The sequence below is a fragment of the Papio anubis genome, chromosome 20 (genome assembly GCF_008728515.1).
Source record: "Papio anubis isolate 15944 chromosome 20, Panubis1.0, whole genome shotgun sequence".
Lineage (NCBI taxonomy): Eukaryota > Metazoa > Chordata > Mammalia > Primates > Cercopithecidae > Papio > Papio anubis.
Window position 1 is genome coordinate 39,225,527 of NC_044995.1, and position 67,277 is coordinate 39,292,803.

The 67,277-nt window shown below is 54.5% G+C and overlaps 6 protein-coding genes across 12 annotated transcripts in view; 3 read left to right on the forward strand and 3 right to left on the reverse strand.

The window, feature by feature from the left end:
* Nucleotides 1-6,215, reverse strand: part of MAST1 (microtubule associated serine/threonine kinase 1) — a 42,139-nt gene extending 35,924 nt beyond the window's left edge. Inside the window, exons 1-2 of one of the 2 annotated variants that reach the window (XM_009193615.2) lie at nucleotides 6,144-6,215; nucleotides 1,970-2,001 (exon numbers count right to left, since the gene is read on the reverse strand). In XM_009193615.2, the coding sequence (XP_009191879.1) occupies nucleotides 1,970-2,001; nucleotides 6,144-6,182 (71 nt within the window). In that variant the 5' untranslated portion in view covers nucleotides 6,183-6,215. Of the gene's footprint in view, nucleotides 1-1,625; nucleotides 1,819-1,969; nucleotides 2,002-6,143 lie in introns of those variants that run through there. The other variant, XM_003914989.2, reaches the window with a different exon arrangement.
* RTBDN (retbindin) lies at nucleotides 4,638-14,451 on the forward strand. Of its 5 annotated transcripts, XM_009193620.3 has the most exons (8): nucleotides 4,638-5,067; nucleotides 5,304-5,365; nucleotides 9,268-9,333; nucleotides 9,950-10,136; nucleotides 10,990-11,074; nucleotides 11,177-11,287; nucleotides 13,057-13,153; nucleotides 13,991-14,451. In XM_009193620.3, the coding sequence occupies exons 4-8, from the start codon at nucleotides 9,968-9,970 to the stop codon at nucleotides 14,216-14,218; spliced, it is 690 nt and encodes a 229-aa protein (XP_009191884.1). In that variant the 5' UTR covers nucleotides 4,638-5,067; nucleotides 5,304-5,365; nucleotides 9,268-9,333; nucleotides 9,950-9,967; the 3' UTR covers nucleotides 14,219-14,451. The 5 variants fall into 5 exon arrangements, with proteins under 5 accessions (XP_009191884.1, XP_003915045.1, XP_021786447.1 ...); XM_003914996.5 differs by lacking the exon at nucleotides 9,268-9,333; XM_021930755.1 differs by lacking the exon at nucleotides 4,638-5,067 and having other exon boundaries at nucleotides 5,283-5,365.
* Nucleotides 14,452-28,474: 14,023 nt separating this feature from the next.
* RNASEH2A (ribonuclease H2 subunit A) lies at nucleotides 28,475-40,771 on the reverse strand. The gene is made up of 10 exons (XM_003914993.5): nucleotides 40,571-40,771; nucleotides 38,202-38,407; nucleotides 36,339-36,754; nucleotides 36,060-36,131; nucleotides 35,810-35,936; nucleotides 35,618-35,705; nucleotides 32,852-32,989; nucleotides 32,656-32,743; nucleotides 28,914-29,037; nucleotides 28,475-28,792 (listed from the first exon to the last, which is right to left on the reverse strand). The coding sequence occupies exons 3-10, from the start codon at nucleotides 36,463-36,465 to the stop codon at nucleotides 28,654-28,656; spliced, it is 903 nt and encodes a 300-aa protein (XP_003915042.1). The 5' UTR covers nucleotides 36,466-36,754; nucleotides 38,202-38,407; nucleotides 40,571-40,771; the 3' UTR covers nucleotides 28,475-28,653.
* Nucleotides 40,772-40,914: 143 nt separating this feature from the next.
* Nucleotides 40,915-45,892, forward strand: PRDX2 (peroxiredoxin 2). 2 transcript variants are annotated; one of them, XM_009193614.2, is made up of 6 exons: nucleotides 40,915-41,050; nucleotides 41,520-41,631; nucleotides 41,727-41,880; nucleotides 42,498-42,620; nucleotides 42,760-42,932; nucleotides 45,545-45,892. In XM_009193614.2, the coding sequence occupies exons 2-6, from the start codon at nucleotides 41,529-41,531 to the stop codon at nucleotides 45,628-45,630; spliced, it is 639 nt and encodes a 212-aa protein (XP_009191878.1). In that variant the 5' UTR covers nucleotides 40,915-41,050; nucleotides 41,520-41,528; the 3' UTR covers nucleotides 45,631-45,892. The 2 variants fall into 2 exon arrangements, with proteins under 2 accessions (XP_009191878.1, XP_003915044.1); XM_003914995.3 differs by having other exon boundaries at nucleotides 42,802-42,932.
* A 3,484-nt stretch (nucleotides 45,893-49,376) lies between these two features.
* Nucleotides 49,377-51,226, reverse strand: JUNB (JunB proto-oncogene, AP-1 transcription factor subunit). The gene has a single exon (XM_003914994.5). The coding sequence runs from the start codon at nucleotides 50,916-50,918 to the stop codon at nucleotides 49,875-49,877; it is 1,044 nt and encodes a 347-aa protein (XP_003915043.1). The 5' UTR covers nucleotides 50,919-51,226; the 3' UTR covers nucleotides 49,377-49,874.
* A 14,371-nt stretch (nucleotides 51,227-65,597) lies between these two features.
* HOOK2 (hook microtubule tethering protein 2) overlaps nucleotides 65,598-67,277 on the forward strand; it is a 12,529-nt gene continuing 10,849 nt past the window's right edge. Inside the window, exons 1-3 of the mRNA XM_031659056.1 lie at nucleotides 65,598-65,817; nucleotides 66,299-66,384; nucleotides 66,455-66,527. Of these exons, the coding sequence (XP_031514916.1) occupies nucleotides 65,773-65,817; nucleotides 66,299-66,384; nucleotides 66,455-66,527 (204 nt within the window). The 5' untranslated portion in view covers nucleotides 65,598-65,772. The remainder of the gene's footprint in view (nucleotides 65,818-66,298; nucleotides 66,385-66,454; nucleotides 66,528-67,277) is intronic.

The window sequence follows — 67,277 nt, forward strand, 5'->3', positions numbered from 1 at the left end:
CTTCGGCAGGACTGTGTATGGCAGGGGATTTGCATGTGACATGTGTGTGAGAAACTCCCAGTGTTGATTATGTGTACGGCAGTGTCTGTCATGGTGTGATAGTCACTGTGTCTAGGTGACACGATTGGTGATAGTGTGTTTCGGTCTATGCGGGACATTCACTGTAGGTATCCACATGTGGCATCCACTGTATGAATTCCACAATGTGTGACCCTGAACGCATTCTAGTGTGATATGTGTGACACAACGTGGGTTTATCTTGTGTGACACAATTTGAGCATTTGTGTGTCTATGTGACACAGTGTGAAATGCCACTTGTCCATAACAATGTGTGCTGTAACACAGGGAGGCTGCATTTTTTTTTTTTTTCTTTTAAGTCAATGTCTCGCTCTGTCGTCCAGGATGGAGTTCAGTGTGCAGTGGCTCACTGCAGCCTCAAACTCCTGGGCTCAAGCTATCCTCCCGCTTCACCCTCCTGAGTAGCTGGGACTACAGGCGCCTGCCGCCATGCCTGGCCAGGATGCAAGATCCCCCCTACATGTATCTATGTCTCTGTGTGGCATTCTGAGTCTGTGTCCGATACTGTCCTTCCGTCTGGGTGTGACATTCACCATATGTGTCCATGTGTATGTAGCATCTATTGTGTGAATTGAACATCTTATGACACTGGCCATGCCCAAACATATCACCACGTATGACATTCTCTAGGTGAGTATTGCATGTGATAACGTGTGATTTTGCGTGGTTCTCTCTCTGTAAGATCCCTACATCTGTTTATGCTGATGTCAGTGTGACACAGTATGTGAGATTCCTAGATATGACATCGTGTGTTGTGACATTGTTGGATGCATGGATGGGATATTGCCACACATGTGTGCATCTTGGATGACATAATTGTGTGTGTGGATCACCATGCAAGTGACATCTTACTAGGTGTACACGACGTGGTGCCCCTGTGTGTCTGTGCATGGTTCTAACCTGTGGCAGCTGCAAGGCTAGGTATGTGTGGCACCTCCCAGTGTATCTGGGCCACTAGGGCTGTTGTGTATGTATGTGTGTGTGACATCATGTCCTGTGTGACGCTGTGTCACTATTTTCAGTGTAAGGCTGTGTTTTGGGGGGGGGGTTGTGTTATGATAAACCCCCCCTTTTTTCTACCCCTCAGCATCCCAACTCCCGAAGAGGGAGCCCCAAGCCCCTCCGTCCGTCCCCTCACCCACAGCCGCAGTGACTGAGCATATTAGCGCGTCCAGGAGCACGCGGCATGGGGGTGGGGGGAGGCCAGGCTGCGGCTATTGTTCTGAGGGTGCCAAGCCCCCCAGCCTCCCCTTCTTCCTCTACCCCCACCAGGCTGTTGGAGCCCGCAGCTCCAGCAGACAAAGGCGCCACAAACCCCCAGTGGCGCAGCCCCCTCCCCCCGCGGCCGTCCTCTCCAGCGTGCAATCCCCCCAGACTCGGCCCACACCACCCCCATTCAACCCCATCCCCGGCGGGAAGGCGCAGCTCGGGCACCTCTGGCGCAGCTGTACCGGGCGCAGCATCCCGGGCCCCGCCCTGCAGCAGCACCCGGAGCGGAGGCTTTTGCGGGGAGGGCTGGGACAGTGTCTAGGGGATCGGGGGTCTACCTCTTGGTGCGGCGGAACATACTGCCGCCGGGGAAGGAGGGCATCGAGAAATTGGAAAGCGCGGTCCAGAGAGAGTCAGACATGACCCGGCGGCGGCGACATGGTGGCAGGTGCGGCAGCGGCGGCGGCGGCGGCGCGGGGAGCAAGCGCGCGGGGCGGAGGCTGGAGCCACCGCAGCGGGCAGGGGAGGGCAGGGAAGGGGAGGGCCCTGCGGCTGCAGCTGGCCGGGAGGGGGCGCTGCTGTGTGCGGGCGAGCCAGGCCCCGCCCGCGCACGCGCCTGGCGCCCCCACCCCGGCGGGAGAAGGGGCGGCCAGCCCCCGCCACGTCTCTCCCCAAGGCTCACCTGCTGCTTTTCCGGGGCAGGGGCAAATCCTTCTGGAAGGCAAAGAAGCAAAACGATGAAGGTCAGCGTGGACCTACCGTTGCTGCCCACAAGCATGCTCAGCTCCCTGGAGGAGCAGAAGCAGGGTAAGACAGGCCTCTCTTCAGCATTGTCACTTTCACCCTTGGCCATGCACTGCCGGCCAAGTTTCTTGGGGGAGAGGATCCCCGGGTGATTCCTCTCCTGACCCTCAGAGACCAACAGAGACCCAAGTACACAGGCGGGGTCCCGTATAAAGGCAAGTGAGTTGGCATCTCAGTGTGTGTTTGTGCAAATGAAATAGGAATCTTTATTTGAAAAATATGTCTTGAGCACTACTGGATGCTGACCCTATCCTAGGCACTAGGGACACAGCAGTGAATAAGTTACAAGCCCGGTGTGGTTGTGTGCACCTCTGGTCCCAGCTACTTGGGAGGTTGAGGCAGGAGAATCGCTTGAGTCCAGGGCAACACCAGCCTGGGCAACACAGCAAGACTCTCTGTCTCAAGGAGAAAAAAAAGTTTCTGGCCTTTTGGGACTAGTATTTGTAGGGTAAAGGGGACACTAAACAAGATTAGTGTAGAAGTGAACAAAATCATTGTAGACAGTAATTTGTCTTATGAATAAATTAAACAGGGTGATATGATGGACAATGACTGGGATGGAGACACATTGTCAGAGAGGGCTGCTCTGTGGAGGTGACTTTTAAGCTGGTGGCTGAAAGATAAGAGCCAGCCATGGGAGGATCTGTGGAGAGAGAATTCCAGGTGGAGGGAACTGCAAGGGCAAAGGCCTGGAGGCGGGAATAAGCTTGGCATGCTCAATGAATGAATGAAAGGTTGAATGAATGAAAGGTTGAAAGAATGAATGACTCATCTACACCTCAACAGATCGATCTGACTCCCAGCTAGAGTCACAGAGTTGGGGTAGGGGGTGGGGGGTAGGTAAGTAGAGTGACTCACAACTGAGATTTAAAATGGGAACCAGGGAGGCTAAGGTGGGAGAATCACTTGAGCTCAGGAGGTCGAGATTATAGTGAACTGTGATTACACCACTGCTGGAGTGAAACACGGTCTCCATTAAAACAAAAATAAAAACAAAAACAAAAACACAAAAAATTTAAAAAATTAAAAAATAAAAATGGAAATTCAGGTGATGGCCACATAGTCATTTTTTATAATGACAATAATAATAATAATTAGTGGGTATTAACTTTATGTGTCTGCATTTGAAGAAGGTTGCCTTCCATTTGTCAAGCTCTCAGGAAGTCTCTGTAGGGATCAGGAGATATGGGGTCTTGGCCCTTTTCTGAGGAAAGGAATGGGGGACAAGGGGCAGCACCTTCCAGCCAGTTTTCTATCCACAGGGTGAGGTGGAAGGAAGAAAACTCAGTGGGGCTGCAGGTGGAAAGGTTTGGGAGAGAGTTTCAAAACCTCCAACAAGAGGAAAATGAGGGATGTTCTAGACTATTTCTAGGATCTCTAAAAGCAGAAAACCCTAGGTTCAAATCTCAATTTTGCCTTTTATGACCTTGGCAAATGACCTTCCAATACTCCCGTGTCTCCTTGAGGATTTTGTGAGTTGATGCAGATGCCTAGCCCCTTAGCATGGTGCCTAGCACATAGCAAATGCTCAATGAATACTAAGTTCGGAGAACAGGCGTTATTAAGGAGGGACATGCTGCATGACAGAGGATGGGCCAGAGGGTCGTCCCACCCCCTTGTACAATGGACAAACATATAAGCGGTGCCAAAGGGCAGCCCTGCCCTCCCGAGCCACGGGTGACCGGTAATCCAAACCAGGTTTTCCCTCTGTCTTTGCACGACCGGCGTGAATGAGCCGCAGCCAGGACCAGTTGACCTGGCTGCGCGTCTGCAATGGTCCAAGAGAAATCAAGACCTGGATTTTCTGGCCCAGAGCCCGGGGGGTCCAGACCCGGATAACCCAGCCTTGGAGGGTAAGCCCCTGGAGGGCTTTTAAGCACAACACGAAGAAAACCTTGAACCCAGCCCCATCCGCTAGCGCCCCCAAACATTCTAGGGACGAAGAAAGGGTCAAACTGGAGCGGCGAAAGTTCGGATCTTTGACGTCAGTGTAGATAGACGCCACCTCCAACCTCAGCTGCAGAGCCGCTCTGCCAAGTGGATTCCGCTTCTCCTGCACGGGATTAATAGTTGACACTGCAGACAGGACATTCGAACTCAGGATGCTGTCTATATATAAGATCCCAGGGCGTGGTGGCTCACGCCTGTAATTCCAGCACTTTGGGAGGCCGAGGCGGGCGGATCACCTGAGGTCAGAAGTTCAAAACCAGCCTGGCCAACATGGCGAAACTCGATGTCTACTAAAAATACAAAACTAGACGGGCATGGTGGCGTGCGCCTGTAATCCCAGCTACTAGAGCCTAGCTGCACACAGGGGACCCTCAGGCCCTCAGCAGTGATGCGACAGTTCCTAAGAGGTTGCAGCAACGTGTGTGGGTGTATCCAGGCAACGAAGTGGTTAATCCCACCAGAAGGAAAGCGATGGGGACAGGACTCCGACATGGGTCACCAGACCCAGAGCATGCCTCGGGTTGAGTGGGTGGGTGGGTGAGTGGAAGCATCCCGCGTTGGGGGCGGTGTCTTGAGCGGGAGTCTAAAGTCCCGCGTGGCGACGAGCCAATGAGAGTTGACGCCGGCCCGGAGGGCGGGGACACACAGTGCAGGCCCCGCCTATTTCCTCCCTTTTCTCGGAGACCCGACGGCGCGAACCCAGCCTGGCTGCTGCAGCACTTGCTCTAACTTTGCCGCAGCTGCCTCCCTTTTCCCGGAACCCACTCTCCTAACCCACCCCTGGGAGGGGGAGAGAATGTGGGGGGCACTTCAGAGAGGCCTAAGCTCCAGAGGGCGGGCCATCTGGGCTCTGAAAGCAAATTAGTTTTCCAACTCATGTCTGGCTCCAGCGTTATCCAGACGCCTGGAAGGTCCTTCCTGCAGTCTGATCACCATTTTTCCTGCTGCACTGACCGATCAGCTCCCCTTGGTCTTCAACCTCGGGAATGATGGATTAGGGGAGTCTAGAAATGGACGAAGCCCTAGGTGAGGGTTTGAATCCTCTTTTCCCAAGATTCAGGCTGGGGATGGAGCCTGAGTCTGGGCCGATTCTTGGCTTTATCTAAACTCCAGATTACCAAGCCTGGGGCTGAGCTCCAAGGAGGTTCAGAAGGGCCAGACCCCAGGCAGGGCCTTGGGGCACAGATATCATCACCTTCCTCTCTGGAATGTTTGGGACCGAACCTCTGTGTTAACCCTGAACTTCCCTACTAACCCCTCAGAAACGCAGCTGAAGACGAGCAGAGGACGCTTCTCGGCTACAGAATCCCTCCCCACCTTGGAGGTAGGAGCTCCCGACACCTGAGTTTGTCCCCACCTTCCCCACACTCCACAGCGATCCTCAGTGTCCCACTCCGTGCAGTGGACGCACGCCTCCTGCGCCTGCGCAGCCTCGAGACCAGCATCTTCTAAGGCTGCAAGGAGCTAAAAATCGCTCCCGCCCACCCACAAGCTGGGCTGGACTTGAGGATCGCGGTGGGGGGGCGGATGTTGTAGTGGAGGAGGTGGAATGAAGAGTGAGAAAGCTGTCTAGGTGCCTGTCCAATTAGGGCAGTAGGAAGAATCCTGGTGGCCAGGCAGGTGCGTGGGGGACGCAGGGCGTCCTATGCCTCGGGAGGGGGCTCCTGGGGTGGTGAGGGGCGAGGCTGCTGCACAAACATGTTTACGCCTCCAGCGGCGCCGATGGCCCTGAGGGGCACGAGCCCTAGGGTAATAACTTTGCTCTGCGCCCCCTCACCCCCAGCCTGGCGAGGCGCCAGGACGATGACTTCGGCCCCAGCCCCCTCCCCCTAGGGCGGGCCAAGCGCCCATCAGGCGATCCTCGAGGGGGAGCGCTAGGCTGCACCCCTCCGGCAGCTCCCTGGATCGCCGGGCGGCGCCTGAGGGGCGGGGTCCCCAGCGCGGCGGGACGCGCGGCCACAGCGTTCCCTGCGGTTAGCGTCCCAAGCCCATGGGTGGGGGAGTCCCGGCCGACCCTGGTGCAAGTTCGCCCGCCTCCTGCCCGGCCCCGCCCCAGGGCGCTGACCCCTTCCTCTCCACCCGGGGCCCAGGCAGCCGCGTACCTGCAGCCTCCGGCGGCGGATGAGGCCCGAATCGTCCATGGCGGCAGCGGCGGCGACTTCGGCCCGGGGAGGGAGGAGGGAGGCAGCGGCGGCGGGAGGAGGGAGGAGGGAGGGAGTGAGAAGCCGCGGGGACCGCGGCGGCGGCGGCGGCGGCGGCTGGTTGGGGGGGGTTGGAGGGGGCGGAGCGAAGTGGGGCGGGCCCGGCGCCGTCACTGCGTCTGGGCACCCGAGCCCGAGCTCAGCCACCGCTGCCCGCGCTGGGGGGGAAGGGGTGGGCGGGGAGGCGGAGCCTCCTGGTGCCCCCATGGGAGCCAAGCTGCCGAGAGACCCCTATAAAAAGACACACCCCAGGGGAGAGACATTCTCAGGGGTAGAACCCCCACTTAAGAAACCCCCCAAAGGAAGCCTTCTCCCTGAGATACATTCCCCCCACATTCATCCCCCAGAGACCCCCTTGGTGAGACACATTTCCCGGGGGAGATAGTTTCCACATGGACGCCCTCTCCAATCAAGAACTCCCCCAACCCTGAAAATCATTCCTAAGAGATATGGTCCCTGAGAGGTGACTTTCCTCTCAAAAGCCATCCCCCTCCCCACGGAAGAGGCATTCCCCAAAGAGAAAGATCCCAGGAGTAACAATTCCCGTGGAGACCCTGGGGAGGATACCTCCAGTCAGAGAACCCTAAAAGCCGTATCCTCTGTGGAAAACTGTCCCCACCCACGAGACCTCTACAGCCCCAGGGGAGATGTCATGCTTACAGAGAAACATTTTCACTGAGGAGACCCATCTTCACAGGAGAGGCAACCTCAGAAAAACATGTGCCTGCATATTACGCCCCCCGCCCCCCGCAATCAGAGCCTCCTCAGGGAACCCTGCAGCCCCTCTAGCAACCCCTCCCTCATGGTCCGGATTAAGGAGCCAGGCCAGGCCGTCTGTATTTATAGGAGCGATTAGCTGGTAGTTGGAGAGGGGGACAGTTAAAGCGCTTTTTAGTTCCCTCGACGCTCCTCCATGTTCACACAGGTGAGGCCAAATCCACCATGCTTCCCGAAGTTGGAGAGGAGGGTGTCTGAGCCCTCCGAACTCCAAGTCTTGGCACTGGGGGACAGAAGGGCTTCCCAAGGGGTGGTGGCCAGTATCTGGCCCCAAGGTCCGGAAGGGCGCGGTTGCTGGGTAAGAGCGACCCCTGCTGGACGACGGCGAGGCTGGGTCCGGGTTTTCCCCAGGAGCTTGTCGCCTCAAGTTCGCGCCTTTGCCTGGGTTATATCTGTCTGTGTCTCTATATGTTGGTCGGCATGTTTGTGTCACCGTTTCGCTGAGTCCCTTGCTCGCACATCTCTCCGTCCATGGCCCGGACTCCGCCCCTGGCGACCTAGCTCACGATGACGACCGCGGGAGCTCTCCTTGGTGCTGGTCTCGCGCGCTCCTGTCCACGGTGCTGAAATCCAAGCGCAGGGTCGGGGGCTGAGATTAGGGAAGGACAAAGGGTGTGGAGGCTCTGGCGTGAGGCATGGCCCAGAGGCTGAACAGATCTGACCCACAAACATCTGGGACCACCTCAAGATGGACCAGGAGAAGGCTAGGTCCGGCAGATCTTGCTTACTGAGGCCTCCAGCACATCACTGGGTGCACACAGAGGGACCCAGAGATAGTATCAACTGATTTGTTCACTTACCACATATTGAGCACCTACTATGTGCAATGTAGTATTTGGGGATCTGGGAGGGAATACAGCGATAAAAGAGGCAGACAAAAAGCCTCTCTTGCCCTGAGATGAGAGGCACACAAACACTTACATACAGTCACATATTCAGGAAACACAGACACGCAAACACTTATTCGAACACACTCTGCAAACATATACTCCAGAAACACAGACCCACACATTCTGCAAATTAACACACATACAAACACATACTCAGCAAATGCAAACACATGCAAACATCCACAAATACAGATACACACAAACTCACACTCTGCAGCCATACAAACACATACTTAGGAAACGCAGACATACACACACTCATCCAATGCAAACACACACAAACAACACATATAAACACACAACCAGTGGAAGCACAGCCACACATTTCCAAAACCAAGGGATGTCCAGTTGCACACAAATTATAATCTAAAACAAATTATTCTCTCAACACAACACATAGACACACACACCCGTACCCACTGCAGGGATGTTTTGCTCATCCGATTCTCCCCCTAGAATGTCAGCTCTATGAAAGTTGAGATTTGTGTGTCTTTTATTTTTATTTATTTATTTATTTATTTATTTATTTAGAGACAGAGTCTCACTCTGTTGCCTAGGCTGGAGTGCGGTGGAACAATCTTGATTCACTGCAACCTCTGCTTCCCAAGTTCAAACTATATTCATGCCTCAGCCTTCTGAACAGCTGAGATTATAAGCATGTGCCACTATGCCCAACTAATTTTTTTTTAAATTATTTTTACTAGAGATGGGGTTTCACCATGTTGGCCAGGCTGGTCTCAAACTCCTGGGCTCAAACAATCCTTCTACTTCGGTCTCCCAGTGTGCTGGGATTACAGGTGTGAACCACCATGCCTGGCTGAAATTTTCATGTATTGTTCACTGCTGCATCCCCAGAATCTAGCACACAGTAGGTGCTCAATAAATGTTTGTCGAATGAATGGATGAGTTAAGGGAGTGTTCACAAGCAACACACATTCGCAGAAACTTCAGAAGTTGTTGAAGTTCTGAACTGGTTGACACTGGTTGTGTGTTTATATGTGTTGTTTGTGTGTGTTTGCATTGGATGAGTGTGTGTATGTCTGCGTTTCCTAAGCATGTGTTTGTATGGCTGCAGAGTGTGAGTTTGTGTGTGTCTGTATTTGTGGATGTTTGCATGTGTTTGCATTTGCTGAGTATGTGTTTGTATGTGTGTGAATTTGCAGGCCAAACACACCTTCCTCACACACACACACGCACTCCCCTCATATACAGATACCACAGCTTAAGCCACAAGCTCAACATAAAAGCAAACACAAGGATATATACACACCAGCCCAAGTTGGCCAGCCTTTGGTCAGCAGGAGTGTGGGCGGGACGGTGGGAGGTCCCGCCCCTGCATTAAGCCATGCCCCTTTCAGTTGCCAGTTTCCTGGAGTGGATCCTGAGGTGTCTTATCAGCCTCTACACCCCAATCCAGCTAACAGGTGAGGGGCTGAACTCGGGGAGGCAGGAAGGGGACAGTCTTGTCTCCATAGACGGCTAGCTGTCCCTGCCTTGTAGTTTTGGGCCCCAGTGACAGAACCTGAGCCCTGCCACACCACGCTTGGTCCCAAAGGCCCAGCTCTGGGTGGCCCCTAAGCCGATTGTGGGCCGAGAGAAGGTGACCCAGAGAAGGGCCGGCAGAGAGTGAAAGAGGGAGGAGGGAGGCCGCATAGAAAAGAAGGAGGAATTACTGAACAGTAGAGGGGGATTGGAAGAGCTAGGGAGGTCCCCTTCATTCTGAGAAAAAAAGGAGTCCCTTGAGGACTAAAAAGGTGGGAGATCCTGCTGGATGGGGGAGGGCGACTGTGGTCTAAGCTTGGTGGGGGTGGCACTTGGTGGGGGACAGAGAGGTCAGGGTTCTGATGGGAGGGGGGTTCGTAGGATGGAGGCAGGCCCTGGTGGTCTCCTGGGATTTGAATATCCTTGGCCACTGCCCCAGCCTCCTCCTCAGCTGCACTTTCCCTACTCTATCTGGCACTGCTTCTTGGGTATGCATTGGGTGGGTGCCACCCTAAGCTCACAGAAAGGGATGGCTGAACCCCACACTATGCCTGCCAGCTCTTATCTCAGGTGGACATGGCCTGCAGGGTCCACATGCGACCCATTGGCCTGACCTGGGTCCTACAACTGACCCTGGCATGGATCCTGCTAGAAGCCTGTGGAGGGAGCCACCCACTCCAAGCCAGGTCCCAGCGACACCATGGGCTGGCAGCTGATCTGGGCAAAGGCAAGCTACACTTGGCAGGTGAGCACCCCAGACCCTGCCTCACCACCAACACCCAGAAACCCACACCTACCCTGCCATGGCAATGTTAGAATTTCCTTATGAGAGGGGCCTAGCAGGGCCACGAAGGTGGGAGGCAGGGATAGTGCTGAAGAATGGTGGATAAGAATTAGACTGACTGGGTTCAAATTCAGCTCTGTCACTTTGTAACTATGTGACCCTGAGGAAGTCATCTAACCTCTCTGGGTCTCACATGGACCCCCAAAAAGAGAGAAATAACAAACATACCTCACAAAGCTGTTGTTAAGATTAAGCATATGAGCATATGAGCGGGGCTCGGTGGCTCACGTATGTAATCCCAACACTTTGGGAGGCCGAGGTGGGCAGATCACTTGAGGTCAGGAGTTTGAGACCAACCTGGCCAACATGGTGAAACCCCTGTCTCTACTAACAATACAAAAATTAGCTGGATGAGGTGGCATGCGCCTGAAATCCCAGCTACTTGGGAGGCTGAGGCACCAGAATTGCTTGAACCTGGGAGGTGGAGGTTGCAGTGAGCCAAGATCATGCCACTGCACTCCAGACTGGGCGACAGAGCAAGACCCTGTTTCAAAAGAAAGAAAGAAAAATAAAGGAAAAGGATTAAGCACATGTGTCACTACCAGGCACATGACAAATAAGTTGATTATTATAAACAATAAATGATCATTACTACTTGAAGCTGCATTTGCATTCCAAAGGAAGGGTCTTAAGTTATGGGTTTGTGAGGATTGATGTAATTGGGGTCTCCCTTGTCCAGGGAATCCCCAGCCCTCAGTTCCCAAACCTTATCTGAGGATCCAAGACCCTGGCTCACAGGGTTCCCCTTTGCCAGGAACTTGTTGTCCCTCAGAGATGGACGCAACAGAGATATCGGGCCCTGGGAACCATCCAGAACGCTGTGGAGTGCCGAGCCCCGAGTGAGTACAGCACCCTCCACTGTTTTCTCGCATACTTTGCCCATTGCCCTGGAACTCCCCTCGGGTCCTAACCCATCCAAACCTCTCTCTCCCGATGTCTAGGTGTGAATCCTTCCTGGAACACCTCCAACGTGCCCTTCGCAGTCGCTTTCGCCTGCGGCTATTGGGGGTACGCCAAGCACAGCCGCTCTGCGAGGAGCTCTGCCAGGCCTGGTAGGACACGCGGGGGCAAGGGGCGTGGCTTGTGACTTGGGCGGGGGAGACGGCGGAGCCTGCAGTTCGCTTGGCCTTCTGTGTAAAGGGGAGTGGCCTCCAACAGGGCCAAGGTTTAAGAGATGCAGCTTAATGTTTAGAGCCCAGGTAGAAGCCCCCAGTTTTTAAGATACCTGCCATATGGCGATGTGGCTTTTCATAGCCCTGAGATTTCTTTTTTTTTTCTTTTCTTTTCTTTTTTTTTTTTTTTTTTTGAGATGGAGTCTCACTCTGTCCCCTAGGCTGGAGTGCAGTGGTGCAATCTCGGCTCACTGCAACCTCCACTTCCCAGGTTCAAGCGATTCTCCTGCCTCAGCCTCCTGAGTAGCTGGGATTACAGGCGCACACCACCACGCCTGGCTAATTTTTGTATTTTTAGTAGAGACGGGGTTTCACTATGTTGGTCAGGCTGGTCTCGAACTCCTGACCTCATGATCCTCCTGCCTCAGCTTCCCAAAGTGCTGGGATTACAGGTGTGAGCCACCGCACCCGGCCTTTTTTTCTTTTTTTTAAGATAGAGTTTTGCTCTTGTTGCCTAGGCTGGAGTGCAGTGACACGATCTCGGCTCACTGCAACCTCAGCCTCCTGGGTTCAAGTGATTTTCCGGCCTCAGCATCCCTAGTAGCTGGGATTACATGCTTCCGTCACCACGTCTGGCTAAGTTTTGTATTTTTAGTAAAGACGGTGTTTCACCATGTTGGCCAAGCTGGTCTCTAACTCCTGACCTCAGGTGATCTGCCTGTCTTGGCCTCCCAAAGTGCTAGGATTACAGGGGTGAGTCACCATGCCCAGCCAGGCCCTGAGATTTCTTAAGGAGTGAGTCCTCCTGATTGAAAAGAGAAGGTAAAAGGGAGGGCGCCTGTAATCTCCGTCATTTGAGAGGTCAAGATAGGAGGATTGGTTGAGGCCAGGAGTCCAAGATCAGCCTGGACAACATGGCAAGACCCAGTCTCAACAAAAAATTTAAAAATTAATCAGACATGGGCCAGACGCAGTGGCTCACGCATGTAATCCCAGAACTTTGGGAGGCCAAGGTGGGCGGATCCCCTGAGGTCAGGAGTTTGAGACAAGACTGGCCAACATGGCGAAACACTGTCTCTACTAAAAACACAAAAAAGAGCCAGGCATGGTGGTGGGCGCCTGTAATCCCAGCTACTCGGGAGGCTGAGGCAGAATTGTTTGAACCTGGGAGGCAGAAGTTGCAGTGTGCAGAGATTGGGCCACTGCACTTCAGCCCAGGAGACAGAGCAGGACTCCATCTCAAAAAACAAAAAAAAAGAAAGTATTAATCGGACATGATGGTGCGTGCCTATAGTACCAGGTACTTGAGACACTGAGGTGGAAGGATTGCTCGAGCCCGGGAGGTCAAAGCTGCCATAAGCCATGATTGCGCCACTGCATTCCAGTTTGAGTCACAGAACAAGACCCTGTCTCAAAAATAAATAAAAGGAAAATGAAAGAGTGGGAAAATATGAGGGACTGGCCCGTAACAAATGGTCTGAGGTCTGCAGGGACGAGGCCAGTTGTGACATGGCCCAGAGTATGGAAAGATCTGATAGAATATGGGGTGGGATGAAATCTGGAGAGATGGAGTTAGCAGGGGAGTGGTTCTAAGAGGCGGGGCCTGGATCCCAGCGGGGGACACATACTGAACACAGTCTAGAAGAACCGGAATCCCGCTGGCATGTAGCTACAAAAGCTTTACCCACCTCTCCACTCGCCATCTCCAGGTTTGCCAACTGCGAAGATGATATCACCTGTGGCCCGACTTGGCTCCCACTCTCAGAAAAAAGGGGCTGTGAGCCTAGCTGCCTTACCTATGGACAGGTGAGCGTGAGGCAGAAGGTGAAGAGAAGAGACTGAGATCCTCTCTACCAAGTTCTTTATTTTTTTTCTGAGACAGAGTTTCATTCTTGTTGCCCAGGCTGGAGTGCAGTGGCACAATCTCTGCTCGCTGCAACCTCTGCCTCCCGGGTTCAAGTGATTCGCCTGCCTCAGCCTCCCGAGTAGCTGGGATTACAGGCATTCGCCACCATGCCCAGCTAATTTTTGTATTTTTAGTAGAGTCAGAGTTTCACCATATTGGCCATACTGGTCTCGAACTCCTGACCTCAGGTGATCCGCCCGCCTCGGCCTCCCAAAGTGCTGGGATTGCAGGCATGAGCTACTGCCCCTGACCCCCACCAAGTTCTTTCTTACCGTGTCTAGACCCCAGAGACCGGATTGGCACTCCCCAGGTCCCTACTCCAACCCTTCCCTAGCCCAACCTCCCATTGGGTTGCGCCCTTTGACTCCAAAAGCTCCCTAAGTCCAGATTTGCCCTTCCCAAGAAACCATCCCTGCTCTGGGTCCATCCAGTTTACCATGGAGGACCCAGAAGCCGTCACCCTCTACAAAACCCCAGCCTTGATACAGACCTCTCTGCGCGCCCCCCGACTGCCCCAACCCTGATTCATCCTGCTAGGGCCCAGTAAGAACATTTACACTCCCCAAGCACCTGCCACCACTCTGGCCCCGCACACAGACTCCCAAACTGCACACTCCGCCTCTGACCCCAATCCCAAAGGAACTTACAGACTTTCCCTTCCCGAGGCCACGCCCCTGGGAGAAAGCCATGCCCCTCTGGACTCCGCCCACTACGGCCCTAACTCCACTTTTTCGTAGACCTTCGCAGACGGGACGGATCTTTGTCGCTCGGCTCTGGGCCACGCTCTGCCGGTGGCCGCTCCTGGAGCCCGTCACTGCTTCAATATCTCCATCTCGGCGCTACCTCGTCCCCGACCAGGACGGCGGGCCCGGGAAGCTCCCTCCTGGCGTTCCCGCCGCCCTCGCACCTCCATCCTGGACGCTGCGGGCAGCGGGAGTGGCAGTGGAAGCGGCAGCGGCCCCTAGCGGACGCGTGGCCCCGAGTTGGGGGAGGGTCCCTTCCCCCAGCCCTGCCCCTCAGAACACCCAGAACCCCACCCCTCGCCCTCTCGGCCTTCTATAATAGTTTTGAGATGTCTGTCCCTCCTCCCTGGAACTCCAGAGACTCACCCCTCTCCAGGTTATCCCAGAAATGACCCAACTCTCTCTCTCACTTTTCCCTCTCCCCTTTGAATAAAGTCGCCAGCTAGAGCATGTGATGTGTGTGGCTGCTTCTTGGGGAAATAAGTGGGAAGGAGAATTGCCAGAAAGTAACAGATGTCTCACGTCTAATCCTCAGATCCTAGAAGTAGTGACTGATTCATACTACAGTGTAAATGATGGATGGCCTGTGCCCTAGAGCAGTCAACATAACTTGGAACACCCAGGTGTTGGAAATGGAGAGGGGGTCAGAACAGGGGCTGACAAGGGCAGGAGGGGTTCCTTCCCACTGTGTGCCACCAGGGCTCCCAAAAAGCTGCCTAAGTTGTATAGGCCTCAAGACACACTTCAAGGCCGGGTGCAGAGGCTCGTGCCTGTAATCCCAGCAATTTCACAGGCCAAGGTGGTTGCATTGCTTGAGCCCAGGAGTTCAAAGCCAGGCTTGGCAATACAGTGAGAACCTGTCTCTACCAAAACAAAACAAAAAGAAAATTTTAAATTGGCCCAGTGTAGTGGTGCGTGCCTGTATTCCTACCTGCTCAGCAGGCTGAGGCAGGAAGATCGCTTGAGCTCAGTTCAGGGCTGCAGTGAGCCATGATCACACCACTGTACTCCAGCCTGGGTGACACAGTGACAGCCTGTCTCAAATAAAAAATAATAAGACATGCAGACACAGAATACCAAACTGGCCATGGTAGTATGTGCTGAACTCCCAACTACTTGGGAGGCTGAGGTAAGAAGATCACTTGACCCCAGGAATTCGAGGCTACAGTAAGCTATAATCCTGCCACTGTACTGCAGCCTGGGCAAAAGCCAGACCCCAATTTTTTTTTTTTTTTTTTTTTTTTTGAGACAGAGTTTCGCTCTTGTTGCCCAGGCTGGAGTGCAATGGCAGGATCTCAGCTCACTGCAACCTCCACCTGCCAGGTTCCAGTGATTCTCCTGCCTCAGCCTCCCTAGTAGCTGGGATTACAGGTGTCTGCCACCAAGCCCGGCTAATTTTTTGTATTTTTAGTAGAGACGGGGTTTCACCATGTTGGTCAGGATGGTCTCAAATTCTTGACTTCAGGTGATCAGCCCACCTCGGCCTCCCAAAGTGCTAAGACTACACGCATGAGCCACCATGCCACGCCCTTTTTCTTTTTTTGGGACAGAGTCTAGCTTTGTCTCCCAAGCTGAAGTGTAGTGGTGCAATCTTGGCAAACTGCAACCTCAGCCTCCTGGGTTCAAGTGATTCTCGTACCTCAGCCTCCAGAGTAGCTGGGATTGCAGGCACACACCACCACATATGGCTAATTTTTGTATTTTTAGTACAGATGGGGTTTCGCCATGTTGGCCAGGCTGGTCTCAAATTCCTGACTTTGGTGATCCACCCACCTCGGCCTCCCAAAGTGCTGGGATTACAGACATGAGTCACCATGCCTGTCCAAGACCCCATATTATACATATACAGACTACAGAGTTTGGTGACAATGACCCTGTGTAGTGTCCACCTGTGTTCACAATCCAGCTCTACCACTTACTTACGCTGTAACTTCCGTTTCACACATTGCCCAGCTTGAGCCTCAATTTCTTCATCTTTAAAATGGGAATGTGGGCTGGGCATGGTGTCTCATGCCTGTAATCCCAGCACTTTGGGAGGCTGAGGCAGGCAGTGCATTCACTTGAGTCCAGGAGTTCAAGACCAGCCCGGCCAACATAGCGAAAATCCATCTCTACCAAAGATACAAAAATTAGCCAGGCGTGGTGGCACATGCATGTAATCCCAGTTTCTTGGGAGGCCGAGGTGGGATAATCACTTGAACCCAGGAGATAGAGGTTGTGGTGACCTGAGATAGTACCACTGCACTACAGCCTGGGTGAGAGAGTGAGACCTTGTCTCAAAAAGAAAAATTAAAATAAAATAAATAAAATAAAATGGAAATGAGTTCCTTTCACAGAATTGAGAAAGAATTCAGTGAGTTAGTGCAAGTTTTTCTGCTTATCTAACACTGCATACCAAGCAACTCCAATATAGTGATGATAAAAAAAGTCACTAGCCTGGGCACGGTGGCTCATGCCTGTAAGTCCAGCACTTTGGGAGGCCGAGGCGGGCGGATCACAAGGCCAGGAGATCAAGACCATCCTGGCTAACATGGTGAAAGCCCATCTCTACTAAAAATACAAAAAATTAGCCGAGCGTGGTGGCGGGCACCTGTAGTCCCAGCTACTAAGGAGGCTGAGGATGGAGAATCACTTGAACCCGGGAAGCAGAGGTTGCAGTGAGCCGAGATCATGCCACTGCACCCCACCCTGGGTAACAGAGCCAGACTCCGTCTCAAAAACAAAACAAAAAAAACCCCAGCACTTTTGGAGGCCGAGGCAGGTGAATCACGAGGTCAGGAGTTCAAGACCAGCCTGATCAACATGGTGAAACACCACCTAGACTAAAAATACAGAAAATTAGCCAGGTGTGGTGGTGGTGCATGCCTGTAATCCCAGCTACTCAGGAGGCTGAGGCAGGAGAATCGCTTGAACCCAGGAAGCAGAGGTTGCAGTGAGCCAAGATCACGCCCTAACACTCCAGCCTCCTGGGTGACAGAGCGAGACTCCATCTCAAAAAAAAAAAAAAAAAAAAGTCACTATCTTTCATGGTTCTGGGGTTTGACTCAGTCCAGCCTGGCAGTTCTTCCTGAAGACCTGTCATGTACTTGCAGACAGTGGCTGGGGCTGGAATCACGTTGAAGTCTTCCTCGCTCACATATCTGCTAGTTGGCGTTGGCTGTTGTCTTCAACTTCTGCTGGGGCTATTTGCCAGAATATCTGCACATGGCCCCTCTGTGGCTTGGGCTTCCTCTCAACATGGCAGCTACGATCTAAGGGAAATGTCCCAAGAGAGCAAGCCAAGTGGGAGTTCAGTTTTGATGACTTAACTTTGGAATTAACACAGTGTGACATCTCTTTCTACTCACTACAGGGAGTCACTGAAGCCAGCTCATATTCAAGGAGAGGCATCATAGACTCCACCTCCAATGGGAGGGATGTCAAATAAAATGCTTAGAAAGTGTGGCACGTAATTATCACTCAATGAATGTAGACACCATCTATTATGATTGTTTCTTGTGGATGATGTTACATACTGGGTTATTGATGTTATAGACTGTGTTATTGTGACAAGGAAGAGGAACAAGCATTGAAGGAAGAAAAGTAAAGCAAGTCTTTTTTTTTTTTTTTTGAGACAGAGTCTCACTCTGTCACCCAGGCTGGAGTGCAGTGGCACGATCTCAGCTCACTTGCAAGCTCAGCCTCCCGAGTAGCTGGGATTACAGGCGTCCGCCACCATGCCTGGCTAATTTTTTGTATTTGTAGTAGAGACAGGGCTTCACCATGTTAGCCAGGATGGTCTCAATCTCCTGACCTCATGATCCGCCCACCTCGGCCTCCCAAAGTGCTGGAATTACAGGCATGAGCCACCGGGCCCAGCCCAAGTAAAGCAAGTCTTTAAAGGATCGCCAGTCAGATAATCAAGCTGTGGAGGACATCCCAAGTGAAAGGCCTGGAGATTTCATGTTCTGGGAACTCTGAGCTGACCAGGAAGCCTGGGATAGACCATGGGAGATGGGGTCTGGTCCTGGAAGACACTGGATGCCAGGCAGAGGCACTTGAATCTGAGGATAGAGTGTGATGTACCAGGAGTGGTGGCTCACACCTGTAATTCTAGCATTTTGGGAGGCTGAGGCAGATGGATTCTTTGAGGTCAGGAGTTCCAGACCACCCTGGGCCACATGGTGAAACCCCACCTCTACTAAAATTTTAAAAAATTAGCCAGGCATGGTGGCACACGCCTGTAGACCCAGCTACTTGGGAGGCTGAGGTGGGAGGATTGTTTGAGCCCAGGAGGTGGAGGTTGCAGTAAGCTGTCATTGCACTGCTGCCCTCCAGCCGGGGCAACAAAGGGAGATGGTATCTCAAAAAAAAAAGAGAGCGACAGGGTGTGATGCAAGGTTTGGCAGCTCGTGGCTATAGTCTCAGCTACTTGGGAGGCTGAGGTGACGGTATTGCTTGAGGCCAGGAGTTTGGGAACAGCATGGGCACCACAGCCAGACCTCATCTCCAAAATACAAAAAGAAATTAGGCTGGACAAAATTAGGCAGGACAGCTCACACCTGTAATCCCAAGACTTTGGGAGGCTGAAGTAGGATAATAGCTTGAAGCCAGGAGTTCAAAATCAGCTTGGGCAACATAGTGAGACCTCATCTCTACCAAAAAAAAAAAAAAAAAAAAAAAAAACCCACACACACACACACACACACAAACAAAAAAAATTAGCGAGGCGCTATAGTTTGTGCCTGTAGTCCCAGATACTCAGGACCTCATTTGGAAAAGGAAATATGTGAGAGCCATAGGTTTTTTGGTTTTTTAGACGCAGTCTCACTGTTGTCACTTAGGCTGGAGTGCAGTGGCATGATCTTGGCTCACTACAACCTCTGCCTCCCAGGTTCAAGCGATTCTCCTGCCTCAGCTTCCTGATTAGCTGGGATTACAGGCACCTGCCACCACACCTGGCTAATTTTTATACTTTTAGTAGAGACGGGTTTTTGCCATGTTGGCCAGGCTGGTCTTGAACTCCTGACCTCAGGTGATCCACCTGCCTCAGCCTCTCAAAGTGCTGGAATAAGAGGCGAGAGCCACCATGCCCGGCCTTGAGTTTTTTTGTTTTTGTTTTTGAACAGGGTCTCACTCTGTTGTTCAGGCTTTGAAGTGCAGTGGTGCAATCTTGGTTCACTGCAGCCTCAACGTCTCAGGCTCAAGTGATCCTCCCACCTCAGCTCCCCAAGTATCTGGGACTACAGGCGCTCACCACCACACCCAGCTATTTTGTGTGTGTGTGCGTGTGCGTGTGTGAGACGGAGTTTTGCTCTTTTCACCCAGGCTGGAGTGCAATGGCACGATCTCGGCTCACCGCAACCTCTGCCTCCTGGGTTCAAGCGATTCCTCTGCCTCAGCCTCCCGAGTAGCTGGGATTACAGGTATGGGGTTTCTCCATTTTAATGGTCTTGAGGCTGCACGGCCTCTGATCCTTGCAGCCTCCCAAAGTCGCAGGATTACGAAGCGGGGAGCCACAGTGTTTAGCCAAGACCCTCTTTTGTTGTTTTGGGAGCGAAGTCTCCTCTTATCCCAGGCTGGAGTGTAGTGGTGTGATCTCGGCTCACTGCAACCTCTGCCTTCCCGGGTTCAAGCGATTCTCTTGCCTCAGCCTCTCAAGTAGCTGGGGCAGAGCCTGCCACCAGGCCTGTGGTTAATTTTGTATGTATTTTTAGTGTAGGTGGGGGTTTTACCATGTTGGCCAGGCTGGTCTAGAACTCTGACCTCAGGTGTTCCACCGCTTCAGCCTCTCCCAAAGTGCTGGGATTACAGGCGTGAGTCACTGCACCCAGACAGCCTGTTTCTTTGAGAACGGAGTCTCGCTCTGTGGGCTGGGTGCAGTGGCCTTGATCTCGGCTCACTGCAAGCTCCCCTCGGGTTCCGCCATTCTCCGCCTCAGCCTCGGTAACTAGGCTTGATTTTGTATTTTTAGTGAAAACGAGGTTTCACCATGTTGGCTGAGATGGTCTCGATCTCTGACCTCGTGAGGCGGCCTCCCAAAATAGCAGGCAGCGGCCACAACCCTGTTTCTTAACAAAACCCTCAAAAACATGATACTGGGGATCTTGAGCAGATCAGTGTGGAACCCTGGACTCTCTCCAACTCCCATGTGAGCTTCATGCTGCTAGGATGGGGACCCAGCACTGAGTTCACACAAATTCAGACTGTTGTTAGAAGTAACATTTGCAGGCTGGGCGCAGTGGCTCATGCCTGTAATCCCAGCATTTTGGGAGGCTGAGGTGGGTGGATAACCTGAGGTCAGGAGTTCAAGACCAGCCTGGCCAACTAGGTGAAACCTCGTCTCTACTAAAAATATAAAACTTAGCTGGGAGTGGTGGCACATGCCTATAATTCCAGCTACTCGGGAAGCTGAGGCAGAATTGCTTAAACCTGGGAGGCAGAGGTTGCAGTGAGCTGAGATCACACCACTGCACTCCAGCCTGGGCGACAGAGCAAGACTCTATCTCCAGAAAAAAAAAAAAAAAGAAAGAAAAGAAATAACATTTACAGGCCACACGTTGTGACTGGTGGCTTTTACCTATAATGCTAGCATTTGGGGAGGCCAAGGCAGGAGACCACTTGAGCTCAGGACTTCAAGACCCACCTCCCCTGACCCCCAGTGTCTATAAAAAGTCAAAGAAGGTGGAGTGCAATGGCTCACGCCTGTAATCCCAGAACTTTGGGAGGACAAGGCGGGCGGATCATGAGGTCAGGAGATCGAGACCATCCTGGCTAACACAGGGAAACCCTGTCTTTATTAAAAATGCAAAAAGTTAGCCAGGTGTAGTGGAACGTGCTTGTAGTCCCAGATACTTGGGAGGATGAGGCAGAATAATTTATTGAACCTGGGAGGCGGAGATTGCAGGGAGCCAAGATCATGCCACCACACTCCAGCCTGGGAGACAAAGCAAGATTCTAACTCAAAAAAAAAAAGAAAAAAAAAAAATTAGCTGGGCGGGGTGGCGGGTGCCTATAATCCCAGCTACTCAGGAGTCTGAGGCAGGAGAATCACTTGAGCCAGGGAGGCAAAGGTTGCAGTGAGCCGAGATCCAGCCATTGCACTCTACCCTGGGCGATAGAGCAAGGCTCAGTCTCAAAAAATAAATAAATAAATTAATTAAAAAAAAAAAAAAAAAAAAAAACATAGAAAGGAAAAAAAAGAAATACAAAATTAGCCGGATGTGCTCACTTGAACCCAAGGAGGGAGGGTATTAGTGAGCTGAGGTGCCACAAACAAAAGCCTGAGCAGAGCAAGTCTTATTCCCAAAAAGAAAACAAAGTTTTTGAGACGGAGTCTCGGGCTTGTCGCCTGGTTGGAGTGCAGTGGCCGGATCTCAGCTCACTGCAGCCCGGGCCCCGGTTTACTTGCGCATTCCTGCCTCAGCCTCCCTGTGGTGAAGCTGGGATCATGGCCGCCTCGCTAGTTTTTTTTGTATTTTAGTAGAGATCGGGTTTCACCGTGAACCGCCAGGATGGTCTCTGATCTCCTGACTCGCGGATCCTCTGGCCTGGCCTCGCCCTCCCAAAGTGCTGGGATTACAGGCTTGAGCCACCGCTACCGCCAGAAAAAATAAAAGCTTCTAAGTCAAATAACAAAATAATAATAACAACAGGATGAGGGTTGGATAGAGGGTGTCTCTTGGGTGGAGACCAAACTCCCGAATGCCTCCTCTCACTGCCCTGCTCTTGGGCCTTTTTTTTTTTTTTTGAGACGGAGTCTTGCTCTGTTACCAGGCTGGAGCACAGTGGCTGCTATCTCAGCTCACAGAAACCTTCACCTCCCAGGTTCAAGTGATCCTGCTGCCTCAGCCACCGGAGTAGCTGTGACTACAGGCGCCCGCCACCACACCCAGCTAATTTTTGTATTTTTGGTAGAGATGGGGTTTCATCATGTTACTGTGATAGTCTCCATCTCTTGACCTCATGATCCACCCACCTCAGCTTCCCAAAGTGCTGGGATTACAGGCGTAAGCCACGGCGCCTGGCCTCTTGGGCCTTCTTGAAGCCAGGTCTCCCATTTCTAGGCCTCTACACGTGCCCACTGCCTGAAACCCCCTCCATCCTCCAGTCCCTTATTCCACTGCATTCACCCCACAGACCTCTGCCAGTTGGTTCCTCAGGCTCTGAGACCCCCAGATCAGAGCTGGGTCCCCCATCATACATTACAACCAGGCACTCTAGCCTCCACTGTCCAAGGGCAGTTCTGGGATTCTGGCTGGCTAGGGCAGTGCTGGCTTCTGTGTCCAACACAGCATTTACGTGGAGTGGAGAAATGCTCTGTTTTGGGTCGAATGGTCTCCCCCAATTCGTATGTTCAAGTCCTAACCCCTAGGATGTCAAAATGTGACTGTTTGGAGAGAGTGTGTTGAAAGGGGTAAAGTAAAATGAGTTAATATTTGTGAGCTCTAATTCAATGACTATAAGAAATTAGGACACGGCCGGGCGCAGTGGCTCAAGCCTGTAATCCCAGCACTTTGGGAGGCCGAGACGGGCAGATCACGAGGTCAGGAGATCGAGACTATCCTGGCTAATTCGCGAAACCCCGCCTCTACTGAAAAATACAAAAAACCAGCCAGGCGCAGGTGGCTGGGCGCCTGTAGTCCCATCTACACGGGAGGCTGAGGCAGGAGAATGGGCGGAACCCGAGGCGAGCTTGCAGTGAGCTGAGATCGCCGGCTGCACTCCAGCCTGGCTACAATAGCGAGACTCGCCTCAAAAAAAAAAGAAAAAAGAAATTAGGACACTTGGTCGGGCACTGTGGCTCATGCCTGTAATCTCAACAATTTGACACTTTGGGAGGCTGTGGCAGGAGGATCCCTTTGGGCACGGATTTGACCAACTGTGCAACAGAAAGGGAAGACCCCCATCTCTATAAAAAAAAATTTTTTTTGAGATGGAGTCTCGCTCTTGAAGCCCAGGTTGGAGTGCAATGGCACCATCTGGGCTCATTGCAACCTCTGCCTCCCCCAGGTTCGGGCCAGTTCTGCCTCAGCTCTGGAGTAGCTGGGATTACAGGTGCTCTGCCACCACCCCAGCTAATTTATTTTTTAGTAGAGAGGTTTCTCAAGCCATCGCGGGCCAGGCTGATCTCAAACTTCTGACCTCAGGTGTTCTCATCTGGCCAAGCTCCAAAGTGCTGGGATTACAGGCGGAGCCACCGATGCCCGCCCCAAATTTTTTTTTTCACTGAGTCTCTATCGCAGGTTGAGTGCAGTGGTGTGATCTCGGGCTCACTGCAACCTCCACCCTGGGTTCAAGCTATTCTCCTGCCTCAGCCTCCCGAAAGTATGTGGACCTGGGTGACAGAGTAAGCCTCCATCTCAAGAAAAAAACAAAAAGAACTCTGTGGGGCCAGGTGTGGCTCACGCTTGTAATCCCAGCACTTGGGAGGTCGAGGTGGGTGAACACCTGGGCTCAGGAGTTCAAACCACCCTGGGCAACATGGTGAAACCTCATCTCTACTAAAATGCCAAATGCCAAAAACTTAGCCAGGCATGGAAGTGCGATCTGTGATCCCAGCTACTTGGGAGGCTGGGAGGCAGGAGAATCTAGAGCCTGGGGAGGCGGAGGTTTCAGTGAGCCAAGATCACACCACTGCACTCCAGCCTGGTGACAGGAGTGAGACTGCCTCCCCAAGAACACAACATAGTATTAGCCTCCCAAAGTGCTAGGCCTCCTGTCACATAGGGAGACCTCATCTCTACTTAAATAAAAGCTGCCGGGCACGTGGCTCATGCCTGTAATCCCAGCACTTTGGGAGGCTGAGGTGGGAGGATCACCAGGCCGGGAGATGGAGACTAACCTGGCTAACACCGCGGAAACCCCTCTCTGGCTGGGCTTGCTGGCTCTCACACTTGTAATCCCAGCACTTTGGGAGGCCAAGGCAGGTGATCACAAGGCCAGGAGATTAAGACCATCCTGGCGGCCGGGCGGGTGGCTCGCCTGTAATCCCAGCACTTTGGGAGGCCGAGACGGGCGGATCATTGGGTCAGGAGATCGAGACATCCTGGTTAACACGGGTGAAACCCCGCCTCTACTAAAAAAAAAAAAAAAAAAAAATACAAAAAGACCATCCTGGCTAACCCAGTGAAACCCCGCCTCTATTGAAAATACAAAATTAGTCAAGGAAGGGAGCCTGTAGTCCCAGCTACTAGGGAGGTTGAGGCAGGGGAATGGTGCGTAATCCGGAGGTGGAGCTTGCAGTGACAGATCGCTGCATTGCACTCCAGCCTGGGTAACAGAGCGACTGCTCAAAAAAAAAGAAACCCTGTCTCTACTAACAAAATACAAAAAAGTTAGCTGCGCACGGTGGTGGGCGCCTGTAGTCCCAGCTACTTGGGAGGCTGAGGCAGAATGGCTGAACCCAGGAGGCGGAGCTTGCAGTGAGCAGAGATTGCACCACTGCACTCCAGCGTGGGCTATAGAGTGAGAATCCGTCTCAAAAAAAAAAAAAAGAAAGAAAGAAAAAAACTTAGCTGAGCATAGTGAGCATAGTGATACATGCCTGCAGTGCTAGCTACTTGAAGGCTGAGGAAGGAGGGTCACTTGACCTCAGGAGTTCGAGGGTGCAGTAAGTCAAGACTGCAACACTGCACTCCATCCTGGGCAACGAAGCAAGACTCTGTCTCAAAAGACAGCAGGGCAGGCACAGTGGGCCACACCTGTAATCCCAAGCACTTTAGGAGGCTGAGATGGGAGGATGGCTTGAGTCCAGGAAATTGAGAGACCAGTCTGGGCAACAGGGCGATCCCGTCTCTGCCAATTATTTATTTATTTATTTATTTATTTTTGAGGCTGAGTCTCGCACGGTCACCCAGGTTGGAGTGCAGCGGGGCTATCTCGGCTCAATGCAAGCTCCGCCTCCCGGGTTCACGCCATTCTCCTGCCTCAGCCTCCAGAGTAGCTGGGACTACAGGCGCCCACCACCAAGCCGGGCTAATTTTTTTGTATTTTTAGTAGAGACCGTGTTAGCCAGGATGGTCTCTACCTCCTGACCTCGTGATCCGCCCACTTCAGCCTCCGAAAGTGCTGGCATTACAGGTGTGAGCCACCACACCCCGCCATTTTTTTTTTTTTTTTTTTTTTGAGACGGAGTCTGGCTCTGTTGCCCAGGCTGCAGTGCAGTGGCCGGATCTCAGCTCACTGCAAGCCCCACCTCCTGGGTTCACGCCATTCTTTCCTGCCCAGCCTGAGAGCGCCAGCTCGGTTAATTTTTATTTTAGTAGAGACAGGTTTCACCGCGGTTAGCCAGGATGGTCTCTGATTCCTGAACTCAGATCCCAGCCTGCCTCGGCCTCCCAAAGTGCTGGGATTAGGCTTGAGCCAATCGCTGCCCAGCCCATTTTTAATTGGCTCATGCCTTGGTGGCCTGCAGTTCCACCCTACTCACAGGGCTGAGGTGGGAAGATCGTATGTGCCCAGGCATTCCAGGCTTCAATGAGCCAAGATCACATGACAACACTTTGGCCTGGGTGACAGCGATCCTGTCTCAGAAAACAAAAACAGACTGGGTGCAGTGGCTTACACTTATAATCCCAGCACATCGGGAGTCTGAGGCAAGTGGGTCACTTGAGGTCAGGAGTTTCAGACCAGCCTGGCAAACGTGATGAAACCCTGTCACTACTAAAATACAAAAATTGGTCACGCAGTGGCTCGCCTGTAATCCCAGCACTTTGGGAGTCGGTGACGGGCGGATCACGAGGTCAGGAGATCGAGACCATCCTGGCTAACCCGGTGAAACCCCGGCTCTACTAAAAAAAAATAATACAAAACTAGACGGGCGACGCCAGGGCTTCTGTAGTCCCAGCTACCGGGAGGCTGAGGCAGGAGAATGGCCAAAACCCAGGAGGCTGAGCTTGCAGTGAGCTGAGATCCGCCACTGCACTCCAGCCTGGCACAGAGTGAGACTGGCCTCAAAAAAAAAAAAAAGGCCGGGCGCTGGGTGGCTCAAGCCTGTAATCCCAGCATCTTTGGGAGGCCGAGACGGGCAGATCACGAGGTCAGGAGATCGAGACTGATCCTGGCTAACACAGTGAAACCCTGCCCTACTAAAATACAAAACTAGCCGGGCGCAGGTGGCGTGGCTTCGTAGTCCCAGCTACTCGGGAGGCTGAGGCAGGAGAATGGCGTGGAACCCAGGATGAGCTTGCAGTGAGCTGAGATCCGGCCACTGCACTCCAGCCTGGGCAACAGAGCCAGACTGGCCTCAAAAAAAAAACAAAAACAAAAAAAACAAAAAAAAACAAAACAAAAAAAAAATACAAAAATTAGCCAGGCATGGTGTTCGGGAGCTGTTCGGGAGGCTGAGGTGGGAGAATCGCTTGAACGTGGGAGGTGGGGATTGCAGTGACCTAAGACTGTGCCACTGCACTCCAGCCTGGGTGACAGAATGAGACTCTGTCTCAAACAAAACAAAACAAAACAAAAACAGCACCAAAGAAAGAACATCTGAAGAGCTTCCATCTCAACCTGCCTCAAATCACTGGTGGGCTTATCTGGGCCTTCTAGGTCCTTCTGGAGAGAATGCAGCTTGTTCCAAACATTAATGCGCAGATATGCTTTTTTTTTTTTTTTTTTTGAGACATGGTCTTGCTCTGTCGCCCATGCTGGAGCCTACCTAAACCTCCAGAAAAGCTGGGACTGCAGCCATACTCCACCCTGCCCGTCAAGATTTTTGTTTGGTTTGTTACCTTTATTTTTTCTTATCTTCCCCCATGCGGCCCAGCCAATTTTTTTTTTTTTTTTTGAGACAGAGTTTCGCTCTTGTTACCCTATGTTGTCCAGGCTGGTCAAGATCCTCCTGACTCGGCCTTCCAAAGCACTAGGATTACACGTATGAGCCCCTGTGCCCAGTCACATCATGTATTTTACATATTAGAATAAATCGGACAAGTATGGTGGCTCACACCTTAAGGGGCCGCGGCGGGCAGATCACTTGAACCCAGGACTACAAGACCAGCCTGGGCAACATGGTGAAACCTCGTCTCTATAAAAAATACAAAAATTAGTTTGGCATCGTGGCATGTGCCTAGAATCTGAGCTACTCAGGAGACTAAGGTGGGAGAATCGCTTGAACCCAGGGGGCCGAGGTTGCAGTGAGCTGAGATCGCACCACTGCACTCCAGCTTGGGTGACAGAGTGAGATTCTTTCTCAAAAAAATCTTAAAAACATAAAAATAGGCCATGTGCGGTGGCTCACACCTGTAATCCCAGCACTTTGGGAGGCCGAAGCAGGCGGATCACGAGGTCAGAAGATTGAGACCATCATGGCTAACATGGTGAAACCCTGTCTACTAAAAATACAAAACATGAGCCAGGCATGGTGGCACGCGCCTGTAGTCCCAGCTACTAGGGAGGCTGAGGTAGGAGAATCACTTGAACCTGGGAGGCGGAGGTTGCAGTGAGCTAAGACTGCACCAATGCACTGCAACCTGGGTGACAGACCGAGACTCTGTCTCAAGAAAGTAAATTTAAAAAAAATTTTAAATTAAACATATAACTAAAAAAACGTCAGTGCAGTGGCTCATGCCTATAATCCCAGCACTTTGGGAGGCTGAGGTGGGTAGATCACCTGAGGTCAGGAGGTAGAGAACAGCCTGACCAACATAGAGTGAAACCTTGTCTCTACTAAAAAACACAAAATTTAGGTGGGACGCAGTGGCTCACACCTATAATCCCAGCACTTTGGGAGGCTGAGGCGGGCAGATTGTCTGAGGTCAGCAGTTTAAGACCAGTCTGGCCAACGTGGTGAAACCCCGTCTCTACTAAAAATGCAAGAAAACTGGCTGGGCGTGGTGGCTCATACCTGTAATCCTAGCACTTTGGGAGGCCGAGACGGGCGGATCGCAAGGTCAAGAGATCAAGACCATCCTGGCCAATATGGTGAAACCCCGTCTCTACTAAAAATACAAAAATTAGCTGAGCATGGTGGCGCGTGCCTGTGGTCACAGCTACGTGGGAGGCTGAGGGAGGAGAATCGATTGAACCCGGGACACAGAGGTTGCAGTGAGCCAAGATTGCATCACTGCACTCCAGCCTGGTGAGAAAGCGAGACTCTGTCTCAAAAAAAAAAAAAAAGAAAAGAAAATCAGCCGGGTGTGGTGGCATGTGCCTGTAATCCCAGCTACTCGGGAGGCTGAGGCAGAGGAATTGCTTGAACCAGGGAGGTGGAGGTTGCAGTGAGCCGAGATCGTGCCATGGTACTCCAGCCTGGGCAACAGGAGACTCTGTCTCAAGAAAAAAGAAATTAGTTGGGCATGGCACATGCCTATAGTCCCGGCTACTTGGGAAACTGAGGCAGGAGAACTGCTTGAACCTGGAAGGCAGAGGTTGCAGTGAGCCGAGATTGCCCCATTCTACTCCAGCCTGGGTGACAGAGTGAGACTCCCGTCTCTCAAAAAAAGTAAATAAAATAAAATAAATAAATAACATTTAAAAACACAAAAAAATCAAACCATATAAAATCAATCAACCAACACCCATTCTGTTTAAGGTTCCAAAAGGCAATAGCTGGACCCGGCTGCAGAGCACACTCCCACCTCACCTCTGTCTCAAAAGTACATCCCCTACGTGCGGTTCTCCTTAAAAAACTTTAATGTCTGGGTTGGGAAGGCAGGTAGAGCGAGTAGAGGCAGCTGCTAGAGGCTGGTTGCTGACTCCAGGCCACGTTCCAGGAAATATCGGTGGGAAGTACGCGGACGGGCTTGGGACCCTTCATTGAGGAAGTAGGATGTGATCTTCCTGAGTCCCTCCTGATCCTCGGGTGTTGAGTCCTCCCTGTGGGAGAGAGGTGATAACAGTGACCACTTCCATGGGGAGCAACCCTCTCAGGCAGGGCTGAACCCTGGCCTCCCTCTTTCCTTCCCTATAGCACCCCCAGGACATCCATGACACCCACCATATAACATCTTCCGCCTCTTTCTCCAGGATGGTCTGAGCTGTGCGCCAGCTGAACCGGACAAACTGGGGGAAGCCGAACACAGGCTCCACGTGCTCCTTCAACCACGCTTTTGTCTTGGGATCTGGGGTAGGGTGGGCAATGGTGACAGTCCATAACATTCAAGCTCCTTGTCACTCTTTTTTTTTTTCTTTGAGATGGAGTCTCACTCTGTCCCCAAGCTGGAGTGCAGTGGCACCCATCTCAGTTTCCACCAGAATCCTCCGCCCCGGGTTCAAGCAATTCTCCCACTAGCCTCCTGCAGAAGCTGGGATTTCTGCAGGGTACACGCCCACTGCGGCTCCAGCAAAATTTTGTATTTTATTTCTTGCATTTTTATTTTATTTATTTATTTTTTTGTGACGAGTCCCCGCTTTCTCTGTCAGCCCAGGGCTGGAGGCAGGGCTTGATCTCAGCTCACTGTAAGCCCTCCCGGGTTCACGCATTCTCCGCCCCAGGCCTCCCTCCCGAGAAGACTACAGGGCGCCCCACCTCGCCTCTCGCTAGTTTTTGTATTTTAATAGAGACGGGTTTCCACCTCTGTTAGCTACAGGATGGTCTCATCTCCTGATTCCTCGGATCCGCCTGGCCTCTGGCCTCCCAAAGTGCTGATTATAGGAAGTTTGAGCCACCGCTGCCTCGCTAAAAAATTTTGTATTTTAGTAGTGATGAGGTTTCACCATGTTGCCAGGATGGTCTCTAATCGCTGACCCTTTGATCTAACCCACCCTGCCTCCCAAAGTGCTGGGATTACAGGCGTGGAGTCACCATGCCTGGCTTCCTTTACTCACTCTTCGGCATATTTCCTCTGGAGTACCTGGGGCACCTCCTATTGTCTGAGGCACCTTCTTGCCACAGGACCTTTACCTGGCCAAGAACTGCTCAAAGGGCAGTGCAGGGAGAGTGCCTCTGAGACATCTCCTTGACCTCCAAGAACAAGTGATTAAACATTTTTATTTTATTTATTTATTTATTTTTTTTTGAGACAGAGTCTCGCTCTGTCACCCGGGCTGGAGTGCAGTGGCCGGATCTCGGCTCACTGCAAGCTCCGCCTCCCGGGTTCACGCCATTCTCCTGCCTCAGCCTCCCGAGTAGCTGGGACTACAGGCGCCCGCCACCTCGCCCGGCTAGTTTTTTGTATTTTTTAGTAGAGACGGGGTTTCACCCGGTTAGCCAGGATGGTCTCGATCTCCTGACCTTGTGATCCGCCCGCCTCGGCCTCCCAAAGTGCTGGGATTACAGGCTTGAGCCACCGCGCCCGGCCTATTTTATTTATTTATTTATTGTTTGAGATGGAGTCTTGCTCTGTCGCCCAGGCTGGAGTGCAGTGGTGTGATCTCAACTCACTGCAACCTCCGCCTTCCAGGTTCAAGTGATTCTCCTGCCTCAGCCTCCCAAGTAGCTGGGACTACAGCCACCCACCACTATACCTGGCTAATTTTTGTATTTTTATTAGAGATGGGGTTTCACAGTATTGGACAGTCAGGCTGGTCTCAAACTCCTGACCTCAGGTGATCCACCCACTTCAGCCTCCCAAAGTGCTGGGATTACAGGTGTGAGCCACCATGCCCAGTCTTTTTATTTTTTTTGAGATAGGGTCTCGCTCTATTACCTAGGCTGGAGTGTAGTGGCATGATCACAGCTCAATGCAACCTCTGCCTCCCAGGCTCAAGCCATCCGCCCACCTCAGCCTCCCAAGTAGCTGGGACTACAGGTGTGCACCACCACACCTGGCTAATTTTTGTATCTTTTGTAGAGATGGGGTTTTGCCATATTGCCCAGGCTGGTCTTGAATTCCTGAGTTCACATGATCTACCTGCCTCTGTCTCTTAAAATGCTAGGATTACAGGCATGAGCCACCTCGCCCAGCCTGTCATTAAACATTATTATTGTTATTATTTTGAGACAGAGTTTCGCTCGTTTCCCAGGCTGAAGTGCAATCGTGCGATCTCAGCTCACTGCAACCTCCACCTCCCAGGTTCAAGCAATTCTCCTGCCTCAGCCTCCCGAGTTGCTGGGATTACGGGTGTGTGCCACCATGTCCAGCTAATTTTGTATTTTTAGTAGAGATGGGGTTTCACCATGTTGGTCAGGCTGGTCTCGAACTCCTGAACTCAAGGGATCCACCCGCCTCAGCCTCCCAAAGTGCTGGGATTACAGGTGTGAGCCACCACGCCTGGCTAACATTATTTTTTTTTGACATGAGCTCTCACCTTGTCACCCAGGCTGGAGTGCAGTGACATAATCATAGCTCACTGTAGCCTCAAACTCCTGGGCTCAAGCAACCCACCCACCTTAGCCTGCGTAGCTGGGACTGCAGGTGGGCACCACTAAAACCGGCTAATTTTTAAAATTTTTTATAGAGATGGGGATCTCGCTATGTTGCCCAGGTTGGTCTTGAACTCAAGGATTCAAGCGGTTCTCCTACCTCAGTTTCCCAAAGTGCTGTGATTACAGGCATGAGCCACCATGCCTGGTCCCCTTCCCCTTAACAAAGGGGCAGATGCCCACCATGGGTCTCAGTTCATCACTGGGGCTCCAGAGAGACAGTAAAGTGGGAAGCGGGGAAGACAGCAGCAATCCTATGGCCTGGAACCCAGCTCCGTCACTCACTGGCTATGTGGCCATGAACAAATGGCACCACTGTCTAACACTGGGCCTCTTTCACTGTGGAGTAGGGTGACCAGAACAATTTAGAAAACCTCCAGCCAGGCACAGTAGTTCACACCTGTAATCCTAGCTGTTTGGAAGTCCAAGGCAGGAGGATCACTTAAGCCCAGGAGTTCAAAACCAGGCTGGGCAACATAGGGAGATCCCATCTCTTTAAAAAAATAAGGAAAAGCCGGGCGCGGTGGCTCAAGCCTGTAATCCCAGCACTTTGGGAGGCCGAGACGGGCAGATCACGAGGTCAGGAGATCGAGACCATCCTGGCTAACACGGTGAAACCCCGTCTCTACTAAAAATTACAAAAAACTAGCCGGGCGAGGTGGCGGGCGCCTGTAGTCCCAGCTACTCGGGAGGCTGAGGCAGGAGAATGGCGTGAACCCGGGAGGCGGAGCTTGCAGTGAGCCGAGATCTGGCCACTGCACTCCAGCCTGGGTGACAGAGTGAGACTCCGCCTCAAAAAAAAAAAAAAAAAAAAAGGAAAAAAGGGCCAGGGGTGGTGGCTTATGGCTGTAATCCCAGCACTTTGACAGACCAAGGTGGGAGGACTGCCTGACTCCAGGAGTTTGATACCAGCCTGGGCAACATGACAAGACCCCATTTTTATAAAAACAAAAATAGGCTGGGCGCGGTGGCTCACGCCTGTAATCCCAGCACTTTGGGAGGCTGAGTCGGGCAGATCACCTGAGGTCGGGAGTTCAAGACCAGCCTGACCAACCTGGAGAAACCTCGTCTCTACTAAAAATACAAAATTAGCCGGGCGTGGTGGCGCGTGCCTGTAATCCCAGCTACTCGCGAGGCTGACGCAGGAGAATCATTTGAAGCCAGGAGGTGGAGGTTGCGGTGAGATCGCACCATTGCACTCCAGCCTGGGCAGCAAGAGCAAAACTCTGTCTCAAAAAATAAATAAAAATAAAAAATAGAAAGAAAAAATAAGCAAAATAAAATGATAAACGACAGAAAGGAAGAAAAGAAAACCTCAGAAGTGTGCTCAGCTCTGGCCATTTCAACATTAGTACCATGGTCACTGTCTGCTCACCATTGGGGTAGCCTGAGCCATAATCAGTATCCGAGTCCTGCAGTTTCTCCACGAACTTCCATTTCTTCACGGCCTGGTCCCGGGCCACCTGTGGGCAAGACAGCCACCTGGAATCTCCCTCCTCCCCCGTGGTGGCCATGCCTGGCCCTTATATAGCGGGATGCTGGAAGCCGGCCATGGCTAGTAGGGTACTGACCTTGGCACAGATGCTGGCAGCACTAACCACTGGGTAGAGGGCATCTGCTTTGGCCTTGACCGTCACCTCAATCCCGGGAAAACTTTGCTGCAGCCGCGCCTGGTATGTCTCTGGCATCCCTACAGTGTCCACAAACACCTGCCACGGCAACAGACACATATTAATTGAACAAACAATGTACCAATGCTCTAGCCTCACAGCCCTGGCACGTTCTTCCTGCTACCCAGAATCCTCTTCTCACAGCCCGTCCCCAGGCTGGATCAATCAGGGATTTCAACTCAAACATCTCCTCCCAGGCCAGGCAACGTTGTTCACGCCTGTGATCCCAGCACTTTGGGAGGTTGAGGCGGGAGGATCGCCCTGGGAGTTTGAGACCAGGCTTGGCAACACAGTGAGACCCCATCTTTACAAAAACATAAAATAAATACAATAAAATAAAACAAAGAAAAAAAAATCACCTCCTGAAGAGGCTTCCTCTGATCATGCTGCATCTGCTCTACACTTATTTAGCACCTACTGCATGCCAGATACTGTTCTAGGAACTGAGGTGGCAGCAAACACTAGAAAAAAAAGTGGTAGAGTGCGTTGGCACACGCCTGTAATCCCAACACTTTAGGAAGCCAAAGCGGGAGGATCGCTTGAGGGCAGGTGTTCGAGACCAACCTGGACAACATATGGAGACCATGTTTCTACAAAAAATAAAAAATTAGCTAGGTGTAGTGGTGAATAAAGGCTTGAAGGAGGTGAGGAACTAAACCATGCAGAGATCTGGGGAAGAGGGCTCTAGGTGTGAGAACAGCCAGTACAAAGGCCCTGAGCTGGGACCAGGTCCATGATGCTGGGCCCTTGCACGGGGGTCTATGGCTACAGCACCGAAGAGAGGGGTCAAGAGCTGCTGGGAGAAAGTGGTATCTCCACAGCAGTACTGTTTTCAGAAACCACCTTTATTTTTTGTTTACCAGCTAAACATTTTTCTGCCCAGGCTAGGCCCTGAACCCCCACGGGCAGGTCCCTTGTCTGTCTATGCCAGTTACTGCATCGCCAGCTCTGCATTTGGACCTGATCCTCAGGTCCCTCCTCAGCAAGGCCTACCTTGCTATAATTCCTTTCTTTCTTCTTCTTGTAGAGATGGGGTCTTGCTATGTTGCCCAGGCTAGTCTGGAACTCCTGGCCTCAACCAATTTGCTCACCTCAGCTTCCCAAAGTGCTGGGATTACAGGCATAAGCCACCACACCCAGCATACAATTCCTACGTCGAGGTTATTTTGCCTTGTTATTCTCTCAAAATGGTCCGTTCTTTCACTGAGAGCATTCGAGGCAATGCTGATTTATGTTTTTCTCTGGTAATTTAATGTAATTCTCCCCCACTCGACTGTAAATTTTTCTGATTTAATTTCCACTGTGATCGGAAAACTAAATGTTGAGATGTGCATTTTTTTTTTTTTTTTTTTTTGAGACGGAGTCTAGCTCTGTTGCCTAGGCTGGAGTGCAGTGGCGCGATCTCGGCTCACTGCAAACTCCACCTCCCAGGTTCACGCCATTCTCCTGCCTCAGCCTCCCGAATAGCTGGGACTACAGGCACGCACCACCACGCCCAGCTAATTTTTTGTATTTTTAGTAGAGACGGGGTTTCACAGTGTTAGCCAGGATGGTCTCCATCTCCTGACCTCGTGATCCGCCCGTCTGGGCCTCCCAAAGTGCTGAGATTACAGGTGTGAGCCACAGGAGATGTGCATTTCAAAAAGACTACCTTCTGTTGCTGCATGGGGAACAGACTGGAGGGGATAGGAGGGTGGGGGATGAGAGACGATGCTTAGCAGGTGTTCAGGGTGTGGGGGGTGTCCTGGGCTAGGACAGAGGTAGCAGGGAGACACATGTGGGATTTGTTCTGCAGACTGAGCCTTTAGGATGAGGGAGAGATTAGATGGAGATGGGACTAGGGGCTACACTGTGGTCCTCAGTGTGGCACACATTTAGGGCAGAAACAGGAGCACGAAATCAACAGTAGCAAGGAATATGCCTGAGGCACTCCAGACGTATCTGATGCTGAATCTGCCCACTGCACGTTTTTGCCCACATTTACTTATTTTTATTTTTTGCTGTGTCCCCCAGGCTGGAGTGCAATGGCACGATCTCAGCTCACTACAACCTCCGCCTCCCGGGTTCAAGCAATTTCGGTAGAGACGGGGTTTCATCATGTTGGCCAGGATGGTCTTCAACTCCTGACCTTAGGTGATTTGCCCGCCTCAGCCTCCCAAAGCACTGGGATTACAGCCTTGAGCCACCGTGCCTAGCCTCCCATTTTTAGTTTATTTTTATTTATTATTTTTTGAGACAGAATCTCACTCTGTTGCCCAGGTTGGAGTGCAATGGCACAATCTTGGCTCACTGCAACTTCTGCCTCCTGGGTTCAAGCGATTCTCCTGCTTCAGCCTCCTGAGTAGCTAGGATTACAGGCGCCCACCACCACGTCCAGCTAATTTTTGTATTTTTAGTAGAGACGGGGTTTCACCATGTTGGTCAGGCTGGTCTCGAACTCTTGACCTCCGGTGATCTACCCGCTGCGGCCTCCCAAAGTGCTGCGAATATAGGCGTGAGCCACTGGGCCTGGCCTCCATTTTTATTTTTGGGTTGGGGGGGGTCTTTCTTTGTCACCCAAGATGGAGTGCTGTGGCATGATCATGGCTCACTGCAGTCTAGAACTCCTGTTTTGTCGCCAGTTTATCCTGCGATGACCAAATGGGGACAACTCAACACTTAACTCACCTGGGTGACGTTCACGCCCTGGTCCAATGCATACTGTATAAGCCCAGTGGCTGTATCATGTGACAGGGAGTTCAGGTTGTATTTGACTCTGTGGTGGGGAACAGAGCCCAGTTAACCTCATTCTAGGAAGAAAGCCCAGTCAGCCCATGCTGGCTGCCCCTCTCCCACAGCCCCCCCCCGGGTACCCCTCACCGCCCAAGCATGCTGGTAGAGATGAGGTTTGGAGATAGCACGTCCAGCGCCCAGCCGACAAAGTCCCTGTTCTCCTCCATTTTCGCAAAGAGCCTTTCCCGCTCGCTCTCCAATAGGGTCTTTGAGTCTGGAAGGTTTGGAAGAGAAGGGGAACAGCTGCTTCTCCCAGTTCCTGTCCTCCCCTTTCAGTTCTCACCTGCCCCTGCACATACTCAGGAATCCCTTCCCCAGACGCACACCTCGGGCTTACCTGCCACTTTCAGGGCCTCCAGATCTGCCAGGTGGGACAGGGGACAATAACAGATGGCGTAGACCATGGGGCCTGGGGAGAAGGGGTGTCAGTTTTCTCGCAGCCGGGGTCCAATCACTGAGCCCGTGAAAGTTGCCATCCATCCCTGTTCTACCATCACTGCTTCTTTGGGTGCCATCACCACGACCACATCCCCTCCCCTGGTGCGGTGCAATCCCGACTCCCGTTCCCCGCATCCCCCGTACCACGCCCCTCCCCTCCCTGGCCCTAGGTGCGCACCCAGGACGGGGCCCCTGCCCGCCTCATCGACGCCCAGGACGCAAGGCTCCTTGCGGCACGCCGCGGGCACAGGCGAACTCAGGCGACAGCGGCCCGTGTTGTCTCTCTCCAGCTCGCTGAGATCCATGCCGCCCCGGCCGCCGCCACCAGCTGCAAGAACTAACACTGCGGGAGCGGGTCTCGGCGCGCGTTTTCCGCGGGCCTTGCAGCGGCGCCTGTTTCCGGCCAATCCGCGGGCAGAACACGCCCCTGTCGCTCCCACGGCCGTGGACGCTTACGCAGCCGACGCCGACGCCGCTGCCGTGCGCCCTTCTGGGAATTGTAGTCCCGAAGGACTGTGGCCGAACACTCAGCGTGGGGAATTCGGTGGACCGGGTCACTTTGCAAGCTCTGCTTCACGGTCTCTGGGGCCCCGCCTGCGTTGGCCGGTGGGAAAAAGGGGAAATAAAAGGGAAACTGAGACGCAGCTTCGAAGACCCAGCCTAATGGGGAACTAGAGGGTCAAATATCACCCCTGTCCCAGGACACGGGTCCCCGCATCACTGCGTCCCCGACTTCCACCTGGATTCAGGCCCTGTACTCGCAGTCCCTTCTTCTGTACACATTCTAAGTCACCTGAACCAGGTAGCCCCGCTTCCACTAAACTCAGGCTTTTGGATTTGGAGTCCTCAAACTCCCTCTCTTGGTTGCTGCCTTCAGCCCACCCCCACTCCCTGCAAGATCTGTGCTTCCTACCCTCTCTCTCATTCAGGCCAAGCCTTCCCCACCCCCATTGGAGATCACAGACCTCAGTGGACTCCTGCTCAGGGTCTCTGCCCACTATATAGAAGCTCATTCCTCCTAACTTAGAATGAATGTCCCCCCCGCCACCCCGACACCCTCCCTTTTTTTTTTTTTTAGACAGGGTCTCTCTCTGTTGCCCAGGCTGGAGTGCAGTGGTGCGATATTGGCTCATTGCAACCTCCACCTCCTGGGCTGACGCGACCCTCCCACCTCCATCTCCCAAGCAGCTGGACTACAGGTGCACACCACACCACCATGCCCAACTATTTTTGGTATTTTTTGTAGAGACGGGGTCTCACTATGTTGCCCAGACTGGCTTCAAACTCCTGGGCTCAAGTGATCTGGCCGCCTCCGCCTCCCAAAGTGTTGGGATTACAAGCCTGAGCCAGAGTGCCTGGCCTCCACACTTCTTCTATTCCCTGGACTCACTGGGGCTTATGTCCTTTGCCTGTGGGTTCCCGCCCCTTACCAGGCTCATGCCCTTCCTCAGGGTCCTAGTTCATTGTCTTTTTATCTCCTTTTTTATTCCTCTGCGCCTCCCCCTCCACTTTTTTTTTTTTTTTTTTTTTTAAAGACAGGGTGTTACTCTGTTTCCCAGGCTGGATAGCAGTGTAGCGATCTCGGCTCACTGTAACCTTTGCCTCCCAGGCTCAAGCGATCCTCCCTCCCCATCCTACCGAGTAGCTGGGACCACAGGCAAGTGCCGCCATGCTCGTCTAATTTTAAAAATTTTTATGGAGAGATGATCTCAACTATATTGCCCAGATTGGTCTTGAACTCCTGGACTCAAGAGATGCGCCTGTCTTGGCCTTCCAAAATGCTGGAATTACAGGCGTGAGTCCTAGCGCCCAGCGCCCCCTCCATTTTTCTGCCTTTCTCCCTAGATATCAGCGGGGCTCTCGGCTCCTGACTCAGCTTCCGCCTAACCATATCAGCTTCAAGTCACTCAAGACTTGGAGCCCCAGTTCTCCCTTCCCCAAACTCACTTCATACCCACCACGCACCGCACGTCCTCCCTCCGCGCCCACCCTGGGCCCCGCGGCTTGCCCCGGCCCGGCGTCCTCTGGGCCCCTCTCTCACTCGGGCTCAGAGCCTCCAGTCGCAGTCGAAGGGCTTGCAGGATGGACAGTCCCGTTGCCGGCAGGGTCCTAACTGGATCAGGTTCTCCCGGTCCATGAAAACTGGGCCTGGCGCTGTGCCGACTACCTCGCGGCTGCGCTCCTGCTTGCCCAGGTCGCAGAGACACCGCCACTTTCCCCACGGGCCAAGGATTGAGTCCTCGACTTCTAGAGAAGGAGGGCAGAGGTGAAGACCTACGTGGAGGGAGCCTACTCCCAATCCCCTCCCCCAGAGAGGAAGAAAGATAAAGATACTAACAAATAAGAGAAGCGCATATTCGCTAGACTCTGCCTCTATGCCAGACACTCCCCCGTAGACTATCTCATTTATTTATTTATTTATTTATTTTTTTTGAGACAGGGTCTCGCTCTGTCGCCCAGGCTGGAGTGCAGTGGCACAGTCACAGCTCACTGCAGCCTCAACTTCCTGGGCTCAAGCAATCCTCCTACCTTAGCCTCCCAAGTAGCTAGGACTACAGGCACATGCCACCATGCCTGGCTAATTTTTTGCAGAGACGGTGCTTCACCATGTTGCCCAGGCTGGTCTGGAACTCCTGGGCTCAAGTGATACTCCCATCTCAGCCTCCCAAAGTGCTGGGATTACAGCTGTGAGCCGGCCACCATGTCTGGCCTCATTTAATCTTTCCATGAGTCTCAGGTGGGGAAACCAAGAGACAGCAAGCCAACCTTCCAAGCTCATACACAGGGTAAGTGGCTCAGAGGAACTACAACCTGACACTTTCAGGCTGTGCCAGCCTGCACAGTTGTGAGTGTCCTATAACATCCTTGGTGCCCGCCATCTGATGCTGACTTCTGTCTTCAGGGGTGTGACCATGGCCCTGAAGCAGGCACAATGCCAACTGACCAGCAGGGCTATCAAGTGATAAATGGCATAATTGACAGAATGAAGGTAAGTAAATCTCCTGGTGCTGCGCTAGCATATACAAACCAAATTTTTATGATCAGGTTTATTTTTTATTTTTTATTTTTATTTTTATTTTTTGAGACAGGATCTTGCTGTTACCCAGGTTGGAATGTAAGGGTGTAATCATGGCTCACTGCAGCCTCAAATTCCTTGGCACAAATGGTCCTCCTGTATCAGCCTCTTGCGTAGCTGGGACAGGCTCATGCCACCATGGCAGGCTAATTTATTTTTTGTTTTTATTTATTTATTTATTTTTGTAGAGAAGGGGGTCTCTCCATGTTGCCTAGGCTGGTCTTGAACTCCTGGGCTCAAGCAGTCCTTCCGCCTCGGCCTCCCAAAGTGCTAGGCCATCAGGTCAGGCTAATTTTAAAATCTTTTTTGTAGAGATGGAGTCTTGCTATGTGGGCCAGGCTAGACTGGTCTCTGAGCAAGGGATCCTCCCACCTCAGCCTCCCAAAGTGCTCGGGTTACAGGTGTGAGTTACCTCGCCGGCCACTATGATCACTTCAAAGGGCTCTTTACTGAATCTGCCCCTTTCCCCTATGAGACAGATCTTATCCCAACTCCGATCTTTTTTTTTTGAGGCGGAGTCTCGCTCTGTCGCCCAGGCTGGAGTGCAGTGGCCAGATCTCAGCTCACTGCAAGCTCCGCCCCCTGGGTTTACGCCATTCTCCCGCCTCAGCCTCCCAAGTAGCTGGGACTACAGGCGCCCGCCACCTCGCCCGGCTAGTTTTTTTGTGTTTTTCAGTAGAGACGGGGTTTCACCATGTTAGCCAGGATGGTCTCGATCTCCTGACCTCGTGATCCGCCCGTCTCGGCCTCCCAAAGTGCTGGGATTACAGGCTTGAGCCATCGCGCCAGGCCTCCAAGTCCGATCTTATCCCAACTCGCGGCTCACCAAGATCTGACACCTGCTACCCTCCCACACCCACTCTGCCACATCTCACCGACCTCTTCCCATTTCTCCTTTAGGCCTTTTCACCTTGGCACTTGCTATTCCCTCTTTCTTGGACATTCTTTCCCCAAATCTTTGCATTTGGGGTTTTCGCTTGTCGTTCTCGCTGCACTGGTCACGGGTCTTCTGCAACCGGACCCTCTCTGACTTCCCAAGCTTGCCGCCCCCTTCTTTCTCTGCTTCTGCCCTTCCTGGCACCTATCCCCGAGTGACAGCTTCAATGTCCTACCCACACCCTCTTCCCCTGGGAGCTGCTTTTAAGCAGTATCTATTTCAACGTATCCAAGAGTAAACCGAGCCTCAGAGAACAGTAACCAGCCCAAGGGGACGCCTCCAGTGCAGAGCTGGGTGGAGATTTGCAGCCCGCGGAGGAAGGTCCCTTTGCAGCCAGCAGGAGAAGTAGGGCAACGGGGAGCCTATGGACATCGTCACCCCCGCCGCCTGAGGTTACCCTTTAGATGCTGCAGCCTCAGCTGCTCCCAGGTGTCACCTTCGCCCTGCTGGCCGAAGTACTGATAGTCCTGGTAGACCTGGGCAGGGGTCGCCAGCGGCAGGAGTAGCAGAGGCGCCAGCAGCAGCGCCGCCGGGGTCCGGGCCATGCCCGACTCCAACGGCACCCAGCACGCTCGCAGGCAGAGTTGTGCGCGGAGTCTGCGGCGGCCGCATTACCCCCGCGAGCCGGTGCAGTGGTCCCGGCCGAAGGCAACACGTCTCCCCCCGGCTCCCACAGGCGCATGGACCCGGCCGCACGCTCCCCCGCACCTGAGGGTGCAGTGGACCCGACCGCTCCGCTCGTTTGCTCCCTCCCCTGCGCAGCGCACGTCTTGGTTCCGGCCGGGCATAAAAGGCTTCGCGGCCCAGGGCTCACTTGGCGCTGAGAACGCGGGTCCACGCGTGTGATCGTCCGTGCGTCTAGCCCTTGCCCACGCAGGTATAGACACACAGAGTGCACCTGGCGGGAGGACCCCCTTCAAGCTGCTTTGGCCGGATCCTGACCTCAGTGCTGGCCGCCTTTGTTTTCCATCCGCTGTAGTGGCCTCCTTTGTCCTTGCGGGGGAAACCGAGGCCACAGCCTTGCAGTGCAGGCCCGATCGCCCTGTTCCCCGCCCCCTGCTCGAGGGGGCCTCACTGTCTCCTTCTGGACTTGGGGCTTGCGACACCGCGCTCCGGCCCACTCGCTCGTGGGGTGCTAGTGGCAGTGGCTGGGTCACTCGTGCTCTGGTCAGGAGGGCGGGTCTCCGGCAGCCTCTGGGCTTCGCAGACCCGGTACCCGGGAGGGTGAGGGTTGGTGCTGTCGCCTCCGCCGTGCTGACTCAGTCACAGGGCCCAGCACGCAGCGCGACCTTGGGGTGGGAGGACAAAGGGTCTTCCCGGGCGCACTGACCGGACAGGGGTCTCAGCTTTCAGTCATGGCCTCCGGTAACGCGCGCATCGGAAAGCCAGCCCCTGACTTCAAGGCCACAGCCGTGGTTGACGGCGCCTTCAAAGAGGTGAAGCTGTCGGACTACAAAGGTGAGCGCAGCCCGGAGCGGACCCAGGTAGAAGCAGAAGCGGGGCCGTGCATGAGAGAGGCTGGGCCCTAACTCCTCTTGGTCCCTCCTCCCCAGGGAAGTACGTGGTCCTCTTTTTCTACCCTCTGGACTTCACTTTTGTGTGCCCCACGGAGATCATCGCGTTCAGCAACCGTGCCGAGGACTTCCGCAAGCTGGGCTGCGAAGTGCTGGGCGTCTCGGTGGACTCTCAGTTCACCCACCTGGCTTGGTATGAGCAGGGGCCAGAGAAGGAGGTTGCAGCTAAGCTCACACCCTCGGGTCCGAGCTGTGTGGCTTCATGACCATTGCTCAATCTCTGGAACCTGCGTTTCCCCATCTTGAAAATAATGGAAATATTGCCGCCCAAGTTTTTAAGGATGGCAGTAATTAGCATTTGGCAGCTAGTTGAGCTAGTTATTTGGCACATAGAGTTGCAGATGCAACTCAGATGCAACTTTATCTGCTCTATCTACTAGTTCCCAGGAGGGAGGCTGTGCTGCCCTATTTCATAAAGATGGAAACTCGGGTTCACCTAAGTGAAGAGCTGTACCCCATGACACAGCTAGAGGGTGACGGGGACTCTTAACACGGGCTCTCTCCTGGGTGATGCTGCAAGTTACAAGCACATGTGAAGCCACTTAGCTGGAGCGTGGCCTCTCAAGCTTAGTCTTCCCAGCTGTGGGAAGTCCTTGTACCCAACCCAGGGTGGGGTGGGTGAGGCTCCCAGCAGCCTACTTTAAAGCCCCTTATCTTTGGCCTCCAGTGCTTATCACATTGGGCCCACAGGGTGAGGACCCGGCTGTACCAGGCATCCTGAGGCCCCAACTCTATCTCCTCTACTCCCAGGATCAACACCCCCCGGAAGGAAGGAGGCTTGGGCCCCCTGAACATCCCCCTGCTTGCTGACGTGACCAGACGCTTGTCTGAGGATTACGGCGTGCTGAAAACAGATGAAGGCATTGCCTACAGGTACTGTGGGACCCTCAGCCCGGCTCATGGAGACCCCCCATTCCTGTGGAGCTGGAACCACTCCTGTACAATGTCTTCTCTGCCCCCAGCCCTGTGGCTAGCAGCGGGTGGTTGGTAGTCCCTTCCTTGTCTCTGGCAGTGGGAGCTCCCAGCTCCTTACTGGGAACCCTGATGTCTTCAGGGGCCTATTTATCATCGATGGCAAGGGTGTCCTTCGCCAGATCACTGTTAATGATTTGCCTGTGGGACGCTCCGTGGATGAGGCTCTGCGGCTGGTCCAGGCCTTCCAGTACACAGACGAGCATGGAGAAGGTGAGCAGAAACACACATGACACATGGGTACATACTCAGTGCCTCTGTCACTCAGGCAAACATTCACTGCCTGTCCTCTGACCTGTCCAGATGGGTGTTAGGGCCCCAAAGAAGATTCAGTTCAGGGGTTTGTCTGCAGGAAGTTTCTAGTGTGGTAGGAGACAAATACCCCTGACATTCAACCAAGGTGGACAAAGGAGCTGGGCTCAGTGGCTCACGCCTGTAATGCCAGCACTTTGGGAGGCTGTGACGGGTGGATCACCTGAGGTCAGGAGTTCGAGACCAGCCTGACCAACATGGTGAAACCCCGTCTCTACTAAAAACACAAAAAAATTAGCTGGGCATGGTGGCATGTGCGTGTAATCCCAGCTACTTGAGAGACTGAGGCAGGAGTTCTCTTGAATCTGGGAGGCGGAGGTTACAGTGAGCCGAGATCGTACCATTGTACTCCAGCTTGGGCAACAATTAGCCTGGCTTGTGAAGCATACCTATAGTCCCAGCTACTCAGGAGGCTGAGGCCGGAGGATCGCTTGAGCCTGGGAGGTCGAGGCTGCAGTGAGCTATGATCGTACCACTGCACTCCAGCCTGGGTGACACAGCAAGACCTTGTCTCAAAAAACAAACAGGCTGGGCACAGTGGCTCACGCCTGTAATCCCAGCAGCATTTTGGGAGGCCAAGGCGGGCGGATCACAGGTCAGGAGTTTGAGACCAGCCTGGTCAACATAGTGAAACCCCGTCTGTACTAAAAATACAAAAAAATTAACTGGGCATGGTGGTGGGTGCCTGTAATCCCAGCTACTTGGGAGGCTGATGCAGGAGGATTGCTTGAACCCGGGAGGGGGTTGCAGTGAGCCGAGATCGCACCACTGCACTCCAGCCCAGGCCCAGTGTGAGACTCCATCTCAAAAAAAACAAAAAACAAACAAAAAAAACAATAACAAAACCTGTAGGGGTGGGGCAGAGGGACAAAGATGGGGTTAAAGGGGCCGAAAAGACAGGAAGATGCTGTCTCATGCCTGTAGTTCCACCTACTCTGGAGAGTGAGGCAGAAGATTGCTTAAGCCTAGGAGTTTGAGTCCAGCCTAGGCAACATAGGAATAACCCATCTCTTAAAAAAGAAAAGAAAAAGAAAAAAGAGGCCAGATGTCATGGCTCACACCTGTAATCCCAGCACTTTGGGAGGCCTAGGAGGGTGGATCACCTGAGGTTGGGAGTTCGAGACCAGCTTGACCAACATGGAGGAACCCCGTCTCTACTAAAAATACAAAATTAGCCGGGCGTGGTGGTACATGCCTGTAATCCCAGCTACTTGGCAGGCTGAGGCAGGAGAATCACTTGAAGCTGAGAGGCTGAAGTTGCAGTGAGCCGAGGTCGTGCCATTGTACACCCGCCTGGGCAAGAAGAGTGAAGTGAAACTCCGTCTCAAAAAAAAAAAAAAAAGAAAAAGGAGAGGTGGGTGGCAAAAAGAAATTTAAGAATTAAGGGTAGGAAGCACACCAACTAAAAAATGCTGAACTTGGCTAGGCGCAGTGGCCCACGCCTGTAATCCTAGCACTTTGGGAGGCCAAGGGGGGTGGATCACCTGAGGTCAGGAGTTTGAGATCCGCCTGACCAATACGGTGAAACCCTGTCTCTACTAAAAGTACCAAAAAATTAGCAGGGCGTGGTGGCGGGCACTTGTAGTCCCAGCTACTCAGGAGGCTGAGGCAGAATCATCGTTTGAACCCAGGAGGCGGAGGTTGCAGTGAGCCGAGATCACACCACTGCACTCCAGCCTGGGCGACAGAACAGGACTCTGTCTCAAAAAGAAAAGAAAAAGAGAAAATACTGAACTTGGCTGGGCATGGTGGCTCACACCTGTAATCCTAGCACTTTGGGAGGCCAAGATAGGCAGATGACTTGAGGTCAGGAGTTCAAGACAAGCGTGGCTAACATGGTCTCCACCAAAAATACAAAAATTAGCCAGGCATGGTGGTGCACCCCTGTAATTCCAGCTACTTGGGAGTCTGGGGCACGAGAATCGCTTGAACCCAGGAGGCAGAGGTTGCATGAGCTGAGATCATGCCACTGTACTTCAGCCTGGGCAACAGAGCAAGACTCTGTCTCAAAAAAAAAAAAAAAAAAAAAAAAAGAAAACATACTGAACTGGGCTTGGAGAGCTTCTCTTTTTTTTTTTTTTTTTTTTTTTTTTTTTTTTGTTTGAGACAGAGTCTTGCTCTGTCGCCCAGGCTGGAGTGCAGTGACACCACCTCGGTTCACTGCAAGCTCCGTCTCCCGGGTTCACGCCATTCTCCTGCCTCAGCCTCCTGAGTAGCTGGGACTACAGGCACCTGCCGCCACGCCCGGCTAATTTTTTTTTTGTATTTTTAGTAGAGACAGGGTTTCACTGTGTTAGCCAGGATGGTCTCGGTCTCCTGACCTCGTGATCCGCCCGCCAAAGTGCTGGGATTACAGGCGTGAGCCACAGCGCCCGGCTGGAGGGCTTCTCTTAATATCCACATTCCTGGGCCTGAACCACTTACAGCATTTTCTTCTGCAACACAGGCCCTTGTTTGCTTCACCTTGAACCTGGGGCTGTAGCTTTCATGTGCATCCTTGTGTCTTCCCACAGTTTGTCCCGCTGGCTGGAAGCCTGGCAGTGACACGATTAAGCCCAACGTGGATGACAGCAAGGAATATTTCTCCAAACACAATTAGGCTAGCCAACGGATAGTAAGCTTGTGCCCCTACCTAGGTGCCTGTGCTGGGTGTCCACCTGTGCCCCCACCTGGGTGCCCTGTGCTGACCCAGGAAAGGCCAGACCTGCCCCTCCAAACCCTACAGTCTGGGACCCTGGAGGGCTAGGCCAAGGCCTTCTCATGCCTCCACCTAGGAGCTGAATAGTGATGCCCTCCCCCGAGCCCACCTAGCCGCACACAGGCCTAGAGGTGACCAATAAAGTATTAGGGACAGGTGTAAATCTGTGTTGATGTGCTCTCTCCTTTCGTCCTCCCCTGCAACACCCTCCCTTCTCCAGGCTCAGGCTTGGGAAACTGACCCTGTGGTTGCTCATCTTCGCCACACGGTGGCGGTCTTATCACATGCTCAGTGCCTGCTCTTTTCCTCCTTGCGCTCAAGTCGGTTTCCGAGGAGTAGGGCATGCCTCTGTCCCTTGCAAATCCCAGGATGCCCTACATCCAGAAATCTGGCCATACAAGGCAGCGCCCACATTTTGTCACCAGCCAGCCCGGGTTCAAATACCATTTAAGAGCTGTGATCGTCTCTGGGTCTCTTCAACAGTAAAATAGGACTGCAAACCCAGATCACTATGCACGTGGTAAAAGTTGTAGGTGATGAGTTATGTGAAGCTGGGGGCCGAGACCCCTGTGTGGGGCCCAGTTCCTAGTTCCTAAGATGGCTTCCTCGAGCTGGAAGGAACCCAGCCCAGTCTAGTCTTATGGGGAAGAGGGTGGGGACCCAGTCTTAAGAGCAGAACCAAGAATGAAAGCCTGAGCTACGTGCAGAGTGCAGAGTCCCTGCTGTGAGCTCTGCCCCACCCCAGGCTGGAAAGATTGCCTGTCTGCCCCTGGGGTGGGAGGGTGGCAGTTAGGCTAGGAGGCAGGTATTAGCAGCAAGGCAGGGTTCCCAGGGGTGCCGTTTAATATTGTGTGCATGGCTGGGCGCGGTGGCTCAAGCCTGTAATCCCAGCACTTTGGGAGGCCGAGGCGGGCGGATCACAAGGTCAGGAGATCGAGACCACGGTGAAACCCCGTCTCTACTAAAAATACAAAAAACTAGCCGGGCAAGGTGGTGGGCGCCTGTAGTCCCAGCTACTCGGGAGGCTGAGGCCGGAGAATGGCGTGAACCCGGGAGGCGGAGCTTGCAGTGAGCTGAGATCCGGCCACTGCACTCCAGCCTGGGCGACAGAGCGAGACTCCGTCTCAAAAAAAAAAAAAAAAAAAAAAATATTGTGTGCGTTCAGGCAAGTAGTTTTGTTACTCTATGCCCCAATTTCCTCCTACAGAACAGGGCTAATATGCTCATTTAATCCATGGATCCACTATTAATGCTGGTACCCACCTAATACTCTCTAAGGGTCACTCATCGCCCTTGGAATTTAATCTACACTCCTCCCCAAGGCCCCTGCTCAGTCTCCCTAAATATCTGCCCTGTTGTGGTTCACTCAAATTACAGACATGCTGGCTTCCTGCTGTTCTTTCACAGGCTCACCTGGCTACAAAAATTTTGCCATTTAAGAGCTGCTCTCAGCTGAGCGGGATGGCTCACGCTGGTAATCCCAGCACTTTGGGAGACCAAGGCAGGCGGATCACCTGAGGTCAGGGGTTTGAGACCAGCCTGGCCAACATGATTAAACCCTCTCTACTAAAAATATAAAAATAAAAATTAGCCTGGCATGATGATGCACGCCTGTAGACCCAGCTACTTGGGAGGCTGAGGCAGGAGAATCGCTTGAATCCTGTGGGTGGAGGTTGCAGTAAACTGAAATCGAGCCACTGCACTCCAGCCTGGGTGACAGAGGGAGACTCCATCTCAAAAACAAACAAACAAAAAAAACCTGTTACCTCTGATGCTGTTATTACCCAGGATTTTGTCAGGACCCCACTTCTTCAAATCTGTTGAAAAGTCACAGCCACGCACGATGGCTCACACCTGTAATCCTAGCACTTTGGAGGCCGAGGCTGGCAGATGACCTCAGGTCAAGAGTTCAAAACCAGCCTGGCAAACGTGCCAAAACCCCGTCTCTACTAAAGATACAAAATTAGCCGGGCATGGTGGCAGGCACCTATAATCCCAGCTACTTGGGAGGCTAAGGTAGGAGAATTGCTTGAACCCAAAAGGCAGAGGTTGCAGTGAGCCAAGAGCACACCACTGCACTCCAGTCTGGGAGACAGAGCAAGAATCTGTCTCAAAAAAAAAAAAAAAAAAGAAAAAGTCACTGAGAGACAAGCCCGGTGGCTCACGCCTGGAATCCCAGTGCTTTGAAAGGCCAAGGCGGGAGGACTGCTTGACCCAGGAGTTCCAGACCAGCCAGGGCAACATAGCAGACCCCATCTCTACAAAAGTAAACAAAATTAGCCAGGCATAGTGGTATGTGCCTGTAGTTCTAGCTAGTTGGGAAGCTGAAGTGGGAGGAACTGCTTGAGCACAGAAGGTCTAGGCTGCAGTTAGCTCTGATTGCACCACTGCACTCCAACCTGGGCAACAGGGCAAGACCCGTCTCTAAAACATAAAAAAGAAAAAGTCGCCCCGTTAAAGGTCCATGTTCCCACTCCATTTTACAAAGCAACTTTCCTCTCTGCCCCATCACTGCCACCTTGACCTGTATGTGTGTGTGGGGGGGGGGGGTTTCCCTCTTACTAGCACTTACCACCACCTCTGAAGAACCATGCTTGCTTGTTTATTTATTGTCTTGTCTGGAGGGGTCCAGGCTGTGTCTCCAGGGTCTAGTTGTTCTAGGTATTGCACAAATGAATTGATGAAGTGTCTGTTCCACTTACCCTACTGCCTGTCTAGTTTCTCTACCTGTTTTTCTCCACTGCTCTGGGGGCTTACAGCCCCGGAGCCGGCCAGACTCCCTCCAGGCGTGCCAGCAGCACCCGCACCGGCACCCCCACCCCCAAGTGTCCCAGCTGCGCGGGAGGGAGCCCAGCGCGAGGGCGGTGGCGGCGCCCCGCGGCCCGAGCAGCCGCCCCGGCAGGACCAGACCTGGCAGTCGCCCCGCTCCTGGCCTGGCACCCGGGAGGGGAAGCTGGCAGGCGGGCGCCGCCCTTCCTGGCGGGGGTGGGGGTAGAGGGGAGGGCGTCGGCAAAGCCGCCGAAGCAGCAGCAACCCTCTGCCCCGGTCAGGTCAGACGGAGGGGGCGTGGGCGCGGCGGGGCCCAGGCGCCAGTGTCTTGAAGGTAGCACAGAGGTGGCTCCCGGGGCCCAGGAGCGCTGCCCGCCCACTGCGGGCCCTCTGGACCCAGGCCTGGGGCTTTCCGTGCCCAGGCAGCCGCCTGCCCGGGAAAATCCCGGCCCCCTTCCCGGCGCTGCGGCCCTGCCCGGCAGAGCGGGGGAGGGGATTCCCGGAATCTGCCCAGAGACCGCGGTCGCGTCACTGGGCAGAATCGGTCCTTGTATGGGCAGCGCTTCCGCTGCGTCAGCGGGGAAAGCCCCGGCGCGCACTGCTGGGCGGGGCCGCGCCTGCGCGCTCCGCGTCTCGCCCTCAGCGCCCTGCCTTCAGCTACTGTGTCCCTGGACTGCGTCCCGCGCCCCAACCATCCAACCCTGGAGATCTGGGGACGCGGGAAGGGTGGGACTCCCGGGTTGGGACCACAAGATGCCTGCGCAGAGCCGACGAGGGGGACACATACAGGACCGAGCCACCAACAGCACTGAGCTGGGGGCACACCAGTGCTTTTTTTTCCCTCCGCCCTCCCAGCTTGGAAAAAAAGACAACAGAAATTAATAAAGAACAAATTTTTTTTTTTTTTACTTAAATAGATTCAATAAAAAGAACAAACACACACACAAACACAAACACGTCTTAAAATAAACTCTTTAGAGACTAAGTGCGTGTTTCTTTTCCACAGTACGTTGCAGAGAGGGGAGGGCAGGGGGCGGGGGTCCCCTTCCCAATGTCCCCGCGGGCTTGAGTACCGGGCGGCGGGGCCAGCTCCGCCGCGATCGCCCCCTCCTCCCCTCCCTGTTAAATACACAAATATATTATATTCAATATGAATCGAGTCTGTTTCCAGCAGAAAAAAAACATACAAAAAAATGTGGAAGGGGGGGCTTGTAAACGTCGAGGTGGAAGGACTGGGCGCAGGGCGGGAGTTCAGTGTGGTTTGCGGCGCCCCCAGGTCCCAGGGTGGGTGCCCACCGCCTGCTCCCTGGACCCCAGTGGGAGACGTGCGCCCAGCCGTCCAAGCGAGGGGGTGTCCGTAAGGGGACAGGGGGCGCTCAGAAGGCGTGTCCCTTGACCCCAAGCAGCAGCTGACAGCCGTTGCTGACGTGGGTCATGACCTTCTGTTTGAGCTGGGCCACCTGCTCCCGGAGGAGGCCGGCGGTACTCGACAGCCCCGCGTTCTCGGCCTTGAGCGTCTTCACCTTGTCCTCCAGGCGCGCGATGCGCTCCAGCTTCCGCTTCCGGCACTTGGTGGCCGCCAGCCGGTTCCGCAGCCGCTTGCGCTCCACTTTGATGCGCTCTTGGTCTTCCATGTTGATGGGGGACACCGGCGGCGTGGCGTCCCGGCTGCGCGCCTCCGGCACGGTCTGCGGTTCCTCCTTGAAGGTGGAGGCGCTGCGGCCCAAGCCCAGCTGCGCCGGGTGGCCACCGGCGAAGGGTGGCGCGTGTGGGAGGTAGCTGATGGTGGCCGTCGGGTATGAGCTCCCGGTCCCGACGGCAGCCCCGGCGCCTCCCGAGGACGCAGAGGCTGGGGAGTAGCTGCTGAGGTTGGTGTAAACGGGAGGTGGCTCCGGGCCGGCGTAGACGCCCCCGGGCCCAGCCGGGGGCCCCCCGCTAGCGCCCAGGGACACGTTGGGGGGTGTCACGTGGTTCATCTTGTGCAGATCGTCCAGGGCTTTGACAAAGCCGTCGGCGAAGCCCTCCTGCTCCTCGGTGACGCCGCCCCCTGCGCCCCCCGCACCTCCACCGCTGCCACCCCCGCGGGGGTAAAAGTACTGTCCCGGGGGTGTAGGCGTCGTCGTGATCACGCCGTTGCTGTTGGGGACGATCAGGCGTTCCAGCTCCGAAGAGGCGAGCTTGAGAGACGCGCCGGTGTCCGAGCCCTGACCAGAAAAGTAGCTGCCGCCACCGCCGCCCTCTGGGCCGGGTCCCCGAGCCCCAGGCGCTTTGAGACTCCGGTAGGGGTCGGCCAGGTTGACCGCCAGGCTCGGTTTCAGGAGTTTGTAGTCGTGTAGAGAGAGGCCACCAGGGGCCCGGCCGTATCCCGTAGCTGTGTATGAGTCGTCGTGGTAGAAGGGCTGTTCCATTTTAGTGCACATCCGGGCGGCCCAGGCGGTCTGGGGAGGGTCCCTGCGGGGCCGCCCCGGGCCTCGCTGCAGCGAGCGGCGCGCTCTCCGCTGCGGTGGCCGGACTGGGTGCCTGGTCGCGCGTTCTCGGGGGCTGGCGCGGGCGGGGAGCAGCCAGCCGGCAGCTGTGCGCAAAAGATCTGTCAGGCTTCCCGAGCCCCCGTCGCCCTCTCCGGCGCGATAGCTTTCCTGGCGTCGTTTCCCCCAGCTCCCAGCTCCCCGCTGGCTCCGAAGCTGGCCTGGCCGCTCTCAAGGTCCCAGCCGCTCAGCCTGAGCCACACGCCTTTATACCGCGCTAGTCAGCCACGGAAGTGCGCTCCGATTGGCCGTCGCCGAAGCCGGGCCCCCGCGCCCCCCTCTTCGAGCGTGGGGAAGGGGAGGAGGCGGCTCGCGTCACTGTCAGGAAGCGCGTGTCCTTGTAAACAGCGGCCACGGGCCGGGTGGCTCGGCGGGCCTGCAGGGGGAGGGGCTCAAAGGACCCCGGGGTACGCATGGAAGGAGGCCTGGGGGCCCAGGCACATGAGTGAGGGGTTTCAGGGAGGAGGATGATTTCATTGAAGTCCACTGGGACAAATACCAGGACCTGGTACGCAGCAAGTAGGGTGAGGATCTCAGGGTGTGCGAAGAAACCCCTGAGGTACCCAGAATACGAGAGGGGTAGGACAATTCATTGGGAGACCCCAAAAAGCAGGAATGAGGGTTAAGCACGGTAAATCGGGAGAGGTAAGGAGACACCTGACCCAGGAATTGACTGGGGGTCCCGAGCATAGAAGGATGCGGGACTGGAATTTTCACAGGATGGAGGAGGGGAGAGATCAAAAGGGGTGAGTGGGCGGAGCTGCACGACCCATTAAATTGAAAGAAATGAGTAGGGTCCAGGAGCCCATGGGAAGGTCTGAGGGCTCTCCCGTAATTGGGAAGGAGGAATTAGGGGAAATCTAGGTATGCAGAAAGCGAGTAAGCGTCCTGCGGTACACTGAGGCAGGTAAAATATGCAGGGTAGAAGATGGAGACAAGTCTGCCAGAAACTGGTGACCACTGGGGTCATCTGCGAAGCCCGGATGAAGGAGAGAGTCAGAAGGGTCCGGACACATCTTCGGAGCAGAGAAGACAATAAGAGGGTACTCAGTTGACATGCGAGGAGGAGGCTTTGAGGGTCCTGCGCACCAGGACTGCTGGATCGTCCACGACTGGTGCTCCCCCTCGTGGGTAACCTCCTAGGCATCTGTATTCTCTGTCCCCCATCCTAAAACCCTCCCCTATTGACCCTGGGCTTTGCCCGACACCGTGTCGGCTCCTGGAGCCTGGACCCAGCCCGACGGCTGGGGCGCGGTCGCCCAACCCCACTCCCTTCCTTAGAAACAGGCTGGGGAAAGAGCGCCGAGGCAGGAAGTGTGGCAACAGCCCCGGGGGAAGGAGCCCGGCCCTGTCTCCGTCACTTGGATCCTACGGGACCGTGCGCCCCGCCCTGGGTCCCGCCGCATCCTGCGCCTCGGAAGAGGAACCTGGGCGTGCGAGCCCCCGCGGAGGCCCGGGTGCGTGGAGCCTGCCCAGCCGCGGAAGCCTCCAGCCACCATCCTCTCCCCTCAAGCAATGGTTCCGCCCGCGGCGCCTGCAGGGGACCGCGGAGGCAGGCAACATGGGACTGTTCCATTGGCCCGACGGCGGGGGACGCAGTCGAGGAGCGGGGCCTGGTCGCCATGGCAACAGGCGGGAGTCCGCAGGCAGGACTGAGGGCGGGGCGGCCCCCGGAGTGTCTCCCCGCCGCCCATATTAGGGCACAGGAAGAGGTGGGACCAGCGCTGTCCTGGGGCCCAGAGCCAGAAGTGGGGAGCCCGAGTATCTGCCAGGACCCAGGGCGCGCCTGGGCCCCCAGACTGCTAGTCCCGACCAGCCCCGACCGCCGCCCCCGGGGCCCCCACGGCCGCCTGGCCCAGCCCCGCCCCGCCCCGCCGCTCTGGGGCTGCGTCCTGCCAGGCCCGGCCTGGCCCAACCCAGCCCGGCAGGTCCCCGCCTGCCCGCGGGCCTGGGTCGGACTTCGCCCCCGGCCCGACGGGGCGCGGAGAGGGCGGGCCGATGCCTCGAGGCGCCCCCGGCGCCTGGGCGGGCTGGAACCGCGGCTGCCTCCTCCCTCGGGTGGGGTGCCCTTCCCTTCTGCCAGGAGGTCTGGGGCTCCTTCCCCAACACCCCGCACTCACTCATGTGGGTCAGGAGCCCCACTCTCGTTTGAGTCTGCGGGTCCCATCCATCCATCATCCAGAATACCTAGAGGGAGCCCCCCCTCCTTCCCTAGAGTGGCTCCTTCATCTGAGGGCTTCCCTCCCCCAGTCAGAGAAGACCTGAAAATCTAAGGGGATAATATGAGGGAACCCAGAGCCCCTTCCCGGGGAAGGGCTGCGGCGAGGTGCAGATGGTGAGGCTTCCAGTTAGACTTAAGGTGGGACTTCCGAGCAGTTTGTGTGTGAACCCACTAGACCAAGAGGTGAGAAGCCTAGTCTCTCTCTCTCTCAGCTTCCCAGGCCTCTGTCTTCTGGAGGATGAAGAGAGCCTGTCTCTTCTTTAGGGTAGAAAGAGGCTAAGGGATAGGGGTTAAACAGCCTTTCTGGGGCAGCCTAGATCTCACCAAGTGTGGGAAAGAGAAGGAAAACGAAAGAGGCGAAAAAGAAACTGAGCTATGTGGGGGCAGGGGGAAGTCCAGCAGTGCAGTGGCCTTGCTGGAGGAAGGTCCCAGCAGAAGCTGGGGGCGTCCCGTCCTTGGAGGGTCCCTGTGACCCCTAAATGCCCCCTCCCTTCTTCCCCTTGCTTGAATGGCTCCCCTCCCCCGCCCTAGGCTCAAGGGAGATTCCGGAGGCCTGTGAGTCTGGCAGGCACGCTGCCAGGCCTGTGTCTCCCGCCCAGGCTAATAACTGCAGCTGACATCTGGCTGGGCCTGTGGGGGCACAGTGGGCAGCGTTGGGGGGTTGGGTAGGGCAGGCCAGAGGGCAGCACCTTGGGAAGCTAACCTGCAGGTCCCACAAGACAGGAGGCCACGGTAATTCAGCCCCGGCCAGGGCTGAGGCTGGCCATGCCAGAGGGGAGTTCTAGAGAGAGGTGAGGCCATCCCAGAGAGTCCATCCCAGGAGGAGGGCAAGGAAGAGTGGGTGTATGGGGGCAGGGGGTCAGGGCAGGGAGAGATGCCCAGAGAGACAAATGGGTTCAAGGTTAGCGTCATGCAGACAGACAGTAAGACTCAGAGACACTTAAGACAGACAGGCTGAAAATAATAATTATTATTTTAATAGCCAACACTTATAAGGCTCTTACTGTGGGCTAGGCACCCTTCTAAGTGGTTAACATAAAATAAGTCATCGACTGCTTCCAACAATCCAGCAAAATGCATGTTATTTGTATCCCCATTTAACAGATGAGAAACTGAAGCACAGGAGATTAAGGAACTTGTCTGGTGTCCAACAGCTATAAGCACTAGAGTTGAGATGCAATCCAAGCTGTCTAGCTTCAGAGCATTAGCCACTATATTGTGGATAATGACAACCAGAGAAGCATGTATGCAGTACCAGCTGCAGGCCATCTCATGAAAGGTCTCTTTTTTTTGGTGTTTTGTTTGTTTTTTGAGACAGAGTCTTGCTCTGTCACCCAGGCTGGAGTGCAATGGCGTGATCTTGGCTCACTGCAACCTCCGCCTCCTGGGTTCAAGCGATTCTCCTGCCTCAGCCTCCTGAGTAGCCGGGATTACAGGCGCATGTCACCATGCCCAGCTAATTTTTGTATCTTTAGTACAGAGGGGGTTTCACCATATTGGTCAGGCTGGTCTCCAACTCCTGATCTTGTGATCTGCCAGCCTGAGCCTCCCAAAGTGCTAAGATTATAGGCGTGAGCCACCACGCCCGGCCCTTTTTTTGTTTTTTTTTTAAAGAGAACATCACTTTGGCCAACTGCGGTGGCTCATGTCTATAATCTCAGCACTTTGGGAGGCCGAGGCTGGAGGATCACTTGAGCCCAGGAGTTTTTGTTTGTTTGTTTGTTTTCTTTTGTTTTTTTGAGACGGAATATCACTCTGTCGCCCAGGGTGGAGTGCAGTGGCACAATATCAGCTCACTGCAACCTCCACCTCCCAGGTTCAAGCGATTCTTCCGCCTCAGCCTCCCGAGTAGAGTAGCTGGGATTACAGGCACATGCCACCACGCCCAGCTAATTTTTTGTATTTTTAGTAGAGATGGAGTTTCACCATGTTGGCCAAGCCGGTCTCGAACTCCTGACCTGAAGTTATCTGCCCGCCTCAGCCTCCCAAAGTGCTGGGATTACAGGCATGATCCACCTCACCCAGCCTTAGCCCAGAAATTTTTAAGGGCAGCCTGGGGAACACAGCAAGACCCCCATCTCTACAAAAAAATGTAAAAATTAGCTGGGGTCAGTGGGGTGTGCCTGTAGTCCTAGCTACTCTGAAGGCTGAGGCAGGAGGATCCCATGAGCCATGATCTTGACACTGGACTCCAGCCTGGGCAACAAAGCAAGACCATCTCACTCTGTTGCTCAGGCTAGAGTTCAGCTACATAATCATAACTCACTGCAGCCTTGAACTCCTGGGCAAAAGCGATCCTCCTGCCTCAGCCTCAGAGTAACTGGGACTACAAGCACAACACACCTGGCTAAGTATTTTTTTTTAATATATTTTATCGAGACAGGGTCTCATTCTGTTGCCTAGGCTGGTCTGGAACTCCTGGCCCCAAGGGATCCTCCCACCTGGGCCTCCCAAAGTGCTGGGATTACAGGTGTGAGCCACCGCACCCCGCTGAGGGTCTCCTTTTATTGGGGGAGAAATGTGGTCGGGCACAGAGAGAGGGGCACGGGTCTCTGTGGACAGGCCAGCATGTGGGAGTAGGGTCCCTCCAAGCACTCTGCATGGGTGTTTGAGCAGGGGGTGGAGATTGGACCAGACAGGGAGGGCGGGAGCCCAGCCAAGCTGGTACAGCCGGTTCCAGGCCTCTGCCAGTGTCACCCTTGTGGCCTGGGCACCACCCCCTCAAGCCGCCCCACTGGCGCCAGGCCGGCCCCATGAGGAGGGTGGGAGGACAGCCCCCTCCCCCGCCTGGCCTGAGCGCCCAGACTGGCAGCTGGGTACTGCCCAGGCCCTGGGCTCCAGACCAGCACCTGGCTAAGAAGCCCGTGCACAGGCTTCCCCAATGCCCCAGGGCCTGGGGCCTAGGGCACAGGATAAGGAGGAAGTTCACCCACCCCCACCCACAAGTGTCTTCGGGGCTTTTGGTCTTGGCACAAGGGACTTCTCCTTCTTATAAATAGCCTGGTGACCCCCCTCCCTGCTGGCCCCACTGACCGGTGGGGCCCTCACTAGGAAACTGGGCCGGGGGCTGCCTGTGAGTCAGCCAGTGGGCAGGCCAGGGCGAGAACCCACAAGTCGCAGCACACAGCACCCAGCCTCCCTCCCGTGTCCCTGCCCCTGGGTGTGGATCTGAGGCCCAGCAGGAGCCCTCCCCGAGGAACTCCTGGCCTACTAGCAGCCTCCCTCTCCCACCTCTGTGGTTTGGGGGGTCCCTCAACCCCTCTCCTGGAGAGGAAGCTGCTGGATTTTCTTGGAAGCAGGAAGGAGAGTCTCTCTCTTTCTCCCAGGCTGACATGGTTGGGCATGAGGGGAGTTTCCTAGGAAGCTGCTTCCGTCCCTGCCACTGCTGGTGAAGCCTTGGGGGACCTGGGCATCACCAAGACCCTGGGTGACCTCTTTATAGCAGGCCCCCACCCCAGCAGAAGCAGAGGCTGCTGAGCTAGGCCTCCTAGGGGAAGTGGCAAAAGCAAAGAGGGAGGGAAGTGGGGGTGATGTTTGGAGAGAGGAAGTGCCAGGATCTCTGTGGGGCAGAGACAGACTGGGGTGTCCAGTGCCCCCACAGAACCTTGGCAAGGTCCGGGGGCAAGCATGTGGCTGGCCTATAGGATGCGTGTGAGAGTGTGTGCTGGTCCAACCCTGACACCCAGGCCTGAGAGACAGGAGGAGCCCTCTGCCTGCTTCTGTGCCCAGCCTTGGATGCAAACGTCTATGTGGGACCTATCTGTGTAGAGGTCTATTCTGCTCTGTGTGTGTGTGAACTCTATGGGATGGGTTGCACGTAGCCTAGATGTATGTAAGTGTAGATTGCTTCAGAGTTCCTATGGCTAACCTGTATCCGTGTGTATGTGTGTGTGTGTGGTCTGTGGCTGGTCTGTATGTGTGTACACAATCTGTAGTGTGTGTGTGTGAGTGTGTAAAAGAGGTCTGTGGCTGGTCTGTATATATGTGTGTATATGACCTGTAACTGGTGTGTGTGTGTGTGTGTGTGTGTGTGAAAAAGACGTCTATGGCTGGTATGTGTGTATACGATCTGTAATGTGCGTGTGTGTGTGTGTGTGTGTGTGTATGTGTGAAAAAGAGGTCTGTGGTTGGTTTGTGTTTGGTTGGTGCGTGTGTGGTCTCTGTGTGTGAGGTCTGTGGCTTGTTTCCATGTGTGTGTTCCATGGCTGATCTGTATCTTGTCTGTTACTGATCTCCATGTGTATATGTGCGCATGTGTGTGTGCAAGCAGGTTTTGTCAGGGTCTCTCTGTGCCGATGTGTTTATGAATGTCCCACTGTGGCCTGTCTGTGCCTCTCTGCACTGGGTGTGACTGTCTGGCCAGACCATGTCTGTGAATGTGTCAGTCTGTCTGCCCAAATCTGCCCAATCTGTTGCCAGGTTCCACATGTGTGTGTTCCTGGTGAGATGCTGTGTACCTCTAAGGCTTTGGCTTGGTGTCCCTAGGAGCATCTCTGATGTGTGTGCAACAGTAGTGGGCCAGGGTGCCAGGGACTCTCTGCCATACTATGAACACATCTTCTCTGTCCCTAGGTTTGTCTCTCGTCTTGTCTCTGTCTTCTGAGTTGGGGATCTGGTGTGTGTGTGTGTGTGTGTTGCCTTCTCTTGCGTGTCAGAATCTGACAGTGCATGCCTGTGTCTGTATTCTTCTCTCGTGTGGCTCTCCGGGTGCTGCTGCCAAAGGTGATTGTCTCTCCTATCAGCATGCACATGTTGCCTGCTTGTCTCACATATACTTCACTCTGTGTCTGTCTTGCCCCTGTGTTTCTAGCCTGTCGTGTTTGTTTGCATGTGTGTCACACACCATTGTGTCTGCCTTGCTGTGTGCCTCTCACCTGAATGTCAGTCTCTGTGTGTGTCAATCACGCTTATGTGCTGGATTGATTTATCCCCACCACACATGGCCTGCCTGCATATTTTTGACCTGTGGATGCGTTCACGTGTTTGACGGTGTGCATCTCTTGCTTGAGGGTCTCGTCTGTCACTGTGTCCGTGTGTGACAGTCATTGCTGGATCATCTTGCCCAGCTGTATGTCTGACCCTGTCTGTGTGTCCCTGGCTGGCAGTCTCTCTGTGGCCAAGGTGACAGGGGTTTGTGTGTTTGGACTGGCTCTCCTGGGGTGACTGTGTCTGTGTACATTCCTACAGCCCCCCACCCGCCCCCTGTCTGGTAACCCTGGGCCATGTTTACTCTGCCCCCAGTCGATGTCTGCCCTGCCCCGGGAGGGGCTGACCCTCCTCCGTCTGTCCAGCCAGCAGTCCACAGGATGTTCCCGAGACACAGTCTCCATCCGACGTCCCCTCCCTCGGGCCACCCGCGGGTCAGGACCCAGGCGTCCAGGGCGGCGGGGGTGGGGCTGCAGCGTGGGGGGGCCCTCTCAGGGCACTGGAATGAGGGTGGGGGGCGGGGAGGTGACGGGCCCAACAGGTTGTGCCTCATTCCTGCCCCGCCTCTCACTTCCTGGGTGCCTGCCTCGGGCAGGGGGTGGACAAGATGAACCCCATGGCCTTAGAGTGCCTGGGTGGGGCATGGCCTGCCCGGCAAGGACTCGCTTCTGCTGGGCACCCTGACACCCAGACCTGAGAAACAGGAGGAGCCCTCTCCTGGCTCCTGTGCCCAACCCTGGATGCAGAGTGTCCCATCTATTATTCACCTAATCCCCACAACAACCCAATAAGCTGGACATAATGAGCCCTTATTTTCAGATGGGGAAACTGAGGTCCAGGCAGCAATGAGAGCAGAGACAGGATTTGAACCCAGCTCTATATGCTACCCAAGACCCCCAGCCAGCTCACCAAGCGCCTTCCTCCCCTTTCTAAAATGGTACATGTCGGGTAGAGTATGCACCCAGGCCCCCAGGAGGCCAGGCTCGAGGGGGGCGCCGCTTGCTCTGAGTCAAAATGGGCCCCTGGATGAAATGAATAAGAAAACGGCTTTAACCGTTTCATCGCCGCGACGGGCTCTGCCAAAACTTCCTGTGGGCTGGGAGGAGGGGTTGGGGCTGGGTTCCCGGAGGTTTGCAGGGGTGGGGGTGGGGGGTCTACCTATTCAGAGGCGGGGTGAGGGGGGAGCGCCTCTGGCCTGCTAAGGGGAGTAGCTGTCACTTGGATGCTCGCTGGTGGGGGAGGCCTTCCCCGCGGAGAGTGAAGTCCCCAGAACTTGGTTCTTGGCCCCACTGTCTGGAGGGGTCCCAGACTCCGCAGCCCCCTCCCCAGGGGCCTGAGTCACACACGGGGAAAGCCAGGAGGGGTGAGTCACGGGGGCGGAGAAGCCGGAGCGAGGCCAGCTGCGGCCAGGGGACCCCCGGGCTGGCCTGAGTCACGCACGCCCGGGCCACGCTGACCCCAGCCCCCTTCTCCCGGGATCACGAGCGGGAAGCGAATTGTCGGTAGACTAGGCAGCTGGAGGAAAAGCAGGATGGCTGGGCGGGGAGAGGAAACACGCGCCTGGCTGCGCGGGAAGCTCTGGTTCCCATGGCAACTGGGGGGGTCTCAGCTCCATGGGAAGGGTCCCTCCCCCAACAGGGACTGCCCTCCCGTCGGGCGCTGGGGAAGCCCCCGCGCCCTTGGTCGAGGGGCCAGAAGTTTCGGATCGGGCAGGAAGGGGTTAACGGCGGCCCCCTCCCGAGTTTCACCGGCGCCCCACAGCCTCTGCCGGGGCGGGGCTGGTCCTGCCCCGCGCGCCTCCGCTCGCCCAGCCCACGCCACCGCCCACGCACGCGCGCACGCAGCCAGTGCAGCGCTCCCGCCCTCCCCCCTCCCCGTGCTCGCACGCACGACCGCGTCGGGTTCCACGCACGCAGCGACCCCCGTCGTGTCTCACGTCACGCACGACGCACGCGCCCCCGCAACGCGGGGAGGGCGCCCTCCCGGAGGAGAACGGCGCGGGCGGGAGGCCCCCTGCGCACATCACTGCGTCCGCGCAGCCTGCTGTCCTTTGTGACTTTGACTCCCACTTCCCGCCCCCTACACACAAGGTCACAAACAAACTCCCCGACCCACAGTGTCACACGGACGCAGGATACACCTGCCACATCTTGGCACCAACCCTCTCTAGTCCAGCCAGCCTCACAGCGAACACGGACACACGTGGATGGAGACGCAGACAATCACGCAGGCACGTCAATCACATAGCGTTTGTGATAGGGACGCAAACAGAGCCATATTCATACACAGGCAGGTGGCAGATACATCCTGATAAAGCAACCCCATCTAGCAAAGTAGGACGGGCGCAGTGGCTCAGGCCTGTAATCTCAGCATTTTGGAAGGCCAAGGCCAGAGGATTGCTTGAGGCCAGGAGTTCAAGAACAGCCTGGGCAACATAGCAAGACCCCTGTCTCCACAAAAAGATTTTTTCTTAATTAACTGGGCATGGTGGTGCATGCCTATAGTCGTGTCTATAGTCCCAAGTATGTGGGGGTTGAGGTAAGAGGATCACTTGAGGCCAGGAATTCAACTCTGCACTGAGCCATGATTGTGCCACTGCACTCCAGCCTGGGCAACAGAGGAGACCCTGTCTCAAAAACAAACAAAGAAAAACAGGAACAGGGAGGGACACAGTCTTGGACACCAGGGTTTGGTTTGTCACACAGCCACACCTCTTCCATGGAGATTGTGGTGGTACAGAGATACATATAGACACATAGGGTGGTCATGCCATCACGTGACCCCTGTTATCACAAGTAGGGGGCACCAAATGGGATACAGTCACAGAGACAAGGCCACGTACAGGGACACTCAGAATATCAAGTGGACATGGACAAACCAAGGACACTCATGACAGGGTCACACAATCTCAGACTACGAAGACAAAAGTAGGACATGGTCACAGACACACAAGGTAAAGCTATATTGAGGCACTGATTGTCTTACTTTGATTGTCTTATTTTCATGACCTCACTTCTCACACAAAGAATGACACAGATATAGACCCAAAGTGAGGTCCCATATAGACGTATATAGTAGACACAGACACACAACACATGAAGATGCAATTGGAGTAAGAGAGCCCTACCCAAACTCTGCCTGGACCATACAGAGATACACAGGGGCACACACTAGAGGTTCCCTAGTCACCCTAAAATCTGGATGGGTTTTTCTGGTTGTTGTTGTTTTTGAGACGGAGTCTTGCTTTGTCACCCAGGCTAGAGTGTAATGGCGCGATCTCAGCTAACTGCAACCTCCACCTCCCAGGTTCAAGCGATTCTCTTGCCTCAGCCTCCCGAGTAGCTGGGATTACAGGCACTCACCACCATGCCTGGCTGATTATTGTATTATTAGTAGAGACAGGGTTTCACTATGTTGGCCAAGCTGGTTTTGAACTCCTGATCTCAAGTGATCTGCCTGCCTTGGCCTCCCAAAGTGCTGGGATTACTGCCGTGAGCCAACAAGCCGGGCCCCAATCTGGATGTTACAGACAAGGATGTTACAAATTTCTCCTCCCCCAGTCCCTGAAAGCAAATCCCCGCCCCTCCACATCAAATCAGGCACAGCCTGTTGCACAAACTCCAAGGCCTTATGACACAATGGATGCAGGACACATGCCCGTGTACACACAGTCACAGATCCTCCATCTCACACCTACAAAGACCAGCACATCTGGCCGGGTGCAGTGGCTCACACCTGAAATCCCAGCACTTTAGGAGGCAGAGGCAGAGGGATTATTTGAAGTCAGGAGGTCGAGACCATCCTGGGCAACATAGCAAAACCCTTTCTCTCCAAAACAACAAACAAACAAACAAACAAAAAACCCAGCACATTTCACATGGACTCAGGCGCAGACACACACAGGGAGGGGGGACTAGCTAGGAGTTCCTGGCAGGATGTCAATATCTGGGCTGTAGGGGTCCTGCCAGAGTCCTCCATGGTAATGATGCATGGAGTCCACCCAGTGGCTGTGGTCAGCCAGGGGAGTGCCAGAGGGGCACTGTTCTCCAGTTGTGGGACTGAGGGTCCCCTTCTCAGCCCTGATGAAGACTGGGTCCCTGCCCAGATGTGAAGGCTGGAGGGGGCAGGCCGGGGTCCAGCTGTGGCCACAGGGAGGGGTTGAGTCAGCCACTTCCCAGCAGTACAACCCAGGCTGGGCCCAGCTGTTCCTGGAAACCAGTAGGAGGGGGTGGGCTTCCCAATCCAGCTGGGGGCTGCTGGCCCAGACCTGCACACCAGGGTTCTATGTCCCTACAAATGGCGGCCTTCAGACCATCCCCTAAAACGTTGGGGGCTCTCTTTACCTAAAACGGGTTTGGATCCTTCTTCCAAAATATGGAAGGTTTTCAGCCCCTCTTGCTGAACTAAAGGTGCCTGGATCTCTGCACAGCAGGGTCCCTGTGTTTCAAAACAGAGATTGCTGCTCTCTTCCCTGCTGACATAGAAGCTCACTGCTTTTCCCCAAATGTGGGACTCCCTGCCGCCCCAAAATGGAGGGTTGTGCTCCTCCCCCAAATTGAGCACACCCAGACTTTTCCTTAAGTCTGGGGACTCCTGGCTCCCGGAACATCTGGGACGCCCACAACATCACGCCAACATTAGGACAATTTAAGTCAATTTCCCTAAATATTTGGATTTCCAGATTTCTCCTGAACATCAAAATCCCTGCGACCCCCGCCCTAATGTGGTGATCTCAGCATGTCCAGTCACCCATGCTTGTAACAGCTGTGGTTCCTGGCTCACCTCCAACTGCTACCTGGGAACGGGGTGGCCCTGTTTCCCTGTATTGGCAGCACCCTCGCCTCTGGTGAATGCGAGGTGGGGGAGCCAACAGCAGCTGTTCCCACGACCGCCGGAAGACAGCCCAGTCCGGAAGCCAGCGCTGCCGGCCCTTGTCCCCATCCCCCACTATCCTCTCCACCCGCTCCCAGGGGCTGGAGTCTGGAAAACCACGCGGGAGGAGGTTGTGGGGACGTGGACGAGCATCCGAGGTCCCCGGGTGCGTACGGCTGCGCATGAGTAGGCTGTAATCGGGTGTCTGGGGGTGAGTGACTGCGTTCGTGCGATGCGCGCGGGGAGCAGCTGTCACTTTGCCCACCCTGCTCCGGGGCAAGGTAGCTGGCGCCAGGATCTTCTGGGTGGATGGGAGCAGCGCCCCTCCCCTCCCATCTGGGCCCGCCCCCAATGCAGAGCCCGCCCCTCCCTCCGGGTACAGCTAATAACCTCTAATTAGTGCACATTACGCCTCCCGCCTATGGGGGAGGGGTTGCCCAGGGACCCTGGGGTCATAGGGCGCGAGCCTGGGCTTCACCCTTCCCCTCAAAACCGGGTCCACTCGGAACCTCTGTTTTCTCGCCGGCAAAACAAGGATTTAAAACAGCACTTGCCATCTAGTAGTCTACGTATTTAAATCGCTTAGCGCAGGGACTGCATACAGTAAGCACTCCATACATGGTGACTGCAATTTTATTGTTAACTATAATTGCCGTCACTTTCCATTGAGCCCCCTCCACCGCCCCAGCGGGGGTCTCACGACGGGCACCGTCTTCCCCCTAGGCCTAGTTCTGCGGTCTCCGCGCCCCCTGGTGGGCGCGGGCGTCGCGGCAGCTTCAGCCAAATCCTGGGTTCTGAGGTGCGGGGGGATGCCGAGGGCGCATCTGGGGAGAGGAAGGCGTGGGGGGAATATCGTGGAAGACGGATCCAGGCTGGGCAAGGGTGCCTGTCCATCAGCCAGGATATGTGTCTAGCTGACCTGTCCTCGACCTAGGACCATACCCGTGTCCCCTTATCTACTCCTGGGGTCAATAATGCGGGGAGGATCCCTTCATTTATTTATTTATTGAGACAGAGTCTCCCCTCCTGACGTCCAGGCTGGAGTGCAGTGGCGCGACCACGGTTCACTGCAGCGTTGACCTCCCGGGCTCAAGCGATCCTCCCACCCCAGCCTCTGGAGTAGCTGGGAATAGGCGCATGCCACCACGCCCAGCTACATTTATTTTTTATTTTATTTTTGTAGAGACGGAGTCTCGCTGTGTTGCCAGGGCTATTCTCAAACTCCTGGATTCAAGCAGTCCTCCCTCCTCGACCTCCCAAAGTGCTGGGATTACAGATGTGAACCATCGCGCCAGGCCTTTTTTTTTTTTTTTTTTTTTTTTGAGATGAAGTCTCGCTCTGTCACCCAGGCTGGAGTGCAGTGGCGCGATCTCGGCTCACTGCAAGCTCCGCCCCCCTGGTTCAAGCTCTTCTCCTGCCTCAGCCTCCCGAGTAGCTGGGACTACAGGTGTCACCACGCCCGGCTAATTTTTTGTATTTTTAGTAGAGACGGGGTTTCACCGTGTTAGCCAGGATGGTCTGGATCTCCTGACCTTGTGATCTGCCCGCCTCGGCCTCCTAAAGTGCTGGGATTACAGGCGTGAGCCACCGCGCCTGGTCCTATTTTTAAACTTTTATCTTTTTTTATTTTTATTTTTATTTTTGAGACAGGGTCTTGCTCTGTCACCCAGACTGGAGTGCAGTGGCTCTATCACGGCTCACAGCAGTCTCGACCTCCTGGGCTCAAGCCATCCTCCCACCTCAACCTTTGTAGAGCTAGGACGACAGAAACACGCCAACATGCCTGGGTAATTTTTTTTTTTTTTTTTTTGAGAAGGAGTCTTGCACTGTTGCCCCACTGGAGTGCAGTGGCACGATCTTGGCGGACTGCAACATCCGCCTCCTGGGTTCAAGCGATTCTCCTGCCTCAGCCTCCGGAGTAGCTGAGATTACAGGCATGCGCCACCACACCCAGTCAATTTTTGGTATTTTTAATAGAGACGGGGGTTTCACCACGTTGGCCAGGCTGGTCTCGAACTCCTGACCTCGTGATCCGCCCGCCTCTGCCTCCCAAAGTGCTGGGATTACAGGCGTGAACCACCGCTACCTGGCTAATTTTTAAATGTTTTGAAGAGAGGCTGGTCTCGAACTTCTGGCCAAACTAATTATCTCTCGTAGGCCTCCCAAAGTACTGGGATTACAGTCGACAGCCACGGCGTCTGGCCGGAAAACCCCTTTAGCATCCCCTCTCCGAGTCCATAGAAAATGCCAGGGCTCGCCCCGCCCAGCACAAAGGCTCCGATCATAAAGTGGTTAGACGCATTAATTTATTTAAGTTGCAGAGAAAATATGTGAATGCGCTTGCGTAACAGGGTGGAGCACCTCGTCTCAAAAGGATCTTGAGGACCTCCCACCCCAAAAAGGACCAGGGGGAGGAGGGAAGGTGGGACCACCCTCGGATGCACAAGGCTGTGCCAGGCTGACCCCTAGCGGCAGGGTGGGCGCCCGAACGCTGCCCGGATCCAAGATGGCGGGGCTGGAGGCAAGAGCGGGCGTTGGGAGGAGATTACGTTACCGAGGTGGAGCCTGGGCTTGGGGGCGGGGCGGGGCGGGGCCTGCGCCTAGGGGGCGGGGCGGGGCGGCGCTCTAGGCCGAGCGGGAGGTCGGGGCTGCGGGCGCTCGCTGGTGGCGGACCCGGAGGCGGCCGCGGCGCTGGGGCTCCGTGGCTTGGATTGAATCCTATCAGGAGCCATGAGCGTGGACAAGGCCGAGCTATGCGGGTCTCTGCTCACCTGGGTAGGTCGTGGGGCGGGGCTAGGGGAAGGTGAGCGCCCACTCCTCTTGCCCGGGATCCCTGGTCCTTGTGCGGTCAGTCCCTTGGTGCTGGGGCGGGGAGGTGCAGGGGTAGTCGGCTTGCTGGACCGTTGGACTCTGGCCCGAGCACCCGCCCCCGTCACGTGGCAAGTCTGAATAGAAAGGACAGGTGAGGCCCCGCCCCTCTGTGGCTGGTTCACGTGGGGCGAGGGCGCAGGTGAATTGGCCTGGTCACGTGGTGCCTGTGGGGCCCAGGTGACTCGTGATACCGCCCTGGCCTGGACGCGCAGGGTTTGTTGGGCAGAGGTGAAGTGAGGCCACGCCCCCTCTGGGCTCAGGTGAGCAGAAGCCACTCCCTTGCCCCACCATATGAGGTTCGCTGACTGGCAAAGTCTGCCAAAGGGGAGTGGTCCCGGTCTCCCAGGCCCTAACTCTCTCCATTGTCTTTTGCTTGACCCCTCAGTTACAGACGTTCCATGTTCCGTCTTCCTGTGCCAGCCCTCAGGACCTGAGCAGCGGCCTTGCCATAGCCTATGTGCTGAACCAGATGTGAGTGGAGCTGAGGGGGAGGATCCCAAAAGTGTCCCCCAGTCTTCTCATTCCACCTTCTCGCCCCCAGAGACCCCTCCTGGTTCAACGAGGCATGGCTCCAGGGCATCTCAGAAGATCCAGGTCCCAATTGGAAGCTGAAGGTGACAATTGGACTCCTGATTAGAGGACAGACTGGTGAAGAGATGACCAGGGATGGACCAGCTAGGCACATGTCCTGGGTGATGGGCAGGAAGAGGGACAGATGTCTGATGATCAACCATTTGTTCATCCATTCATCTATTGAGTACTCACCCTGTGCCAGGCCTGGGCATTCAGCAAGGAATAACACAGACAAAAACCTGCCCCACACAGCCATCATTCTAGTAACAAGCAACACATAAAACACAACCATAAAAATTAACTTCCAGGCTGGGCGCAGTGGCTCATGCCTGTAATCCCAACACTTTGAGAGGCTAAAGTAGGTGGATCACTTGGGGCCAAGAGTTTGAGACCAGCCTGGCCAGCACAGTGAAACCCTGTGTCTACTAAAAATACAAAAGTTAGCTGGCTGTGGTGGTGTGCACCTGTTATCCCAGTTACTTGGGAGGCTGAGACATGAGAATCACTTGAACCTGGGAGGTAGAGGTTGCAGTGAGCCGAGATCGAGCCATTGCACTCCAGCCTGGGCAACAGAGCGAGACTCTGTCTCAAGAAGAAATAAAAAAGAAAGAAAGAAAAAGAAAGAAAAAACTTTTGATGCCAATAGTTCTATGAAGACAAGAAAAAAGCAGGGCTTTGAGAAAGAGCAATGAGGGCATGGGTGGGTGATTACATCAGATGGGTTAATCTCCAAGTGAGATTTGGGGGAACGGTGTTCCAGGCACAGCGAATAGCAGATGCAAAGGCCCTGA

Excerpts from the sequence above, each read along its gene's own strand:
- RTBDN (XM_003914996.5), top strand. Across the intron at positions 5,366-9,949 it reads AATCCCTCCCCACCTTGGAG|CTCTTATCTCAGGTGGACAT; the intron begins GTAGGAGCTCCC and ends TATGCCTGCCAG. Across the intron at positions 10,137-10,989 it reads AGGCAAGCTACACTTGGCAG|GAACTTGTTGTCCCTCAGAG; the intron begins GTGAGCACCCCA and ends CCCCTTTGCCAG.
- RNASEH2A (XM_003914993.5), bottom strand. The coding sequence starts at position 36,465 with ATGGATCTCAGCGAGCTGGAGAGAGACAACACGGGCCGCTGTCGCCTG. Across the intron at positions 35,706-35,809 it reads TCTACCAGCATGCTTGGGCG|AGTCAAATACAACCTGAACT; the intron begins GTGAGGGGTACC and ends TCCCCACCACAG. Across the intron at positions 28,793-28,913 it reads GAGGCGGAAGATGTTATATG|GGAGGACTCAACACCCGAGG; the intron begins GTGGGTGTCATG and ends TCTCTCCCACAG.
- PRDX2 (XM_009193614.2), top strand. The coding sequence starts at position 41,529 with ATGGCCTCCGGTAACGCGCGCATCGGAAAGCCAGCCCCTGACTTCAAG. Across the intron at positions 41,881-42,497 it reads CAGTTCACCCACCTGGCTTG|GATCAACACCCCCCGGAAGG; the intron begins GTATGAGCAGGG and ends CTCTACTCCCAG. Across the intron at positions 42,621-42,759 it reads GATGAAGGCATTGCCTACAG|TGGGAGCTCCCAGCTCCTTA; the intron begins GTACTGTGGGAC and ends TGTCTCTGGCAG.
- JUNB (XM_003914994.5), bottom strand. The coding sequence starts at position 50,918 with ATGTGCACTAAAATGGAACAGCCCTTCTACCACGACGACTCATACACA.